General features: G+C 38.4%; 1 protein-coding gene and 1 pseudogene across 1 annotated transcript; both read right to left on the bottom strand.

Annotated features, from left to right (window-relative positions):
* Positions 1-33,935: 33,935 nt before the first annotated feature.
* LOC109439262 (eukaryotic translation initiation factor 4B) lies at positions 33,936-42,060 on the bottom strand (annotated as a pseudogene).
* Positions 42,061-42,533: 473 nt separating this feature from the next.
* Positions 42,534-55,102, bottom strand: LOC141569263 (eukaryotic translation initiation factor 4B-like). Its single transcript, XM_074321786.1, is given in 3 exon segments — positions 42,534-43,386; positions 43,388-43,664; positions 54,859-55,102. Coding segments are annotated over 3 exon segments (1,101 nt in total). The 3' UTR covers positions 42,534-42,806.
* Positions 55,103-72,089: the final 16,987 nt, after the last annotated feature.

The following is a 72,089-nucleotide window of genomic DNA, read 5'->3' as shown; positions in this document are numbered from 1 at the left end:
GGTTATAAGAATGTTTAAGAAACTCTGCAAGCATAAAGAATGACATGGAAATCATAAAAAAGAACCAGCCAGAAATAAAAAACAAAAACAAAAACAATAACTGAAATGAAGATACACTAGAAAGAATCTAAAGCAGATTTGTTGAAGCAGAGGATTGAGTTAGCAATTTAGGAGACAAGGTAAGGAAAAACAGTCAATCAGAACAGCAAAAAGAAAAAAGATTTAAAAACAAGGAAGATACTTTAAGGGACCTTTGGGACAACGTCAAGTGTAACAACATTCACTTTATAGGAGTACCAGAAGGAGAAAAGAGGGAGCAAGGGATCAGGAACATATTTGAAGCAATAATGACTGAAAACGTCCCTAACCTGGTGAAGTAAACACACACACACAAGCCCAGGAAGTGCAGAGAGTTCCAAACAAGATGAACCTAAACAAGCTCACACATAGACACATAATTCGAATGGCAAAGGTTAATGACAAAAAGAGAATCCTAAAAGCAACAGAAAAAGATAACTGGTTACTTACAGGAGAGCCCCCATAAAACTATCAGCTCATTTCTCAACAGAAACTTTTTAGGCCAGAAAAGAGAGGCAAGAAATTTGCAAAATGATGGAAAACAAAGAACTGCAACCAAGACTACTCTACACAGCAAGGCTACCATTTAAAATCAAAGGAGAACTAAATATCTTCGCAGACAAGAAAAACCTAAAGGAATTCATTACCACCAAGAAAGTATTACAACAAATGTTAAAAGTACTTTTCCTTCTTCTTTTTTTTTTTTTTTGCAGAACAAAAGAGAAATCAAACAAACAAAGATCAAATATGAATAATAAAATGGCAATAACTATGTAACTACTAATAATCACTTTAAATGTAAATGGATTAAATGCTCCATTCAAAAGATATAGGCTAGCTGCAAGGATAAGAAAACAAGGACCATACATATGCTGTCTACAGGAGACTTACATAATATTGAAAGACATCAATAGACTTAAAGTAAAGGGAAGTAAAAGAATATTTCACACAAATGGAAATGAAAAGAAAAATCTGGGGTAGCAATACTTATATTGGATAAAATAGTCCTTAAAATGAAGACTATAAAAACAAACACATAGACCAATGGAATTGAATTGAGAACCCAGCAATAAAACCACATAAATATGGACAGATAATTTTTGACAAAGAAGCAAAAAGCATGCAATGGAGAAAAGACAGCCTCTTCAATCAATGGTGCTGGAAGAATTGGAAAGCCACATGCAAAAGAATGAAAGTGGACTGCTATTTGTCACCATGTACCAAAATTAATTCAAAATGTATCAAAGACTTAAGCATGAGACCTGAAACAATAAACTGCATAGAAAGAAAAATAGGTACTAAACTTATGGACCTTGGGTTCAAAGAACGTTCTATGACTTTGACTTAAAAACAGGGGAAGTAAAAGCTAAAATAAATGAATAGGACTATATCAAACTTAAAAGCTTCTGCACAGCAAAAGAAACCATCGACAAAATAAAGAGGCCACCAACTGAATGGGAGAAGATTGTTGCAAACAGTGCCACCGATAAGGCACTAATATCCAAAATATACAAGGAACTCTTACAACTCAACAACAAAAAAACAAACAACCCAATTGAAAAATGGGCAGAGGACCTGAAGAGACATTTCTCAAAGAGGACATACAAATGGCAAATAGACATATGAAAAAATGCTCAACATCACTAATCATCAGAGAAATGCAAATAAAAACCACAATGAGATATCACCTCACCCCAGTCAGAATGGCTATCATCAACAAGACAAATAGTAACAAGTGTTGGAGAGGCTGTGGAGAAAAAGGAACCCTCATACACTGTTGGTGGGAATGCAGATTGGTGCAGCCGCTATGGAAGGCAGTGTGGAGGTTCCTCAAAAAATTACGAATAGAATTACCATATGACCCAGCAATCCCTCTCCTGGGTTTCTATCCAAAAAAATCTGAAAACATTTATCCATAAAGACATCGTGCTCCAATGTCCACTGCAGCTTTATTTACAGTTGCCAAGACATGGAAACAACCAAAATGTCTTTCGATGGATGAATGGATAAAGAAGTTGTGGTATATATACACAATGGAATACTACTCGGTGGTAAGAAAAAATGAAACAAGACCATTTTTGACAACATGGATCAATCTTGAGATTATAATGCTAAGCGAAATAAGTAAGATAGAAAAACTAGAGAACTAAATGATTTTACTGACACGTGGTATAAACAACCAAAAACAACAAAAGAAAAAGACAAACAAATGAGAAACAAAAACTCATAGACACAGACAATAGTTTAGTGGTTATCAGAGGGTAAGGGGGGTGGGGGGTGGGAGATGAGGGTAAAGGGTATCAAATATATATATGGTGACGGAAGGAGAACTGACTCTGGGTAGTAAACACACAATGTGATTTATAAATGATGTAATACAGAATTGTACTCCTGAAATCTATGTAACTTTACTAACAAATGTCACCCCAATAAACTTTAATTTAAAAAATATGAAGACTATAATAAGACAAAGAAAGGCACTACAAGATAATAAAGGGATCGATCCAACAAGATGTCATAAACCAGTAAACATCTATGCACCCAGCACAGGAGCACTTAAATATATAAAACAGATACTGACCAACATAAAGACAGAGATCAACAGTAGCGTTCTCATAGTAGGGGAATTCAACACCGCACTGGAACCAATGGACAGATTCCTCAGACAGAAAATCAATACGGAAACAGTGGCTTCAAATAACAAATTAGAGCTGTGGGATTTAATTGATATTTTTAGAGCATTTCACCCAGCACCATTCTTTTCAAGTGCACATGGAACATTTTCCAGTATACAACACATGATAGGACACAAGATAACTTTCTTTTTTTTTAACTTTTAGACATCTATTTTATTTTATTTATTTATTTTTTTAATTAAATTTATTGGGGTGACAATTGTTAGTAAATATACATAGATTTCAGGTGTACAATTCTGTATTACATCGTCTATAAATCGCATTGTACGTTCACCACAGAGTCAGTTCTCCTTCCATCACCATATATTTCATCCCCCTTACACTCATCTTCCACCTCCCACACCCCTTACCCTTTGGTAACTACTAAACTATTGTCTGTGTCTATGAGTATTTGCTTCTCATTTGTTTGTCTTGTTCTTTTGCTGTTTTTGGTTAATATACCACATATCAGTGAAATCATATGGTTCTCTGCTTTTTCTGTCTTACTTATTTCTCTTAGCATTATACTCTCGAGATCCACCCATGTTGTCACAAATGTTCCTATATCATCTTTTCCTACCGCCGAATAGTATTCCATTGTGTATATATACCACACTTCTTTATCCATTCATTTATCGAAAGACATTTTGGTTGTTTCCATGTCTTGGCCACCGTAAACAAAGCTGCAATGAACATTGGAGCATATGTGTCCTTATGGATAAATGTTTTCAGATTTTTTGGGTAGATACCCAGGAGAGGGATTGCGGGGTCATATGGTAATTCTATTCGTAATTTTTTGAGGAACCTCCACACTGCCTTCCATAACAGCTGCAACAGTCTGCATTCCCACCAACAGTGTATGAGGGTTCCTTTTTCTCCACAGCCTCTCCAACACTTGTTACTGTTTGTCTTGTTGATGATAGCCATTCTAACTGGGGTAAGGTGATATCTCATTGTGGTTTTTATTTGCATTTCTCTGATGATTAGTGATGTTGAGCATTTTTTCATATGTCTATTTGCCATTTGTATGTCCTCTTTGGAGAAATGTCTCTTCAGGTCCTCTGCCCATTTTTCAATTGGGTTGTTTGTTTTTTTGTTGTTGAGCTTAATGATTCCTTGTATATTTTGGATATTAGCCCCTTATCGGAGGCACTGTTTGAAAAATCTTCTCCCATTCAGTTGGTGGCCTCTTTATTTTGTCGATGGTTTCTTTTGCTGTGCAGAAGATTTTAAGTTTCATACAGTCCCATTAGTTTATTTTAGCTTTTACTTCCATTGCCTTTGGAGTCAAATTCATAAAATGCTCTTTGAACCCAAGATCCATAAGTTTAGTACTTAACTTTTCTTCTATGCAGTTTATTGTGTCAGGTCTTATGCTTAAGTCTTTGATACATTTTGAATTAATTTTGGCACATGGTGACAGATAGCAGTCCACTTTCACTCTTTTGCAGGTGACTATCCAATTCTCCCAGCACCATTTAGTGAAGAGGCAGTCTTTCCTTCATTGTATGTTTTTAGCTTCTTTGTCAAAAATTATCTGTCCATATTTATGTGGTTTTATTTCTGGGTTCTCAATTCTATTCCATTGGTCTATGTGTCTGTTTTTCTGCCAATACCATGCTGTTTTGATTATTGTAGCCCTGTAGTACAAGCTAAAGTCAGGGAGTGTGATACCTCCAGCATTGTTCTTTTTTCTTAAGATTGCTTTGGCTATTCGGGGTCTTTTGTGGTTCCAAGCAAATCTGATGATTTTTTTTGTTCCATTTCTTTAAAAAATCCAATTGGCATTTTGATGGGGATTGCATTAAATCTATATATTGCTTTGGGTAATATGGGCATTTTAACTATGTTGATTCTTGCAATCCATGAGTATGGAATATCTTCCATTTCTTTGTGTCTAGTTCAATTTCTTTCAAAAAATGTCTTATAGTTTTCATCATATAGGTCCTTCATATCCTTGGTTAAGTTTGTTCCTAGGTATTTTATTCTTTTTGCTGAAATTGCAAAATGAATTGTCTTTTGTATTTCTTTTTCTGAGATTTCATTGTTAGAATAGAGGAATGCAATGGACTTTTGTATGTTGATTTTGTAGGCAACAACTTTACTGTATTCGTTGTTTCTAATAGCTTTTTGGTGGAGTCTTTAGGGTTTTCTATATATATAGCATCATGTCATCTGCAAAGAGTGATAATTTACCTTCTTCATTCCAAATTTTGATGCCTTTTATTTCTTTCTCTTGCTTGATTGCTCTGGCAAGCACTTCCAACTCTATGTTGAAAAGGAGAGGTGATAGGGGACAGCCCTGTCGTGTTCCTGAACGTAGAGCAGAGGGCTTCAGTTTTTCACCATTAATTATGAGATTAGCTGAGGGCTTGTCATATATGTCTTTTATTATGTTAAGGTATTTTCCTTCTATACATATTTTATTGAGTGTTTTAATCTTAAATGGATGCTGTAACTTGTCAAATGCTTTTCCTGCATCAATTGATATAACCGTATGATTTTTGTCCTTTATTTTGTTTATGTGATGTGTCACATTGATGGATTTGCGGATGTTGAACCACCCTTGTCCCCGAGGATGAACCCCACTTGGTCATGAAGAATAATCTTTTAAATGCATTGTTATATTCGATTTGCTAGAATTTTGTTTAGGATTTTTGCATCTGTATTCATCAGAGATATTGGTCTGTAGTTTTCTTTATTTGTGTTGTCCTTATCAGGTTTTGGTATCAGAGTAATGCTGGTCTCATTAAATGAGTTAGGGAGTACTGCCTCTTCTTCAATTTTTTGGAAGAGTTTGAGCAGGATTAGTATTAGATCCTCTTTGAAGGTTTGGTAGAATTCACTAGTGAAGCTATCTGGCCCAGGAATTTTGCTTTTGGGAAGGTTTTGGATGACTGATTCAATTTCGTTACTGGTGATCGGTCTGTTTAGATTTTCCAGTTCTTCATGGTTCAGCCTTGGAAGGCTATATGTTTCTAAGAACTTGTCCATTTCTTCTAGGTTGTTGAATTTGGTGACATATAGTCCTTCGCAGTATTTTTGGATGATCCGTTGTATTTCTGTGGTGTCCGTGATAACTTCCCCTTTTTCATTTCTGATTTTGTTAATTACTGTCTTCTCTCTTTTTATCTTAGTGAGTCTAGCCAAGGGTTTGTCAATTTTGTTAATCTTTTCAAAGAACCAGCTCTTTGTCACATTAATTTTTTCTATTGTCTTTCTGTTCTCTATTTCATTTAGTTGTGCTCTGATTTTTGTTATTTCCTTTCTTCTGCTGACTTTGGGTTTCACTTGTTCTTCTTTTTCTAGTTCTTCAAGTTGTAACATGAGGTTATGTATTTCGGATTTTTCTGGTTTCTTGAAATTGGCCTGTAATTCTATAAATTTCCCTCTTAAAACTGCTTTTGCAGCATCCCCAAAATTTTGGTAGGATGTATTTTCATTGTCATTTGTTTCTATGCATCTTTTGATCTCTCCTCTACTTTCTTCTTTGACCCAGTCGTTCTTTAAAAGTATGTTGTTTAATCTCCATCTATCTGTGTTTTTTCCTGCTTTCTTTATGCAGTTAGTATCCAGGCTCAAAACCTTGTGATCAGAGAATATGCTTGGTATGACTTCAATCTTCTTAAATTTGCTGAAGCTGATTTTATGTCCCAATATATGGTCTATCCTTGAGAAAGTTCCATGTACACTATAAAATAATATATTAAACAACATACTTTTAAAGAATGACCGGGTCAAGAAAAAATTAGAGGAGAGATCAAAAGATACATAGAAACAAATGACAATGAAAATATATCCTACCAAAATTTTTTGGATGCAGCAAAAGCAATTTTTAGAGGGAAATTTATAGCATTGCAGGCCTATCTCAAAAACAAGAAAAATCTGAAATAAATAACGTCATGTTACACCTTAAAGAACTAGAAAAAGAACAAATGAAACCCAAGGTCAGGAAAAAAAAGTAAATTTAAAAAAATCAGAGCAGAACTAAGTAAAATAGAGAACAAAAATACAATCGAAAAATTAATGTGACAAAGAGCTGGTTCTTTGAAAAGATTAACAAAATTGACAAACCCCTTGCTAGACTCACTAAGATAAAAAGAGAGAAGACACTAATTAACAAAATCAGAAATGAAAAAGGGGAAGTTATCACGGACACCACAGAAATACAACGGATCATCCAAGAATTTTATGAAGAACAACATACCACTAAATTCAACAACCTAGAAGAAATGATCAAGTTCTTAGAAACATATAGCCTTCCTAGGCTGAACCATGAATAATTGGAAAATCTAAACGGACTGATCACCAGTAACGAAATTGAATCAGTCATCCAAAACCTTCCCCAAAGCAATAATCCGGGACCACATGGCTTCACTAGTGAATTCTACCAAATCTTCTAAGAGGATCTCATATCAACCCCGCTCAAACTCTTCCAAAAAACTTAAGAAGAGACAGTACTCCCTAACTCATTTTATGAGGCCAACATTACCCTGATACCAAAACCTGGTAAGGACAACACAAAAAAAGAAAACTACAGACCAATATCTCTGATGAATACAGATGCAAAAATCCTAAACAAAATTCTAGCAAACCGAATAAAACAATGCATTAAAAAGATTATTCATCATGAACAAGTTCGGTTCATCCCCGGGGCACAAGGATGGTTCAACATCTGCAAATCCATCAATGTGATACGTCACATAAACAAAATAAAGGACAAGAATCATATGATTATATCAATTCATGCAGAAAAAGCATTCGACAAGATACAACATCCATTTATGATTAAAACACTTAATAAAATAGGTATAGAAGGAAAATACCTTAACATAATACAGGACATATATGACAAACCCTCTGCTAATCTCATAATTAATGGTGAAAAACTGAAGCCCCTTGCTCTATGTTCAGGAACACGACAGGGATGTCCCCTATCACCTCTGCTTTTCATCATAGTGTTGGAAGTCCTTGCCAGAGCAATCAGGCAAGAGAAGGAAATAAAAGGCAATCAAATTGGGAATGAAGAAGTTAAATTGTCACTCTTTGCAGATGACATGATGCTATATATAGAAAACCCTAAAGACTCCACCAAAAAGCTATTTGAAACAATAAACGGATACAGCAAAGTTGCTGACTACAAAATCAACATACAAAAGTTCATTGCATTCCTGTATACTATCAATGAAATCTCAGAAAAAGAAATACAAAAAACAATTCCTTTTGCAATTGCAGCAAAAAGAATAAAATACCTAGGAATAAACTTAACCAAGGATATGAAAGACCTATATGCCTAAAACTACAAGACATTTTTAAAAGAAATTGAAGAAGACACAAGGAAATGGAAAGACATTCTATGCTCATTGATTGGAAGAATCAACATAGTTCAAATGGCCATATTACCCAAAGCAATATACGGATTTAGCGCAATCCCCATCAAAATCCCAATGACATTTTTAAAGAAATGGATCAAAAAATCTTCAGATTTGTTTGGAATGACAAAAGACCACGAATAGTCAAAGCAATCTTAAGACAAAAGAACACTGCTGGAGGTATCACACTCCCTGACTTTAGCTTGTGCTACAGGGCTACAATAATCAAAGAGCATGGTATTGGCAGAAAAACAGACACATAGACCAATGGAATAGAATTGAGAACCCAGAAATAAAACCACATAAATATGGACAGATAATTTTTCACAAAGAAACAAAAAACATACAATGAAGGAAAGACAGCCTCTTCAATAAATGGTGCTGGGAGAATTGGATAGTCACGTGCAAAAGAATGAAACTGGACTGCTCTCTGTCACCATGTACAAAATTAATTCAAAATGTATCAAAGACGTAAGCATAAGACGTGAAACAATAAACTGCATAGAAGAAAACATATGTACTAAACTCATGGACCTTGGGTTCAAAGAGTATTTTATGAATTTGGCTCCAAAGGCAAGTGAAGTAAAAGCTAAAATAAATGAATGGGACTATATGAAATTTAAAAGCTTTTGTACAGCAAAAGAAACCATCAACAAAATAAAGAGGCAACCAACTGAATGGGAGAAGATTTTTGCAAACAGTGCCTCCGATAAGGGGCTAATATCCAAAATATACAAGGAACTCATGAAACTCAACAACAACAAAAACAAACAACCCAATTGTAAAATGGGTAGAAGACCTGCAGAGACATTTCTCCAAAGAGGACATACAAATGGCAAATAGACATATGAAAAAATGCTCAACATACTAATCATCAGAGAAATGCAGATAAAAACCACAATGAGATATCACCTCACCCAAGTCAGAATAGCTATCATCAACAATACAAATATTCACAAGTGTTGGAGAGGCTGTGGGCAAAAAGGAAGCCTCATACACTCTGATTCGAAAGCAGACTGTTGCAGCTGTTATGGAAGGCAGTGTGGAGGTTCTTCAAAAAATTACGAATATAATTACCATATGACCCAGCAATCCTTCTCCTGGGTATCTACTCAAAAAATCTGAAAACATTTTTACATAAAGACACGTGTGCTCTAATGTTCATTGCAGCTTTGTTTACGGTGGCCAAGACATGGTAACAACCAAAATGTACTTCAATAGATGAATGGATAAAGAAGTTGTGGTATGTATACATAATGGAATACTATTCGGCGTTAAGAAAAGGTGATATAGGAACATTTGTGACAACATGGATGGATCTTGAAAGTATAATTCTAAAGTATGATTAAAAATAAGTCAGACAGGAAAAGCAGAGAACCATATGATTTCACTGATATGTGGTATATAAACCAAAAACAACAAAAGAACAAGACAAACAAATGAGAAACAAAAACTCATAGACACAGACAATAGTTTAGTGGTTACCAGAGGGTAAAGGGGGTGGAGAGTGGTAGATGAGTGTAAGGTGGATCAAATATATGGTGATGGAAGGAGAACTGACTCTGGGTGATGAACACACAATGGGATTTATAGATGATGTAATACAGAATTGTACACCTGAAATCTATGTAATTTTACTAACAATTGTCACCCCAATAAATTTTGAAAAATAAATAAGTAAATAAAAATAAATAAATAAAAAGCATCAAAATTCGAAAGGAAGAAGAAAAACTGTCATTATTTTCTGATGACATGATACTATCTAGAAAGAACCCCAAAAGTTTCCCCAGAAAACTATTAGAATTGATAAATGAATGTAGTAAAGTAGCAGGATACAAAATTAATATTCAGAAATCAGTTGCCTTTTTATATACCAGTAATGAACTATCAGAAAGAGAAATTAAGAAAACAATCCTATGAACTGCATATATATATATATATATATATATATATATATATATATATATATATATACAAACTATGGGGCATGTTTAAATAAAACACATTATTACAATAGTGAACACATTGCCATTAATCACCCTCAAAATATTCCCCCTTGCTTCGAACACACTTAGCCCATCATCCCTGCTACTTTCTGAAGCAGTTCTGGAAGTCCTTTTTCATGAGTGGCTGTAGTTGCACTGTCATGGCTGATTCAGTGTCCTGGATCTACTCAAAATGTTTTCTTTTCATTGTCATTTTGACTTTGTGGAAGAGCCAGAAGTCACACAATGCTAGATCCATATATTCAAAATCTGATAATTAAGTTTGCAATCTCACCCTAGAAAAAGTGCTACATACCTCATTGCTGAATATCACTATGGTCACCTTTGAAGTACTCCCCTTGGGAAGCTATGCACCAATTCGAGTGCCTAGTCAGTCCACCCTTGAAAGCAATTTTGGAACTCTTTTTCTGGAAAGGCCATCAGAGCTGTCGTCGTATTACCCCTGATGTCTGAATGTCATCAAAATGTCTTCCTTTCAATATTTCCCTTATTTTGTGGTCCCTTATTTTGTTAGCCAACAATTTTGATGCAGAATTCGACTAACTTTTGCAATGTTTCTGTCAGTTCTCCTCATTAGTGACAGACCTAACCTCTCTTCATCAGTGACACGTTCTCTCCCCTCAGAAAAACGTTTAGTCCATTTGCACATTGCCATTTTCTTCATGGAATTATCCCCATGAACTTGGACAAACATGTCCCTGATTTCACTTCCACTCTTTTCAAGTTTAACAAGAAATTTAATGTTTGTTCATTGCTCTAATTCAAGCTCAGACATTCTCCTGACAGCACACAAAAACACACAACAACAATAATGAACGCCACTCAGCAAGACACCACCACAGGTCAACACGAACACAGCTGTAAGACACTGATAGACCAAGGTTATGAAACCTTACCGAGCTGTTTATAAAGTGCTGCAATGTAAACACATGGTGGTAAGTTTGCCAATTTAATTGTCAGACCTTCCATATTATGTATTATATGTATAACATATACATACCAGGGGTGCCAAAAAATGTATACAAGTGGACACTTTGGTCAACGTTGCTCAAGCAGTAGTTCACCATAATTAGAAGTGTCTGGACACTGATGGTAACCACTTTGAGCACCTCTTGTAATTGCAGAAGTCAAACATGACTTGTATTCATCTTTTGTTATTGTATATATTGAATATTACAATTTAAATACAGTTTTCATTTCTTAAAATGTGTATACATTTTTTGGCATTCTCTGTGTGTATATATATGATACCTAGGAGTAAATTTTTTTTTAATTAAATTTATTGGGGTGACAATTGCTAGTAAAATTACATAGATTTCAGGTGTACAATTCTGTATTACATCATCTATAAATCCCCTAGGAGTAAATTTAACCAAGGAAGTAAAAGACCTGTACTCCGAAAACTATAAGACACTGAAGAGAGAAATTGAAGAAGATACAAATAAAGGTAACAATTTACCGTGCTCGTGTATGGGAATAATTAGCATCATTAATATGTCCATGCTACCAAAAACACTCTATAGGTTCAGTGCAATCCTTATCAAAATACCAATGGCATTTTTCACAGAACTAGAACAAATAATACTAAAATTTATACAGATACATAAAAAACCCTTAATAGCCATGGCAATTCTGAGAAAGAAGAACAAAGCTGGAGGATTCATGCTACCTGATATTACACTATACTACAAGGCCATTGTAATCAAAACAGTATGGCACTGGCATCAAAACAGACACATAGTTCAATGGAACAGAATTGAGAGCCCAGAAATACATCCATGCCTATATGGTCATTTAATATTTGACAAAGGAATTAAGAATTTGCATTGTGGTAAAGACTGTCTATTCAATAAACGGTTCTGGGAAAACTGGACAGATACATGCAAAAACATTGAAACTGGACTACCTACTTATGCCATATACAAGAATAAACTGAAAATGGATTAAAGACTTAAGTGTAAGTCTCAAAACAAAAAACTCCTAGAAGAAAACATAGGAAGTAAACTCTCAGACATTACCGTTAGTAATATTTTTATTGATGTATCTCCTTTGGCAAGGAAAACAAAGAAAAAAATAAACAAATGGGACTACATCAAGCTAAAAAGTTTTGTTCACAGCAAAAGAAACCATCAACAAAATGAAAAGACATACTCCTGAATGGGAGAAGATATTTCTCAATGATGTATCTGATAAGGGGTTAATATCCAAAATCTATAAAAACTCATATAACTCAACACACACACACACACACACACACACACACACACACACACACACACACACACAACAGACAGAAATCCAATTAAAAAATGGGCAGAACCTGAATAAACATTTCTATGAGAAACAATGCTCAATGTCACTAATTATCAGAGAAATGCAAATAAAAACCACAATGAAATACCACCTGATTCCTGTCAGAATGGCTATCATCAATAAATCAATAGACAAGTATTGGTGAGGATGTGGAGAAAAACCAAAAACCCTTGTGCACTGTTGATAGGATTGCAAATTAGTGCAGCCACTGTGAAAAAATTATGGAGGTACCTCAAAAATTAAAAAGAGAACTACCCTATGACCCAGCAATTCCACTCCTGAGTATTTTTCCAAAGAAATGAAAAGACTAATTTAAAGATATATGCCCCCCTATGTTTACAGCAGCACTATTCACAATAGCCAAGATATGTAAACAACCAAAATGCCCATCAATCGATGACTAGATAAAGAAACTGGTACATTTATGCAATGGAGTAATGCTCTGCCATAAGTTGAATGAAATCTTACAATTTGCAACAACATGGATGGACCTAGAGAATATTATGCTAAGTGAAATAAGTCAGACTGAGAAAAACAAATATATGATCTCATATATATGTGAAATGTAAGAACAGAATAAATGAACAAACAAAACAGAAATAGAGTCATAGATGAAAAGAACAAACTGATGTTTGCTAGATGGGAGAAGCATTGGGGGAATGGATGAGATAGGTGAAGGGATTAGGAAATATAACTTGGTAGTTACAAAATAGTCACGGGGATGCAAAATACAGTGTTAGAATATACTCAATAATGTGAAAACTATGTACGGTGTCAGATGGGTGCTAGACTTACAGGGGAGGATCACTTCTTAAATTATGTAAATGATTAACCACTGTGCTGTACACCTGAAACTAATATAAAATAATATTAAATGTCAACTATAAGAGACAGAGAGAAAGAGAGAGAGCCAAAAAATGTATACACATATTAAGAAAGGGAAAAACTGTATTAAAATTGTAATAACATATACTGATAACAAAAGATACAAGTCATGTATACACATTTTTTGGTGCCCCCCTCCCTTTCATGGGATGTAAAGTAGAGCATAGGGAATATAGTTAATGGTACTGTAATAGCTATTTACTGTGTCAGATGAGTAGCAGAGTTGCTGTGTGAAGTGTGTAAATGTCTAATCACTATGTTGTTTTGTATACTTGAAACTAATTACAATAATAATAAACTATCACAAATAAAATATTACTTCTAATGATCAATAAATAAAGGTGCAGCAGATCTGTTAAAAAAAAATGGGCCGGCCCGGTGGCTCAGGTGGTTAGAGCTCCGTGCTCCTGACTCGGAAGGCTGCCAGTTCGATTCCCACATGGGCCAGTGGGCTCTCAACCACAAGGTTGCCAGTTCAATTCCTTGACTCCCGCAAGGGATGGTGGGCAGCGCCCCCTGCAACTAAAATTGAACAGGGCACCTTGAGCTGAGTTGCCGCTGAGCTCCCGGATGGCTCAGTTGGTTGGAGCGCGTCCTCTCAACCACAAGGTTGTCGGTTTCGACTCCCGCAAGGGATGGTGGGCTGTGCCCCCTGCAACTAGAAAACGGCACCTGGACCTGGAGCTGAGCTGCACCCTCCACAACTAAGATTGAAAGGACAACAGCTTGAAGCTGAACAGCACCCTCCACAACTAAGATTGAAAGGACAACAACTTGACTTGGAAAAAAATCCTGGAAGTACAAACTGTTCCCCAATAAAATCTTTTAAAAAATAAGATAAAATAAAATAAATAAAAATGCAGGGGCCATAATGTGCTTTACTTCTAGAAAGCATTACCATCTCCTGGATCTCTGTCTCTTTAGTCTCTGGTGCTTAGATATCTGTGGGCCCCATTCCTTGTTCTATGAACAATTTCACATTACTGTGGACATGACCTCTATGAAAGTGGCCGCAGAACTCTAGGTTCTCAATATACATCTTCCTGTAGTTGATCCTTGGGTGCATCTATTTTAGGACCAAGGTACTCCAGCTGCCAGGATGTGTTGCCTGCTAAGCTACCACAGCTGAGCCTTCCTTGTAAATTGTTCTCTCTCAAAGGAAATGTTCTATCCTAGGTCATGCCCCTCCCCAGAGGTAACTCATATCTAATAATTGCCTAGACCTTCTGACATAATTCAGGACAACTGTGAAGGGCTATCAGAGCTCCAGAATTCCCCTGCGGGATCAGCTATGCCCTCTCTTGTGAATGCACCACTGTTCAACTTCTCTCTTTGCCCAGTCCTGCTTCCCTTAGCCTCTTAAGAGTATCATTCCTGAGAACAATCCATGCAAATCTTTACTTCAGAGTCAATCTCCCTGAGAACCTGATGTATAGCATTCCCATAGCCCTATATTTATTGTGACTTCTATGTTGTTCTGTAGTCAACTGCCCTATAATGAAAGAAAAAACTTGCAACATTAAAGAGATCAAAGATCAAGTTTTTGGTAGATTATTTGCAGTAGAATCCATTGAGTAAGGCCCTTAACCCAGTCCAGCCATTTTCTTACTTCTTGATTTCGAGTAAAAAATGTATCATTCCTATGTATTGGCTTCCTCTTGCTCAATGGATAATAACCTATATGATGGGGCGATGGGGCAGAAAAATGAACAGATGGCTAAGCAATACCTAGAAGACTATTAACTGCTGTGGGAACACTTAAACTCTGTGGTGAAAACTCCGAAGTCTAGAGCCCCTTAAGAGTGAGATTCTACAGAACTCACTTCCTTGGAGGTAGTTTTGAAAATACCATTTGCTTCATTTCCTGTAGGTTATGCAACCACAGAATTTCTCTGGGGACTCAGCCACACCCCTAATCTTAACCTAAATCACTGAGTCTGACATGGATTCACAGGAATTTGGCAAGGAGCTCATCAAGTTTTTCTATCAAATTGGATCCAAATGTCGTGTAGGTTGGCTGCGAGTTCAGTTGGAAGAAAAGTAGGCTCAGGCTGCTCTACTGTTAAATTGTGATATTTGAAACTTAAATGAGTTTGGCTTGATTTTAAGACTGAGAGGAAAGTTTTGAGCCACAGTATATAATATAAGCCATTGTCCCACTCAAAAAAGTTTTCACTTTGTTTGGTTCTCATTTCAGATCTGCATCTTACACTGCTAATGTACACAGGTCACTATGCTTGCTTCAAATGTCAAGGCCAGTTCCAAAAAACTTCAAGCTCCTATGCGGTCAAAATATAGTGGAGAAGCAGGTTCCTTAATTCCCTCTAGAACAGAGCAAACCTTGACAAAATGTGGAGAGGGAAATGTATGATGAGGACTAGGGGAATCAGTTCCTGTGGAGTCCAATCAACTGTTGCTGGCTTTGTTGCTACCATGATTGAATTATCTCTTTTCTCTGGGTATTCAGAAAGTGCTAGCCTCCTGCTTCATGGAATAGTAGCAATGGCTAGCATATGCAGCATTGGTTTGGATAAAATTGTAATTTAAAGAAAAGTTTTGCTGCTTACATCAAATTGTCTATTACAACTTCTCCTTAAATATTTCTTTTTCTTTTACTATTTTTTCCCTCAAACAACATCCACTACAATCTTTACTGTCTTCAGGCCTAGTCTACTGCTTCTCTAGAATCCCCCATTACCCTGGCGTACAGCCATTGAGCTGGCCTTTCCCAAGCAGTGTCACATGTTCTTGGCCTTTCTACCTACCCCACCTCACAACACTCGTCTTCACCTGATCCCGTGCCTACCCCTCCACCTCCCACCTCCATTAAGATTCAGCTCTCATAGATCCTGTCCCCTAAAGTCCTAGCTACTTAGATAAACCAGTATGCTATAAAATAAATATTTATGGAAACACCCACTAAAACTGTTTTCAAAATGTGCTTGAGTCTTGACTTTGTCACTCACATGCCCAGTAACACCAAGTAAGGCATTTAGACTATTCAAGCCTCAGTTTCTTCACCTCTAAAATTGAAATAAGAAAAACTTAACTCATGAAATTAAAGTTAACTTTCATGAAAAAACATCTCTTGACTTCCTAAATAAGACTGAGTGCCCCATTCCTGTGCTGCTATGTCACCTGTAATTTACTATCATGAAATCTATAACTTTGCATCCAAATTGCATCTTACCTTTCTCATTTTCACCAGCCTTAGGCTTCTGAAGGCAAGGACTATAGCTGATCACACTTGAAGCCCCATAACTAACAGTATCTGGCATGTAGTTGGTACTCAAAATATGTGTATTGAATGAATGGACCACCTATAAGAGCATTTATAAACAGTAGAAATCACTTCTCTCAGAGATGATATTATTATATCGGAAAATGTCCTTTTTAGACCATACCTTTCCTGGAGAAGACGCTATCATGGAAATGTCAGGTGCAGGAAGATTGTTGCAACATGCACAACACAAGCAGTGGGGAAAGCGAGGGAGGCGGCAAGGGCTAAATTCTATTATAGAAATAAAGAGACCAGAGACACTGAATGCAGAGAAACCACAGAGGACCAAGGAACTCACAGTCTCAAGAGACTGGAGCCCCGAATCGGGTCGTTGTGGGTATTTATTGCTTTTTTACGATAGGCATCACATGATTCTGGGCAGGGTCTGTAAAACTCTTACACCACTAATACAATTAGCATATTTCCAATACCCAATCATATTGTCCCAAAGCAACCTGTGCATGCTGTCCCCGCATGACCAAGGTGCGGTGTGTACAACCCCTGGGGGAGCAGATCTCTCAAGGCAATTATCCCATGAGCTAAGCGGGAGTGAGGTAGTTTCGCTCAATTAACATTCCTTAGCACAATAGGGTGCCGGACATTTGAAGCATGTGTCAGCAGCTTCCAGAAAACATTGGAGGAGGGGCATCCCTCCTAGTTTCAGAGGCTAACTCATGGGGGTCCCCGGGGTCCCGTCTGGCTTAAGTCGTCCCTCCCTTGAGGAAACTTACTCGTCTTTGACTGCAGACCCAGCATACTGGGACCAAGAGAGGAAACCTATAAAACTCAACCCCTAAGAGGGACAACCCGCAACCCTCTTTCCCTAAGGAAAGGATGGTAGGGACAAATTGTTAGGATGCTGTGTGACAACAGAAGATATTTTGAAAAGGGTGGAATTCATGGTGTCCTTAAAATAACTCCATGTAGGTAACCTCTTGATCTCCCTAGACATCCAGCTGGCCCTGGACTCGTGCACCTGAAAGGGGATATCTGAGACTCTTAACTGTCCCTACTTCATTTTGTAGCACCAGTCTGGCTCAATGTTAACCTTAAAGCTGAGATCAAATGTTCCCCACATGTGGAGAGAAGAGGAGAGGTGTCTCATTCTCTCCGTTGACTTACTCTCTTCACCTCATCTCCTCTCCTCCCACATTTTTTTCATGGAAGCTTTAACTAGATTCCCAGAGAAAAGTCTTGCACTGGCCAGACCAGCAGCCTACACATCTGTGGGCTCTGACACTGCTCTAAGCAGCTCAAAATGGGGACAAAAGTTCCCAGTGGGGTGCTTGAACTTTGATGTGATGGGGAGAAAAGAAGAGGAATGGGATGCAGGGCATGTGTGATGCTCCATGTTCACAGAGCAAAGTGATATTGTACAGAAAGACTGCCACTGCTAAATGAGCCTGGTAAGGGGACAGGAAATGAATGGATTATTTCTGTCAAGCATTTTGGGAGATAAATTTCCATGCATCTCATCTTATGTCTAGCAAGCAGAAGCAATGACTGCCTTTGTTCTGGACAATCTTTTCAAGTATATTTCTACAGCAAATGGCCTTGGAGGAAAGAGATAGTCTGGAGCACAGGCCAGGTATTTTACAAAATTTGAGTTCGCTAAGCTCAGGGCTCCTCTCCCATAATGCACCCCACAGTGTGACTAGCTATCACCTGGCTCTTTTCCCATTGCCCTATGGAAATAGGGCCCAGGAAAACAATGCAAATATGCTGATATTCATGTTGCTTGCTATGATGTAAGTAATAAAGTCCTTTGTTTTTGATCCAGGAGTGTCGTATATTGTCAACATTCATGAAACTGTATCGGGTTAACTTGGTAACTTACCAATTACCAATAGCATAAAGTTTCAGACCATTCACAGTCCTTGACAGTGCTCTACCTAAAGGCAACCAATGAAAGAGTTCTTCTCTTTATGGGGCATATGTTAGCCCTATCTCCTATGGGGAAAGACGAGAGAGAAAAAGAGCCCCTATTTATTGAATGTCCTCTGTTTGCCAAGCTGGACTGGAATGAGTTGAGCCTTTCATACATTAACACATTTAATCTTCATAGCAACCCTAGGAACAGACATTATCCTACCCATTTTACAGATGAGGAATCCTAGGCTCAGTGAGGTGAAGTGACTAAGTTCACACACAGTTGAAGCGTCAGTGGGCAATTTAATCTTAGGCCTGTCTGCTGAGAGAGTCTCTGACTCTTCTATTACACCATTCTGGAAAGTCAGTCTTTTCTACATGTTGAATAGGTGACCAACCCAGGATAACATAAGAGATGCTAGCAAGTCTAAAATGATTTCTCTTACCACTTTGTTATTTGCCTCATGATTTTGCCTAGATCTAGCCCTGGATGCAGTCCTATATTCCCAGCTTAACAGAGCACTTTTCATATTTTCAATCTTATGTGATCCTGGCTAGTGCCTTGTTTTTTTTTTTGTTTTTTGTTTCTTTCCCCTCTACTTGGAAGAAGGACGTGAAGCAATTTCTCTGATATCACCACAGAATAACAGCCTCCAGACTTCACAGTTCTAAAGAATCTTGTTTGGTTTTCAGATGTGACTGGAGTGATTTGCACCCTGATGCTTAGACTAACCATATGCTCAAAGACTGCTCAGAAAGACCGACCCATGCATTCTCCTACTATATACCAGTCTATTCTGCCCACAGCTGTTATTGTTAAGGACTTAGTACCTATATACCACATTGTTTGAGCTGTGCTTCAAGGAATTAGAAAAGCATTTGCCTGGACTAACTACATAGGCAAAATGCAGCATAAGTTGACTTTGTCTTACAGGAAATGGGTCAAGACACAGGCCTCTTTTTTTATTCTATTGTTAAATTAAAGTTTATTTGGGCAACAATTGTTAGCAAAGTTACATAAGTTTGAGGTGTACAGTTCTGTAATACATCATTTACATATCACATTGTATGTTCACCACCCAGAGTCAGTTCTCTTTCTATCACCATATATTAGATCCCCTTTACCCTCATCTACCAACCCCAGCCCCCTTACCCTCTGGTAACCACTAAACTACTGTCTGTGTCTATGGGTTTTTGTTTCTTTATTTGTGTGTCTTGTGCTTTTGTTGTTTTCGGTTGTATATACCACACATAGGTGAAATCATATGGTTCTCTACTTTTTCTGTCTGACTTATTTTGCTTACCATTATAATCTAAAGATCCATCCATGTTATCGCGAATGGTACTATTTCATCTTTTCTCATGGCAGAATAGTATTCCATTGTATATATATACCACAACTTGTTTATCCAATCAGCTATTGAAGGACACTTTCGTTGTTTTCATGTATTGGCTATCGTAAATAAAGCAGTAATGAACATTGGAGCACACGTGTCTTTATGTATAAATGTTTTTATATTTTTTGGGTAGATACCTAGGAGTGGGATTGCTGGGTCATACGGTAATTCTATTTGTAATTTTTTGAGGAACCTCCACACTGCCTTCCATATCGGCTACACAAATCTGCATTCCCACCAACAGTGTATGAGGGTTCCTTTTTCTCCACAGCTGCTCCAACACCTGTTACTATTTGTCTTGTTGATGATAGCCATTCTAACTGGGGTGAGGTGATATCACATTGTGGTTTTTATTTGCATTTCTCTGATGATTAGTGATGTTGAACATTTTTTCATGTCTATTTGCCATTTGTATGTCCTCTTTGGAGAAATGTCTCTTCAGGTCCTCTGCCCATTTTTCAAATGGGTTGTTTATTTTTTTGTTGTTGAGTTGCATGAGTTCCTTGTATATTTTGGATATAAGCCCCTTATCGGAGGCACTGTTTGCAAAAATCTCCCATTCAGTTGGTTGCCTCTTTATTTTGTCGATGGTTTCTTTTCTGTGCAGAAGCTTTAAAGTTTGATATAGTCCCATTCATTTATTTTAGCTTTAACTTCCCTTGAATTTGGAGTCAAATTCATAAAATGCTTTTTGAACCCAAGGTCCATAAGTTTAGTACCTATGCTTTCTTCTATGCAGTTTATTCTGTCAGGTTTTAGGCTTAAGTCTCTGATCCATTTTGAGTTAACTTTGGTACATGGTGACAAATAGCAGTCCAGTTTCATTCTTTTGCACGTGGCTATCCAATTCCCCCAGCATCATTTATTGAAGAGGCTGTCTTTCCTCCATTGTATGCTTTTAGCTCCTTTGTCAAAAATTATCTGTCCATATTTATGTAGTTTTATTTCTGAGTTCTCAATTCTATTCCATTGGTCTACATGTCTCTTTTTCTGCCAACACCATGCTGTTTTGCTTATTGTTGTCCTGTAGTACAAGCTAAAGTCAGGGAGTGTGATACCTCCAACATTGTTCTTTTTCCTAAGATTGCTTTGACTATTCGGGGTCTTTGAGGTTCCAAACAAATCTGATGATTTTTTGTTCTATTTCTTTAAAAAAAAATGCCATTGGGATTTTCATGGGGATTGCATTAAATTGTATATTGCTTTGGGTAATATGGCCATTTGAACTATGTTGATTCTTCCAATCCATGAGTACGGAATGTCTTTCCATTTCTTTGTGTTTTCTTCAATTTCTTTTAAAAATGTATTATAGTTTTCAGCATACAGGTCTTTCACATCCTTGGTTAAGTTTATTCCTAGGTATTTTATTCTTTTTGCTGCAATTGCAAAAGGAATTGGTTTTTTTATTTTATTTATTTTTCTGAGATTTCATTGTTAGTACATAGGAATGCAATGGACTTTTGCATGTTGATTTTGTAGCCGGCAACTTTACTGTATTCATTGATTGTTTCTAATAGCTTTTTGGTGGAGTCTTCAGGGTTTTCTCTATATAGCATCATGTCATCTGCAAAGAGTGACAATTTAACTTCTTCATTTCCAATTTGGACACCTTTTATTTCTTTCTCATGCCAGATTGCTCTGGCGAGGACTTCCAACACTATGTTGAAAAGCAGAGGTGATAGGGGACAGCCCTGTCGTGTTCCTGAACGTAGAGCAAGGGGCTTCAATTTTTCACCATTAATTATGAGATTAGCTGAGGGTTTGTCATATATGGCCTTTATTATGTCAAGGTATTTTCCTTCTATACCTATTTTATTAAGTGTTTTATTCATAAATGGATGTTGTATCTTGTCAAATGCTTTTCCTGCATCAATTGATAAAATCATATGATTTTTTACCTTTATTTTGTTTATGTGGTGTATCACATTGATGGACTTGTGTATGTTGAACCATCCTTGTGCCCCTGGGATGAACCCCACTTGGTCGTGATGAATAATCTTTTTCTTGTATTGTTGCATTCAGTTTGCTAGAATTTCGTTTAGGATTTAATCATCTGTATTCATCAGAGATATTGATCTGTAGTCCTCTTTTAGTGTGTTGTCCTTACCAGGTTTTGGTATCAGGGTAATGTTGGTCTCATAAAATGACTTAGGGAGTACTCTCCCTTCATCAGTTTTTTGGAAGAGTTTAAGCAGGATTGGTATTAGATCCTCTTTGAAGGTTTGGTAGAATTCACTAGTGAAGCCATCTGGTCCCGGACTTTTGCTTTTGGGAAGGTTTTGGATGACTGATTCAATTTCGTTACTGGTGATCGGTCTGTTTAGATTTTCCAGTTCTTCATGGTTCAGCCTTGGAAGGCTATATGTTTCTAAGAACTTGTCCATTTCTTCTAGGTTATTGAATTTGATGGCATACAGTCCTTCATAATATTCTTGGATGATAGTTTGTATTTCTGTGGCATCCATGATAACTTCCCCTTTTTCATTTCTGATTTTGTTTATTAGTGTCTTCTCTCTTCTTATCTTAGTGAGCCTAGTCAGTGGTTTGTCAATTTTGTTAATATTTTCAAAGAACCAGTTCTTTGTCACATTAATTTTTTCTGTTGTCTTTTTGTTCTCTATTTCATTTAGTTCTGCTCTGATTTTTATTAATTCCTTTCCTCTGCTGACCTACAGTTTATTTGTTCTTCTTTTTCTCTAAGTTCTTTTTCTTTCTAGTTCTTTAAGGTGTAACGTGAGGTTATTTATTTGGGATTTTTCTTGTTTCTTGAGATGGGACTGTAATCATATAAGTTTCCCTCTTAAAACTGTATCCCGAAAAATTTGGTAGGATTCATTTTCATTCTTATTTGTTTCTATTATCTTTTGATCTTTCCTCTATTTTCGTCTATGACCCTGTCATTTTTTAAAAGTATGTTGTTTAATCTCCACGTATTTGTGGTTTTTCCTTCTTTATTATTGCAGTTGATATCCAATTTCAAAGCCTTGTGATCAGAGAATATGCTTGGTATGATTTCAATCTTCTTACATTTGCTGAGGTTAGGTTTATGTCCCAAAATGTGGTCTATCCTTGAGAATGTTCCATGTACACTAGAAAAAAATGTATAGTCTGATGTTTTAGGATGAAGTGCTCTCTAAATATCAATTATGTCCATTTCATCTAATGTGTCATTTAAGGCTGCTATTTCATTATTTATTTTATTTTTCAATGATCTATCCATAGCTGTCAATGATGTATTTAAGTCCCCTAGTATAATTGTGTTTTGGTCAATTTGTCCCTTTAGTTCTGTTAGTAGTTGCTTGGTATATTTCGGTGCTCCCTGATTGGGGGCATAAATATTGATGACTATTATGTCTTCTTGTGGTATAGTCCCCTTCACCATTATGAAATGTCCATCTTTGTCTCTTGTTATCTTTTTCACCCTGAAGTCTGTTTCATCTGATATCAGTATAGCTACATCTGATTTTCTCTGGATACCATTTGCTTGGCGTGTCAATTTCCATCCTTTCACTTTGAGTCAATGCTTGTCCTTGTAGCTGAGCTGTGTCCGTTGGAGACAGCATATGGTTGGGTTTAGTTTTTTCATCCACTCTGCTACTCTGTGACTTTTTATTGGTGAGTTCAGTCCATTTACATTTAGGGTGATTATTGATATGTGAGGATTTCCAATCATTCTATCTTTAGTTTTCTCATAATGCTGTGTTTCCATTGTTTTTTTGCCTTTTTGATATTTACTATTATTTCTGAGTGGTGGTATTCTATGATGTTTCCCTGTGTTTCTTTTTTTTTTATTACAGTATACATTTCAGTTCTTGATTTTTTTTTTGAGTTGTTACCTTCAAGTTTATGTAAAAAAAAAAGTTTGATATTTAGAGTATTCTATTTTCTTCAGCATGCCTAATTTTCTTTTTTTCTTTTTTTTTTCTTTTTTAATTTATTGGGTTGACAATGTTTCCATTCCCATGTTCCAGCTCCGGCATTTACTCTCCCCCTTTTTATGTTTTGGTTGCCACAAATTGTCCCTGTTTATTGAGGTCGAATATCCTCCTTTAGTATTTCTTGTAGTGCAGATTTTGTGTTAGAAAATTCCCTCAACTTCTCCATATCTGGAAAGATCTTAATCTTCTGTCATATCTAAAGGATATCTTTGCTGGGTATATTATTCTTTGCTCATAATTTCTGTCTTTCAATAGTTCGTATATTTGGTTCCACTCCCTCCTGGCTTGGAGAGCTTCTGCTGAGAAATCTGATGATAATCTAATGGGCTTTCCTTTGTAGTTTGCCATCTTCTTTTCCCTGGCTGCCTTGAGGATTCTTTCTTTGTCGTTGATTTTAGACAGCTTCAATACAATGTGCCTTGGAGAAGGCCTGTTTGGGTTTTGGTAATTAGGTGTTGCATTTGCTTCTTGGATTCGAGCATCCAGTTCTTTCCACAAGTTTGGGAAGTTCTCATCGACTATTTGTTTGAATATACTCTCTGTTCCCTTCTCTCTTTCTTGTCATTCTGGTATGCCCATTATTCTTATATTGCTCTTTCTGATGGAGACAGAAAGTTCTCGTAGGGTTCTTTCATTTCTTTTTTTTAAAATTTAATTCTATTTTTTTAAATTTTATTTTATTAAATTTATTGGGGTGACAATTGTTAGTAAAATTACATAGATTTCAGGTGTACAATTCTGTATTACATCATCTATAAATCCCATTGTGTGTTCACCACCCAGAGTGAGTTCTTCCATCACGATATATTCGATCCCCCTTACCCTCATCTCCCACCCCCCAACCCCCACCCCCTTTACCCTCTGGCATTTCTTTTAAGTCTCAAGTCTCTTTTTTCTTCCATCTGTGTCATTTCCAGTTTTCTATTTTCGATGTTTCTGATTCTTTCCTCCATCTGCTCAACTCTACTACCTAAGCTGGCTATTTCATTCTTCATTTCTTCTGTTGAATTCTTTTTTTTTTTTTTTTTTTCCCAAGTCAAGCCGTTGTCCTTTCAATCTCAGTTGTGGAGGGTGCTGTTCAGCTTCAAGTTGTTGTTCTTTCAGTCTTAGTTGTGGAGGGCACAGCTCAGCTCCAGGTCCAGTTGCCATTGCTAGCCACAGGGGGCACAGCCCACCATCCCCTGCGGGAGTCAAACCGGCAACCTTGTGGTTGAGAGGATGCACTCCAACCAACTGAGCCATCCGGGAGCTCAGTGGCAGCTCAGCCCAAGGTGCCGCGTTCAATTTTAGTTGCAGGGGGCGCTGCCCACCATCCCTTGCGGGAATCGAGGAATTGAACTGTCAACCTTGTGGTTGAGAGCCCGTGCTCCAACCAACTGAGCCATCCGGGAGGCAGCTCAGCTCAAGGTGCCATGTTCAACCTTAGCTGCAGGAGGCAGAGCCCACCATCCCCTGCGGGACTCGAGGAGTTGAACTGGCAACCCTGCAGTTGAGAGCCCACTGGCCCATGTGGGAACCGAACCGGCAGCCCTCGGAGCTAGGAGCATGGAGCTCCAACTGCCCGAGCCACCGGGCCAGCCCTTCTGTTGAATTCTTAATCTCCAGAAATTCTGTTTGGTTCTTTTTTTTAAATTTCAATTTCTTTCGTAAAATGTTAATGTTGTTCTTTGATTGTGTTTCTGAGTTCATTAAACTGCCTTTCTGTGCTTTCTTGCATCTCGTTGAGTTTTTTCAGAACTGCCGTCTTGAATTCTCCATCATTCAAGCCACATATTTCCATATCTTTAAGTTCTTTTTCTGGAGACTTTTCCCTTTCTGAGCTGTCTTGTTGCATTGGTTATTCATGGCAATTAATGATTTATTATTTCTCTTCCTAGACATTTACAGCGTGGGTTCTGCAACAGGTTTATAGGAAGAGGTCTTTCTTTTGTTTTCCAGTACTTGTTGGTAGAATGTTTTATTTTCTCTCCGACTGCAGCCTTTTCCTCTCTCTCACACTGTCGTGTTATGTTTTCTCTGCACTATTCCAGCTTCTCACACAATGGGGGGATTCCCTGGAAGGTGGGCTTCTCCTCTGTTAACAGTTCACCTGGGCCATAGAGCATCACATCCCTGTGTGGATGCGGAGAGCTTTTGAAATTCCAAAACTCTTCCTGTCCCAGATCCAGAGCCCGTCTGTTTCAGCAGTTCTGTTTACTCCTGCAGGAATCTTCCCAGATAGGTGGGAACAGGTGTGGGGCGAGTTGTGAGAATTGGCCCAGAGCAATTGCAGCGACCACCACCACAGCCTGTCCTGCTTCCACAGCTCCCTCCCCTTTGCAGGAACCAGTTGGGCTACATATCTGTGCCTGTGGACCACAGTTCTCAGAATTGCAAATGTTCTGTTCTTTTGATATGACACTGCTACTATTCAGCTTCTAGCACTGGGCAGGTGTGAGCGGGGCGAGCTCTGGGCAGGTAGGGAGGGGGTTTCTAATCTCAGTACATAAGGCTTCCGTTCTCTGCACCAGTCAGGGCTTAAACCACCATTTGCAGCCTTCTTCCCTCATTCCTTGCTCCGAGGTCTGTGCTGTGAGTGTTGGTTTCAGCCGTGTTATATGCTGTCCCCTCAGCCCTGTGGGCCATAAGCAGAGCCCTAGCAGTCTGAGTTCTTCCCTCTCCCACAGCTGCTGTAGTTCCGGGATGCAGTGAGCTCGGAGCACTGAGCTAGGTCTGCGTCCTGCGCCCGTGCATCTCCGTCTCCGTCTCCACACTTCTCCCTTCCCTCCTCCCCAGCTCACGCAATTTGCCCACCTTTAGGTGAATTCAGTGGTGAGAGTCTTCATCTTGCCTGTCTGCTGTGTAGGGAGTCCTTTGTGGAGTTATAGTTGTTGAATTTGTTGTAAATTCCAGGGAAGATTTCCAGAGGCTCACCTCATGCCGCCATTTTAATGATGTCTCCTGGTTTTTCAATTTGTTGTAAATTCCAGGTGAGATTTCCAGAGGCTCACCTCAAGCTGCCATTTTGATGAAGTCTTTATATTTAAATTTTTAGAACTCCTCCCTTGTCTACTTACTTTCCTCTGCTCACTCTAATTCCTGTGGAGCACAAATTAAGCTTCAGAAAGTACTACTTTGATACTTTTCCTTCTCTATTCAAAAACCCTCCTGGATGCTCATTTCCAATTGAAATAAAGTCAAAACTTGGTGATTCTCATGAAAGATGAAGCCAGGTTTGAGATAATCTGGGCTTAGTCCTATGATGGTAACAATAGGAAAAGAAAGAAAGGAAAGGAGAAACTAGACTTGATATTTGGAATAGATGGGGTAAGAGAAGGTAGCATTATTAAGAACTATGGGCTTAAACCTAGAAGACTGAAAGATAGGCAAATAACAAAAATAGAGAAGAGCACATTTGGAGGGAGAGATAACAAAGTAAGAAGATTTAGAGCTTTAGTAATATCATCTACCACTTAATATGCAACTAGTAGAACACACTAGGTGTTCAATAGACATTAATTGAACAAATTAATAAATGAATGAATAGCCCTCTTAATTTAATTATGCCCATCATTTATTTTGTCTTTATAACACCTCTCTTTGGTGGTTCTTATTATTGTCTCCATGTCATTGACGTCTAAACCTAGGATCAGAGAGACTATATAATGCTCCCAAGATCCCAAAGTGAATAAATGACAATGTTGGAATGTGAAGTTAGATAAGTCTAAGTTACGGTCTATCTGTCATGTTTCTCTCTGCAAACATCTAAGAGTCCAGCACATATATAATTAAAGCTGGCAAGATAAGTCATGACTAGAGAAACAGCTATGGGACTCATTTACCAAAGGTGATTGTTCGTAATTAAAGCCACAGCTGTGAATGAGACACTAGAGGAGTTTTGTAGAGGACAAAAAAGTAGTGGTTCTGAACCAGAGCAATGGGAATGCCAACATTTTGGACATAGAGAAAGAGGCACACTTGAGAACAGCAGAGAAAACAGGAGTAGAATGAACAGAAGAAGAATCATGGAACCAAGAAAGTAGATTCATCAGTAAATATGTGGTTAATAGCATCAAGAGCTGAAAAAAAAAAAAAAATCTTTGAAGGGAGCAATGAGGCAGCATGGTTTAAGTGAAAGGTAAGAGCCTTTCACTTCAGCAAATACCCTGGGTTGGAACCACCCTTTTGCTTTAACCTTGAGCAAGTTTCCTAACTACCTCAAATTTGTTTATTTATCCAGTGGTCATAATACCCATTTGGCAGGATTAAATGAGACAATGGAATGAAAGGACCCAATACGAGTCCTGGCATGCAGTAGAAAACAGCTAACATTTAGAAGGCACAAGGCACTGATCTAAGCACTTAACATATATTGATTCATTTCATCCATACAACCTTGTTAGATAGGTTCTGTTTCAGTAAGCTTCAGTTTGTAGATGAGGGAGACATGAACTCAGAACATTTAAGTAAATTCCTCAAGCTTGTGAGTGGCAGAAGCTGGGATTTAAACCCAACCATTCTGTTCCCACAATCTATGTTCTTAACTACTATGCTATGCTAAATCTTGTTGTACAAATTATTCATAAATATTCATTCTTTTCCTCTCAAGAACAAGTGAGCTATATTAATTTTTTAAGTAGGTCAATTAAAAGTATTTAAACTAGGGGTAAGGAAACAACACAGCATTGTCCATATATGGCCAACTTCCTGTTTTTTTGTATGTCCCACAAGCTAAGAATGGTTTTCACATGTCATTCAGGGAGTCACGCGGAGTCTCTTGTCCCGCTCCCTACATAAGAATGTAGGACATGGTGAGGCCAAAAAGGAACACCCACGGAGCCATAGATAGGGGAGTCAGACCACTATATTCTCACTAGCAGCATCTGCCTCTCTGCAATCCGCGCTTGCTACCTCAGCCACCATCTTCTTGCTAGACCCCATTTGCTGCTAGCATAGCCACAGCAGTTATATTAGTGACCAATGGTTCACTGGTTACAGCTGATGGCCAACTAGCCACAGCTGATGGCCATCCAATCACAGTTGATGGCCATTTACTACCTGAGCCAGCACCTTTCCATGTGAGGCCGAGAGCCTGGAAACTGTACTCCTGGCTCTGTGCCCACTCTCTACCCATACAGGATCTCTCTTCACAATCTACGCGACAAGGGTCTTCCACAAGGGGCCCTGTGCGAGAAGTCTGGAGGTGAGTGCCATATCCTGGACACAGCCAGGATCTCTGGGCACAACCAGGGTTTCTCAGGGAACCACCAGTCCTTCTGGGCACAGCCAGACTTCCTGGGCTTCTTAGGTACCACCAGTCTCCCTGAACACAGTCAGGGCCTCTCAGGCACTGCCACTGTCTCTGGGCACAGCCAGACCCCCTGGACACAGCCAGGGCCTCTCACATATTCTCGGCTGCCGGTCGAGACACAAAAGCAAACATCCATTGGTTTCACTGCATGGTGGTACGTTCCCAAGCAAACAGTCAAGCGGTCCATTAAATTAGGGATGGAAGGCAATTTCCCATAGTCCACAGTCGTTCGCCAGGGCTGTGCGTTAGCCTCACAATATGTGCCCTCTCCGCAGAGTGAGGTCTCCAAGTCCTCCCCAACCTGGGGGTGAGGGTCTCAGCAAGTACTTCCCAGCCCACAGGGCCGCAACGAACTTCACTTTCTCTGGCCTATGCTGGTTGGGGAACTGTCCACATCTTCCCACCCCTCCACGGGGGTCCAGCTGTCCAGCAGCTGCTCCTCCTGTTCTTCCTGAGACTGAGTGTTCATACGCACAAACTGCTGCACTGCCCTTCGGGGAGCTTTGGCCAGCACCGCACCCTGCTCACTGCGCCATGTGTCACGTAGGATGTCATGTGGGGTCTCAGCTCCTGCTCCCCACATAAGAACACAGGATATGGTGAGGCCAAAAAGGACCACCCATGGAGTCATAGATAGGGGAGTCATACCACTACATTCTCACTGGCGGCATCCGCCTCTCTGCAATCCGCTCTTGCTACCTCAGCCACCATCTTCTTGCTAGCCCCCATTTGCTGCTAATGTAGCCACAGCAGTTATATTAGTGGCCAATGGCTCACTGGTTACAGCTGACGGCCAACTAGCCATAGATGATGGCCATCCAATCACAGTTGATGGCCATTTGCTATCTGAGCCAGCACCTTTCCATGTGAGGCCGAGAGCCTGGAAACTGCACTCCTGGCTCTGTCCCCACATCATATTTTCAAATAGTTGCAAAAATTAATAATATCTGACACATTATAATTATATAAAATTCAAATTTTAATTTCTACACAGCAAGTTTTATTGAAATACAGACATCTCCACTTACATATTGTCAATGCCACTTTTCTACTACAAGAGCAAAATTGAATTGTGAGAGAGAGCAATAGTCTGCAAAACCTAAAATATTTACTATCTGGCATGTTACAGGAAGACTTTGCTGACCTTCTGATTTAACTGAAAACTTCCTTTGGCAAATGGAAGAGTAGTAAATTTAAGAGCTTGAGTTTCTCAGGAATGTCGTAGCCCTTCCCCCCTCTCACGTTCTCGATGGGCCGCACACGCAGCTGTGCTTCATTAGGCGATGGTGATGAGGAGGAAATAAATCTCTGACAGAGCAGTTTTTGAATTTCTTGGGTGGAGAAAGAAGATGGAAAGGAAGGAGGCTTGCTGGGTAGGGTGAAAGTGAAGCTTTCTTTTCAGTCCTGAATTATAGCCAGATGAGTTTATCCCTTTTTGTTCATAGAATTATAACTTTTAAGGAGCATAGGAAGTCCAGGAACTCAGCAATCAGAGGAGAAGCAATGACCGAGTCACATCACAGGTGTCTTCTCCCTGGGGCTAGTCTGTGATCAGCAAATCAGACTGCTCAGTCTCCTTTCAAGTGTCTACTTGCTTTTCACTGGGAAATGGCACAACCCTTAGGGCTTTTGCACAGGGCTGGCAGCCAGTTCCCCTGGGTTCTATGTTGAGCTTTGCTGTGGACCTCCAGCATGGTGGCCGCAAATGGATTCTTTTCTTTCTGCCTTACTTAACATAATTAAACTGAATTAAAATAATTTACTAGATTCTTCAGTGTGTTCATGCACCCAGCCTATAAAACAATAGGGTGATAATAGCAGGGATATGTCTGCTTTTTAAAAAAAATTTCTAAAATTATGGTAAAATATATATGTTTACAATTATTACCATTTTTAAGTGTACAGTTCTGTGACAGTCAATACATTCACATTGTTGTCAAACCATCATTCCCATCCATTTCTAGAACTTTTTTGTGTTCTGCAACTAAAACTTTACATCCACTAAATAATAACTGCCGATTTTCCCCTCCTCCAGGGCTTGGCAACCATGTTTTTCTGCTCTATGAATTTGACTTCTCAGGTATCTAATATAAGTGAAATGATACAGTAGTTGTCCTTTTGTGCCTGGTTTATTTCACTTAAATAATTTCTTCTACATTCATCCATGTTGTAACATGTGTCACAATTTCTTTCTTTTTAAGGCTGAATAATATCTGATTTTATGTCATTTTGTTTATCCATGCATCTGTTGATAGACACGACTTGTTTCCACCTTTTGGCTATTGTGAATAATGCTGCTATGAACATGAACATATGAATATCTGTTCAAGTTTCTACTTTCACTTCATTTGGATACATATCCCAAAGTAGAATTGTTGGGTCATATGGTAACTTTATTTTTAATTTTTGGAGGAATAACCATATTATTTCATAGTGGCTGCATCATTTTGCATCCTTCTAGCAGTGTATAATGATTCCAATTCACTCACATCCTTGCCATTATTTGTTATTTTCTCTTTTGTTTTCTGAGGATTTTGTTTGTTTGTTTAATAATAACCCTAATGGGTGTGAAGTGGTATCTCATTATGTTTTTTTTTTTTTTTTTTTGGTTTATGTTATTTTATTTTTTTAATTAAAGTTTATTGGGGTGACAGTTGTTAGTAAAGTTACATAGATTTCAGGTGTACAATTCTCATTATGGTTTGATTTTTATTTCCCTAATGACTAGTATGACTAGTGATATTCAGCATCTTTTCATATGCTTATTGGCCAATTGTATATCTTCTTTGGAGAAATGATGATGCAATTCCAGTGTCCATTTAAAAAAAATGTTTTTTGTTGTTGCTATTGTTGAATTGTAAGAGTTCTTTATATATTCTAGATATTAACACCCTATCAGATATATTATTTGCAAGTATTTTTTTCTATTTCATAGGTTGTTTTTACACTTTGTTGATAGTGTGCTTTGATGCATAATTTTGAAAATTTTATGTAGTCCAATTTATTTTTGTTGTTGCTTGTGCTTTGGGTATCATATCTAAGAAATCATTGCCAAAGTTAATCTCGTAAAACTTTTCTCCCATGTTTTCTTTTAAGTGTTGTCGTGCGGGAGACCCTGCTCGCTGCACCATTTGTCGGGCGAGGCGGCCTGCGGGGTCTGTGCTCCCGCTCCCCACACAAGAACGCAGGATATGGTGAGGCCAAAAAGGAAGACCCACGGAGCCATAGGTAGGGGAGTCATACCACTATGGTCTCACTGGAGGCTGGGTTCACTGGATGTGCGACCTGCTGTCTGTTTTTCTGCCAACCAACCCACGACTCTCCTCCACTCTCCTCGGCTCTCCTCGGCTCTCCTCCGTAGCCGCAGCAGTTATATTAGCTGCCAATTGGCTAACTGGCCACAGCCGATGGCCAACCAGCCACAGCCGACGGCCATCCACTACCCGAGCCAGCACCCCTCCATATGAGGCCGAGAGCCTGGAAATTGCTCTTTGGGGCTCTATCTCCACAATGTTTTATAGTTTTAGCTCGTACATTAGGTCTTTGCTCCATTTGGGGTTAATTTTTATGTATGGTGTAAGGTAAGAGTCCAACTTCATTCTTTTGCATGTGGATATCAGTATTCCCCAACACCATTTGTTGAAAGATTGCCCTTTCCCCATTTAGTGGTCTTGACAGTCTTATTGAAAAATAAGTGGTGGGGGGTGGGGGGTGGGAGATGAGGGTAAGGGGGATCGAATATATGGTGATGGAAGGAGAACTGACTCTGGGTGATGATCACACAATGGGATTTATAGATGATGTAATACAGAATTGTACACCTGAATTCTATGTAATTTTACTAACAATTGTCACCCCAATAAATTTAATTTAAAAAAAAAGGAAAAAAATAAAAATAAAAATAAGTGACCATATATGTGAGGGTTTATTTCTAACTCAGCTTAAGTTTTTATTTGTTTGTTTTGTTTTGTTTTTAACTTTAAAGATCAGATTTATTTGGAGAAAACAAAAAACCCACAACCCAAAGGATGGGAGTCACATTTCAAGACATCTCCCAGGTATTAAGTCTACAGATTACAAATCATTTTCATAAGAGATATTTTTGTACAAATTTTACATGTATAAAGGAGTGGGACATAAATCCTTGTTTCTGTTTTAATGGGAGACAGGGTAGGGGAGTGGGGGGAAAATACTTTTTTGATACAACTATTAGGAAGTAGACATGAAGAGGGCAATCCTTACCTTTTCACCATATACAAATGGAAAAAAAAAAAATAAAAATAAAACTTTACAACCTTAGGTGTCTCTTTCTAAAAGCCACGTCCTACCTACTACCTATCCAAGCCAGTTATTTAAAGTTATTTCACTTGGTATGTCTTTTGTGTCCACTGGATCAATGATTCATTATGCCCACTGCTGCAGCACTCATAAACCAACACCCCTGCATGGCTGAACAGGGTCTAACCTAGGACAATGGGAGAAGGGCTTACAAACAACAGACCAAGGTGTCATTTCTCTGTAGGTACCAATATTGCCCATAAGGATGCCATCTACTGAGCTGACAGTACAAAGGTGCACATAAAAGCAGGCAAATTAAGCTATTGTGTTGCAAGAAAAACCAGGACCTTGTTAAATAGTTCTCTCCATTATCATTTATTTTCTCAAGGGAAGCTGAAAAACCAAAACAAAACCACACATTGGTTTAGGCCACATTATGAATCCAAACATTGGTGTGGGATTTCAATGGAGAAAAAGAAACTTGAAAAAAAAAAAAGTCCCAACCAAAAATCCCAATCAAGGTCATAAGAAAGGCTCCCAATTTAACTCTTTATTTATCCATCCTCACTCACCTAAGATCGTTAATTCTGGGGTTCTCTGAGGTGTAAAAGGCGTCAAAGAAGCAAGGGCAAGAGACTAGGAGTCAAAAGATATGAAGGAGCCAAAATTTGCTTGAGAAAAACAGTGGTTCCTCATTTGGCAGCTCCCAGAAGCTGACACAAAATGCTAGATCGGGTATGTAGCTTAAACAGAAGCTGCTTTTTGGGAGGTAACAGGAAAGAGTAGCATGAGGAACTTAACATGACAACTAGAGTCTAAATTTTTAAAGCCTCAAGATTTCAACAGAATATAGATATATTTGAAATTTCAGAAAAGACAGTGTTTAAGAAAGGGTGAAACCAGGACACATAAGAGGCTTGGGAATTCCCACAACCCCTAAAGTGCTTCCTGTTCCAGGAAGTAACCATGTATTCATTGGAGGTCATACCATTTTCCCCTATTACTGCTGCAAAATAATTCATCACCTCCCCAAAGCTCCTTTTCAAACCACTATTTTCCCACTTATTTTGGTCACCAAGCAGTCCTATTCTTTAGTGGCCTGTAGACTCATTCCTAGCTACTCCCCTGGTGGGTAAAAATGAAGGAATTCCCCCTAGGCTGGCCCCTGTAACTCAGAATTAAATAAGAGGGGCTGGCAGCCTCCTGGAGACAAAAACAACCGAGGATGGAGAATTTATCCAGATAACATTTGAGGATGCATGTGTGCCACATTAGGACAATAGGAATTAGAGGTAGAAATCTACTCCATCGTTCTTGCCCTACTGTCCAACCAAATTCCAGACATTGCATCACTGTCACTGCCACTTTGCTAAATGGAGGCCCCTAGGTACTAATGACAGTCAATCGCATGTGTCATAAAAATGCACAACTTTTCTGTTAAAATATGTCCCTTTCTCTCTGGCTACATTGGTGATTTTCCAGTTAGTTCAATACTTTAAAGGCTGCAGCAGCATGCAAAAGAATTTCATTTCATTTCAGTTTTGTTTGTTTGTTTGTTTTTTATTTAAGAAAGGTCTTCAGGAGATGGTGAGTTTTATTTTGTCTCGTCTGGATAGCAGTTTGATTTGCTCTCAAATGTTCCAGGGTGGAGAGAGACTCTGAGAAAGCATAGGATGTAGAGGTCTATTCTGTGTAATCTTCTCCCTCGTTTTCATCTTCACCAACAACGGAGAGAGCAGCATACTTGTTTGCAGAAGTGAACTTGGAAGCTGGATTTTCTTCAGGATCCGGAGTCTTTATCCTTTTTACCATCTTTCTTATCTGACTCCTTCCAGTGGTCTTTGTTCCCTCCATCTCCTGGCCCATGGCTGGAGTTCTCACTTTTGGCCTTTTGGAACACTCACCCCATCCACTTTAGTTTCATCTGCTTTCCTTCCTGGTCCTTCCTCTGATGGTTGAGCTGAAACTGCTTTCCCGCCACCACTCGTCGGGGATTGCTACTCTGTGTCTGAGCTCTGAGATCCAGCAGGAGGGTTAGAACTTCACTTCACCCAAGCATTCTCCTTTAATGGAGGAGCTAGCATTACCTTCAGAGGCTGTTCAGGTTTGGGAGGCTTAGAAGTTGGAGAGTGAGAGTCTTCTTCCTTATTGAGTGTTTCATTTTCTAGAGACTTCTCACTCTGTCTTCTTTATGCATCCTGATCTGACTTCCTTCTGCCAGAGGTGACTTTGGTCCCAGTCTGTGACTCACTTCCTGTCTATGACACTTTGCGTCCCGGAATTTCTTCACTTTGCCGGCTTGGGTGTCATTCAGGAGGCCGTCGTTCTAGTTTTGGCTCATCCAGCTGATGCTACAATTTCTCCTGTTCCTTCTGTAGCCGTTCCTCTACTTCTAGTTCTCTAGAAGCTGTGTCAACAGGCTTTGTCCCTCCAAAGATTGAGGCTGCTTGACTGGACTAGGAGATGCTAGCAGAGGAATCATCTTCCTTAAGAGTGCTCTGAGGCTTTCAATTCAGTTTGGGTCTTTGAGGGGGACCACTATCATCACGCCTGTAATCATCCAGAGAGTAATCATCTCTGGTGCTCCATGACCGATCATCATGTCTGTCATATCTGTCTTCACAGCAGTCCCCACCTCCTCTCTAGTCATCATCTTTCCGGCACCCACTACCAAATGCTCTTCTGCCACTGCCTATCCTGGAATCATAGCCTGTATCATAGTCTCTGCTGTCCCTGTCATCATAGCGATCACGGTCCCCATATCGATCCATATCCCGGCGTGGACCATAATGGTAACTATCCCAATACCCATCACAGTATCGGTCTGAATCATAAGGATCTCGATACTTGTCACCAAAGCTATCATCCCTCTTCTAGGTGAGAAGTCATCAAAGCTGTCTGTGACAGGACGGGCCCTCCAGTCTGTATCTGTTTTATCAGAATCCCAATTTCTATCTTGGCCAAAAGAATGATCATCCCTGTCTTTACCCTGTGCTTGATCAGCAATGTCCACTTGAATTCTATTACCTAGAGACTCTTCACTGAGGCTGAGGGCACTGAACAAGAAATCCACATCCTCAAACTCAACATAACCAAAACCTTTCAACCTCTCTGGATTGCTGGATTCACCTGGTGAATGCACTGCACTGATATTTGATCCTCTAAAGAATTCCTTAATGGAGTCTTCTGTCACATCATAGGGCAGGTTCCCTAGAAAAGCAGGGTGATGATTTGGAAAGATGGCTCCTTTCAATACTGGGTTCACAAGCAGCCTGTGGAACAGTGGGCAGGATGAAACGGTCATTTAGAGGTGCCCTATACACATCATCATCATTATTGTGAAAAGTAGTTGAAACATCTCCTTCCAGGTCATCTGTTTCATCAGCCCAGCTGACTGATTTGAGGACATAGGAGCTTCCTCCACCAGTCGCTCCATCCTCAGCCAGAAAGTCTATTAGGGAGATAGTCTTCCCTTCTTATTCTTCTCTTTTGCTGAGGCTGCCGGTTTGGAGAGGGAAAATGAGTCAGCTTAAGTTTTGATATTAGCAGATATGCATCTCAAATCAAGACCCAAGTTGTATGAACTTTCCATAGATGATTTGATTAAAGGGCCAATGTGGACATCACCAAAATGGCAGTATAAGGTGAGCCTCTGGAAATCTCCCCTGGAATTTACAACTATAATTAACATGTTATACAACTATCACTCCACAAAGGACTCCCTGCACAGCAGACAGGAAAGATGAAGAGGCTCACTACTGAATTACCCTAAAGGTAGGCAAATTATGCAAGCAGTGGGAGAGGAAAGGGAGAAGTGTGGAGACGGGGCCACGCAGGCACAGGACACAGACCTAGCTCAGTGCTCAGAGCTCACTGCATCCCGGAACTACCTCAGCTGTGGAAGACGGAAGAACTCGGACTGCTAGGGCTCCGTTGATGGTCCACAGGACTGAGGGGATAGCATATAACACGGCTGAACCCAGAGTTCACAGCAGAGGACACGGAGCAAAGACTGAGGGAAGAAAGCTGAAAATGGTGCTTTAAGCCCTCACTGCCAGAGAGAACGGAAATTAGGCACTGACACTAGCCGGCCCCCCCCCCCTTGCCGGAACTCACCCCAACCCCACCTGCCCAGTGCTAGTATCAGAACAGTAGCGTGTCAGATCAAAAGAACAGAATATTTGCAGTTCTGAGAACTGTGGTTCCCCAGACACAGATTCGCAGCCGAACTAGTTCCGGCAAAGGGGAGAGACCTGTGGAAAGAAGACTGGCTGTGGTGGTGGACACTGCCATTGCACTGGGCCACTTCTCACAACCCACCATGCCCCTGCCCCCACCTATCTAGGCAGATCCCTGCAGGAGTAAACAGAACTGCTGAAAACACGGTCTCTGAATCTAGGTCAGGAAGAGTTTTGGTACTTCAAAAGCTCTGCGCATCCACACATGGACGTGAAGCACTATGACACAGGCGAACTGTTAAGAGAGGAGAAGCCAGCCTTCCAGGAAATCCCACCATTATGTGAGAAGCTGGAATAGTGCAGAGAAAACATAACACTACAGTGTGAGAGAGAAAAAAAGGCTGCAGTCGGAGAGAAGATAAAACATTCCATAAACACGTACTGGAAAACAAAAGAAAGACTTCTTCCTATCAGCCTGTTGCAGAACCCACTCCCGTAGATGTCTAGGAAGAGAAATAATAAATCATTAATTGCCATGAAAAACAAATGCAACAAGACAGCTCAGAAAGAAAGTGAAAAGACTCCAGAAAATGAACTTAAAGATATGGAAATATGTGAATTAAGTGACAGAGAATTCAAGATTGCAGTTCTAAAAAAACTCAACGAGATGTAAGAAAACACAGAATGACAGTTAAATGAACTCAGAAACACAACCAAAGAACAACATGAGCATTTTACCAAAGAGATTGAAATTTTAAAAAAGAACCAATAAAATTTCTGGAGATTAAGAACTGAATAGAACAAATTACTACTGCCAGCTTCAGTAGTAGAGTTGACCAGATGAAGGAACTAATCAGTGACATCGAAGATAGAGACCTGGAAATGACACTGATGGAAGAAGAAAAAGACTTGAGGCTTAAAAGAAATGAAAGAACTCTAAAAGAACTTTCTGACACAATCAGAAAGAGCAATATAAGAAAAATGGGCATACCAGGAGAAGAAAGAGAAAGGAGAAGAAAGAGAATATATTCAAACAAATTGTTGATGAAAACTTCCCAAACTTGTGGATGGAACCGGATCCTCAAATCCAAGAAGCAAATAGAACACCTAATTACCTCAATCCCTAGAGGCCTTCTCCAAGGCATATTTATTGAAGCTGTCAAACATCAATGACAAAGAAAGAATCCTCACAGCACCCAGGGAAAAGAAGACGGAAGACAGTAACTTACAAAGGAAAGCCATTAAATTATCATCAGATTTCTCTGCAGAAACTCTACAAGCCAGAAAGGAGTGGAACCAAATATTCAAACTATTGAAAGTGAGAAATTCTCCAATTGAAAAATGGGCAGAGGACTTCAAGAGACATTTATCCAAAGAGGACATACAAATGGCAAATAGACATATGAAAAAAGGCTCAACATCACTAATCATCAGAGAAATGCAAATCAAAACCACAATGAGATATCACCTCACCCCAGTCAGAATGGCTATCATCAACAAGACAAATAGTAACAAATGTTGGAGAGGCTGTGGAGAAAAAGGAACCCTCATACACTGTTGGTGGGAATGCAGACTGGTGCAGCCGTTATGGAAGGCAGTGTGGAGGTTCCTCAAAGAATTACGAATAGAATTGCCATATGACCCAGCAATCCCTCTCCTGGGTATCTACCCAAAAAATCTGGAAACATTTATAGATAAAGACACGTGTGCTCCAATGTTCATTGCAGCTTTGTTTACGGTGGCCAAGACATGGAAACAACCAAAATGTCCTTCGATAGATGAATGGATAAAGAAGTTGTGGTATATATACACAATGGAATACTATTCGGCAGTAAGAAAAGATGATATAGGAACATTTGTGACAACATGGATGGATCTTGAGAGAGTAATGCTGAGCGAAACAAGTCAGACAGAAAAAGCAGAGAACCATGTGATTTCACTGATATGTGGTATATAAACCAAAAACAACAAAAGAACAAGACAAACAAATGAGGAACAGAAACTCATAGACACAGACAATAGTTTAATGGTTGCCAGAGGGAAGGGGGGACGGGGGGTGGGGGGTGGGAGATGAGGGTAAGGGGGATCGAATATATGGTGATGGAAGGAGAACTGACTCTGGGTGATGATCACACAATGGGATTTATAGATGATGTAATACAGAATTGTACACCTGAATTCTATGTAATTTTACTAACAATTGTCACCCCAATAAATTTAATTTAAAAAAAAAGGAAAAAAATAAAAATAAAAATAAGTGACCATATATGTGAGGGTTTATTTCTAACTCAGCTTAAGTTTTTATTTGTTTGTTTTGTTTTGTTTTTAACTTTAAAGATCAGATTTATTTGGAGAAAACAAAAAACCCACAACCCAAAGGATGGGAGTCACATTTCAAGACATCTCCCAGGTATTAAGTCTACAGATTACAAATCATTTTCATAAGAGATATTTTTGTACAAATTTTACATGTATAAAGGAGTGGGACATAAATCCCTGTTTCTGTTTTAATGGGAGACAGGGTAGGGGAGTGGGGGGAAAATACTTTTTTGATACAACTATTAGGAAGTAGACATGAAGAGGGCAATCCTTACCTTTTCACCATATACAAATGGAAAAAAATAAAATAAAAATAAAACTTTACAACCTTAGGTGTCTCTTTCTAAAAGCCACGTCCTACCTACTACCTATCCAAGCCAGTTATTTAAAGTTATTTCACTTGGTATGTCTTTTGTGTCCACTGGATCAATGATTCATTATGCCCACTGCTGCAGCACTCATAAACCAACACCCCTGCATGGCTGAACAGGGTCTAACCTAGGACAATGGGAGAAGGGCTTACAAACAACAGACCAAGGTGTCATTTCTCTGTAGGTACCAATATTGCCCATAAGGATGCCATCTACTGAGCTGACAGTACAAAGGTGCACATAAAAGCAGGCAAATTAAGCTATTGTGTTGCAAGAAAAACCAGGACCTTGTTAAATAGTTCTCTCCATTATCATTTATTTTCTCAAGGGAAGCTGAAAAACCAAAACAAAACCACACATTGGTTTAGGCCACATTATGAATCCAAACATTGGTGTGGGATTTCAATGGAGAAAAAGAAACTTGAAAAAAAAAAAAAAAAAGTCCCAACCAAAAATCCCAATCAAGGTCATAAGAAAGGCTCCCAATTTAACTCTTTATTTATCCATCCTCACTCACCTAAGATCGTTAATTCTGGGGTTCTCTGAGGTGTAAAAGGCGTCAAAGAAGCAAGGGCAAGAGACTAGGAGTCAAAAGATATGAAGGAGCCAAAATTTGCTTGAGAAAAACAGTGGTTCCTCATTTGGCAGCTCCCAGAAGCTGACACAAAATGCTAGATCGGGTATGTAGCTTAAACAGAAGCTGCTTTTTGGGAGGTAACAGGAAAGAGTAGCATGAGGAACTTAACATGACAACTAGAGTCTAAATTTTTAAAGCCTCAAGATTTCAACAGAATATAGATATATTTGAAATTTCAGAAAAGACAGTGTTTAAGAAAGGGTGAAACCAGGACACATAAGAGGCTTGGGAATTCCCACAACCCCTAAAGTGCTTCCTGTTCCAGGAAGTAACCATGTATTCATTGGAGGTCATACCATTTTCCCCTATTACTGCTGCAAAATAATTCATCACCTCCCCAAAGCTCCTTTTCAAACCACTATTTTCCCACTTATTTTGGTCACCAAGCAGTCCTATTCTTTAGTGGCCTGTAGACTCATTCCTAGCTACTCCCCTGGTGGGTAAAAATGAAGGAATTCCCCCTAGGCTGGCCCCTGTAACTCAGAATTAAATAAGAGGGGCTGGCAGCCTCCTGGAGACAAAAACAACCGAGGATGGAGAATTTATCCAGATAACATTTGAGGATGCATGTGTGCCACATTAGGACAATAGGAATTAGAGGTAGAAATCTACTCCATCGTTCTTGCCCTACTGTCCAACCAAATTCCAGACATTGCATCACTGTCACTGCCACTTTGCTAAATGGAGGCCCCTAGGTACTAATGACAGTCAATCGCATGTGTCATAAAAATGCACAACTTTTCTGTTAAAATATGTCCCTTTCTCTCTGGCTACATTGGTGATTTTCCAGTTAGTTCAATACTTTAAAGGCTGCAGCAGCATGCAAAAGAATTTCATTTCATTTCAGTTTTGTTTGTTTGTTTGTTTTTTATTTAAGAAAGGTCTTCAGGAGATGGTGAGTTTTATTTTGTCTCGTCTGGATAGCAGTTTGATTTGCTCTCAAATGTTCCAGGGTGGAGAGAGACTCTGAGAAAGCATAGGATGTAGAGGTCTATTCTGTGTAATCTTCTCCCTCGTTTTCATCTTCACCAACAACGGAGAGAGCAGCATACTTGTTTGCAGAAGTGAACTTGGAAGCTGGATTTTCTTCAGGATCCGGAGTCTTTATCCTTTTTACCATCTTTCTTATCTGACTCCTTCCAGTGGTCTTTGTTCCCTCCATCTCCTGGCCCATGGCTGGAGTTCTCACTTTTGGCCTTTTGGAACACTCACCCCATCCACTTTAGTTTCATCTGCTTTCCTTCCTGGTCCTTCCTCTGATGGTTGAGCTGAAACTGCGCCACCACTCGTCGGGGATTGCTACTCTGTGTCTGAGCTCTGAGATCCAGCAGGAGGGTTAGAACTTCACTTCACCCAAGCATTCTCCTTTAATGGAGGAGCTAGCATTACCTTCAGAGGCTGTTCAGGTTTGGGAGGCTTAGAAGTTGGAGAGTGAGAGTCTTCTTCCTTATTGAGTGTTTCATTTTCTAGAGACTTCTCACTCTGTCTTCTTTATGCATCCTGATCTGACTTCCTTCTGCCAGAGGTGACTTTGGTCCCAGTCTGTGACTCACTTCCTGTCTATGACACTTTGCGTCTTGGGTGTCATTCAGGAGGCCGTCGTTCTAGTTTTGGCTCATCCAGCTGATGCTACAATTTCTCCTGTTCCTTCTGTAGCCGTTCCTCTACTTCTAGTTCTCTAGAAGCTGTGTCAACAGGCTTTGTCCCTCCAAAGATTGAGGCTGCTTGACTGGACTAGGAGATGCTAGCAGAGGAATCATCTTCCTTAAGAGTGCTCTGAGGCTTTCAATTCAGTTTGGGTCTTTGAGGGGGACCACTATCATCACGCCTGTAATCATCCAGAGAGTAATCATCTCTGGTGCTCCATGACCGATCATCATGTCTGTCATATCTGTCTTCACAGCAGTCCCCACCTCCTCTCTAGTCATCATCTTTCCGGCACCCACTACCAAATGCTCTTCTGCCACTGCCTATCCTGGAATCATAGCCTGTATCATAGTCTCTGCTGTCCCTGTCATCATAGCGATCACGGTCCCCATATCGATCCATATCCCGGCGTGGACCATAATGGTAACTATCCCAATACCCATCACAGTATCGGTCTGAATCATAAGGATCTCGATACTTGTCACCAAAGCTATCATCCCCTCTTCTAGGTGAGAAGTCATCAAAGCTGTCTGTGACAGGACGGGCCCTCCAGTCTGTATCTGTTTTATCAGAATCCCAATTTCTATCTTGGCCAAAAGAATGATCATCCCTGTCTTTACCCTGTGCTTGATCAGCAATGTCCACTTGAATTCTATTACCTAGAGACTCTTCACTGAGGCTGAGGGCACTGAACAAGAAATCCACATCCTCAAACTCAACATAACCAAAACCTTTCAACCTCTCTGGATTGCTGGATTCACCTGGTGAATGCACTGCACTGATATTTGATCCTCTAAAGAATTCCTTAATGGAGTCTTCTGTCACATCATAGGGCAGGTTCCCTAGAAAAGCAGGGTGATGATTTGGAAAGATGGCTCCTTTCAATACTGGGTTCACAAGCAGCCTGTGGAACAGTGGGCAGGATGAAACGGTCATTTAGAGGTGCCCTATACACATCATCATCATTATTGTGAAAAGTAGTTGAAACATCTCCTTCCAGGTCATCTGTTTCATCAGCCCAGCTGACTGATTTGAGGACATAGGAGCTTCCTCCACCAGTCGCTCCATCCTCAGCCAGAAAGTCTATTAGGGAGATAGTCTTCCCCTTCTTATTCTTCTCTTTTGCTGAGGCTGCCGGTTTGGAGAGAGGGAAAATGAGTCAGCTTAAGTTTTGATATTAGCAGATATGCATCTCAAATCAAGACCCAAGTTGTATGAACTTTCCATAGATGATTTGATTAAAGGGCCAATGTGGACATCACCAAAATGGCAGTATAAGGTGAGCCTCTGGAAATCTCCCCTGGAATTTACAACTATAATTAACATGTTATACAACTATCACTCCACAAAGGACTCCCTGCACAGCAGACAGGAAAGATGAAGAGGCTCACTACTGAATTACCCTAAAGGTAGGCAAATTATGCAAGCAGTGGGAGAGGAAAGGGAGAAGTGTGGAGACGGGGCCACGCAGGCACAGGACACAGACCTAGCTCAGTGCTCAGAGCTCACTGCATCCCGGAACTACCTCAGCTGTGGAAGACGGAAGAACTCGGACTGCTAGGGCTCCGTTGATGGTCCACAGGACTGAGGGGATAGCATATAACACGGCTGAACCCAGAGTTCACAGCAGAGGACACGGAGCAAAGACTGAGGGAAGAAAGCTGAAAATGGTGCTTTAAGCCCTCACTGCCAGAGAGAACGGAAATTAGGCACTGACACTAGCCGGCCCCCCCCCCCTGCCGGAACTCACCCCAACCCCACCTGCCCAGTGCTAGTATCAGAACAGTAGCGTGTCAGATCAAAAGAACAGAATATTTGCAGTTCTGAGAACTGTGGTTCCCCAGACACAGATTCGCAGCCGAACTAGTTCCGGCAAAGGGGAGAGACCTGTGGAAAGAAGACTGGCTGTGGTGGTTACATGGAGACTAAACAACATACTTTTAAAGAAGGACTGGGTCAAAGAAGAAATTAGAGGAGAGATCAAAAGATACATAGAAACAAATGACAATGAAAATACATCCTACCAAAATTTTTGGGATGCAGCGAAAGCAGTTTTAAGAGGGAAATTTATCTCATTACAGGCCTATCTCAAGAAACAAGAAAATTCCCAAATAAATAACCTCATGTTACACCTTAAAGAACTAGAAAAAGAAGAACAGGTAAAACCCAAGGTCAGCAGAAGAAAGGAAATAACAAAAATTAGAGCAGAAATAAATGAAATAGAGAACAGAAAGACAATAGTTAATGTGACAAAGAGCTGGTTCTTTGAGAAGATTAACAAAATTGACAAACCCTTGGCTAGACTTACTAAGATAAAAAGAGAGAAGACACTGATTAACAAAATCAGAAACGTAAAAGGGGAAGTTATCACGGACACCACAGAAATACAAAGGATCATCCAAGAATACTATGAAGGACTATATGCCACCAAATTCAACAACCTAGAAGAAATGGATAAGTTCTTAGAAACATATAGCCTTCCAAGGCTGAACCATGAAGAACTGGAAAATCTAAACAGACCGATCACCAGTAACAAAATTGAATCAGTCATCCAAAACCTTCCCAAAAGCAAAAGTCCGGGACCAGATGGCTTCACTAGTGAATTCTACCAAACCTTCAAAGAGGATCTAATACCAATTCTGCACAAACTCTTCCAAAAAATTGAAGAAGAAACAGTACTCCCCAACACATTTTATGAGGCCAACATTACCCTGATACCAAAACCTGGTAAAGACAGCACAAAAAAAGAAAACTACAGACCAATATCTCTGATGAATACCGATGCAAAAATCCTAAATAAAATTCTAGCAAATCGAATACAACAATGCATTAAAAAGATTATTCATCACGACCAAGTGGGGTTCATCCCCGGGTACAAGGATGGTTCAACATACGCAAATCCATCAATGTGATACATCATATAAACAAAATAAAGGACAAAAATCATATGATTATATCAATTGATGCAGAAAAAGCATTTGACAAGATACAACATCCATTTATGATTAAAACACTTAATAAAATAGGTATAGAAGGAAAATACCTTAACATAATAAAGGCCATATATGACAAGCCCTCTGCTAATCTCATAATTAATGGAGAAAAACTGAAGCCCTTTGCTCTACGTTCAGGAACACGACAGGGATGTCCCCTATCACCTCTGCTTTTCAACATAGTGTTGGAGTCCTTGCCAGAGCAATCAGGCAAGAGAAAGAAATCAAAGGCATCCAAATTGGGAATGAAGAAGTTAAATTATCACTCTTTGCAGATGACATGATGCTATATATAGAAAACCCTAAAGACTCCACCAAAAAGCTATTAGAAACAATCAACGAATACAGTAAAGTTGCTGGCTACAAAATCAACGCACAAAAGTCCATTGCCTTCCTATATACCAACAATGAAATCTCCAATTCCTTTTACAATTGCATCAAAAAGAATAAAATACCTAGGAATAAACTTAACCAAGGATGTGAAAGACCTATATGCTGAAAACTATAAGACTTTTCTGAAAGAAATTGAAGAAGACACAAAGAAATGGAAAGACATTCCGTGCTCATGGATTGGAAGAATCAACATAGTTAAAATGGCCATATTACCCAAAGCAATATACAGATTCAATGCAATCCCCATCAAAATCCCAATGGCATATTTTAAAGAAATAGAACAAAAAATCATCAGATTTGTTTGGAACCACAAAAGACCCTGAATAGCCAAAGCAATCTTAAGAAAAAGAAATATAATGGAGGTATCACACTTCCTGACTTGGCTTGTACTACAGGGCCACAATAATCAAAACAGCATGGTATTGGCAGAAAAACAGACATATAGACCAATGGAATAGAACTGAGAACCCAGAAATAAAACCACATAAATATGGACAGATAATTTTTGACAAAGAAGCTAAAAACATACAATGGAGCAAAGACAGCCTCTTCAATAAATGGTGCTGGGAGAATTGGATAGCCACGTGCAAAAGAATGAAACTGGACTGCTATTTGTCACCATGTACCAAAATTAATTCAAAATGGATCAAAGACTTAAGCATAAGACCTGACACAATAAACTGCATAGAAGAAAACATAGGTAGTAAACTTATGGACCTTGGGTTCAAAGAGCATTGTATGAATTTGACTCCAAAGGCAATGGAAGTAAAAGCTAAAATAAACCAATGGGACTATATGAAACTTAAAAGCTTCTGCACAGCAAAAGAAACTATTGACAAAATAAAGAGGCCACCAACTGAATGGGAGAAGATTTTTGCAAACAGTGCCTCCGATAAGGGGCTAGTATCCAGAATATACAAGGGACTCATGCAACTCAACAACAAAAAAACAAACAACCCAATTGAAAAATGGGCAGAGGACCTGAAGAGACATTTCTCCAAAGAGGACATACAAATGGCAAATAGACATATGAAAAAATGCTCAACATCACTAATCATCAGAGAAATGCAAATCAAAACCACAATGAGATATCACCTCACCCCAGTCAGAATGGCCATCATCAACAAGACAAATAGTAACAAATGTTGGAGAGGCTGTGGAGAAAAAGGTCTCCTGGGTATCTACCCAAAAATCTGAAAACATTTAGAGATAAAGACACGTGTGCTCCAATGTTCATTGCAGCTTTGTTTACAGTGGCCAAGACATGGAAACAACCAAAATGTCCTTCGATAGATGAATGGATGAAGAAGTTGTGGTATATATACACAATGGAATACTACAGTAAGAAAAGATGATATAGGAACATTTGTGACAACATGGATGGATCTTGAGAGTGTAATGCTGAGCAGAGAACCATGTGATTTCACTGATATGTGGTATATAAACCTGAAAAAAACAAACAAAAGAACAAGACAAACAAATGAGAAACAGAAACTCATAGACACAGACAATGGTTTGGTGGTTGCCAGAGGGTAAGGGGGGTGGGGGGTGGGGGTGGGAGATGAGGGTAAGGGGGATCGAATATATGGTGATGGAAGGAGAACTGACTCTGGGTGATGAACACACAACGGGATTTATAGATGATGTAATACAGAATTGTACACCTGAAATCTATGTAATTTTACTAACAACTGTCACCTCAATAAATTTAATAAAAAAAAAAAAAAAAAAAAAAAAAAGTAAACGGAAATAAATAACTACAATGAGATACTATTTTTCATCTATCAGCTTGTCAAAAATCCAAAAGTGGATACAATGTGTTGGTGAGGTTATAGGAAAAGAGTCAGTTTCATACAGTGCTTCTGGGGATGTAAATTGTTACATGGGAGGGCAATTTGGTAATATCTATTAAAATTATACCCTTTGACCCAGCTATTCCACTTCTGGGAATGTATCCTAGCGTTATAGTAGGACAAAATATAATATATTATTTGTGTAAAATTATATACATCAATATCCACTACAGCATTGTTAGTAAAGGATTGGAAACAACCCAAATCTTCCATCAATAAGAGACTGATTTTTCATTTAGCTTGCTTTTACAGCTTCAAAATGGAAAAAAAAAAAAAATAGCCCTTGTACCTAAGCCTAGAGCAGAGCTGGCTTTAGCCATCTACTTCATTCCTCCTTACTCTGAACCGTCCCTTAGTCCGACTAGTTCTTTCAAAGTAGTGGAACCTTCCCAAGTGGAAGATGGCCTCAAGCCAGCTTGATGACATAAGCATCATGATAGGGATGGACAGATGAGAGACCAATGCAAAAGGACTCTACCCTCTATTAATTACTATATTAATTTCTTTGCTGGGGTAAGTTGAGGGGAAGAAAGAGGGTAGTGTGTGAACATTCCCTAGATGTAGGATGTGCCACTAACAATTACATTTTTAAAATCTCGTTTACCTTTTAATTAGGGCAATATATGACTAGTACTGTTTAAGATTTATACTTGTCTATTTCAGAAAAGTGGCCCATTTTTTAAAAAAGTTATACAACTAGAAGGAAATGCATGATGGTATTTTTTGTCCACCCAGATACTGATGTTTATGGATACCTCGTGAAACCATTATCAGAGCAAAAATACTTCTCCACTGACAACTTCCTAACCTCAGATAAAATATCTAGAAAATATAGTGTCTTGAGTTGGGCTGCACAAACTAAGACTATAAAATGATGAAAGATGCTAAAATTAGATGTTCTTTGTTTCTGCATTTCCCTCCATTTCTTTTTAAGAACCGCGTGATAAAATTTGTTGTTGCTGTTTATTTGTTGTTGGCTTTGATGTTGTCTTTTGATAAGTAAAATTTCTTCAATACTCATTCACAGAAAAGGAGTGGAATCTCACTGGGCTGTAGACAGCATGAATCCTGCTGGATGGTCCTAGTTTAAATAGAAACCACTTTGTGTAAAAAGGCTCATTTTAAGTGGGTCAATCTGTATTAGTTGCACCACTTAAAACACTGAAGACACACTTTTGTGTATCTAGTGTTTGGGGACTTTTGGGGAACACACTATATTTATACCCTATTAAACTAGGTCAGCTCCTTTGTTGGGACAATCCCAGAGGGAGCTATACATTTCACATAAAGATAGCAAGAAGAGTTCTGGTATTTTACTGGTATGTCTATCCCAACTCACTCTGAGAAGTCTAATCAAGTAATGCCTTATGTCCCAGTGAATAAACAATGACTCATTCATTTAAAAATGTTTTTTTAATTAAAGTTTATTGGGGTGACAACACACAATGGGATTTATAAAAATATTTCTTTTTATATTCTATAGTGTGCATTCTTCACTGTGCTAGGTGTTATGAAAAATATGAATTCCAGCTGTCAAGGAGACTGCTCTTAAAAAGGTCGTAAGGCACATAAATAAATAACTACAGAAAGGGCAGAAAGATGAGTTAGGCAAAGCTGTTGAGTATGAGGTGCAGACAAGTTACTAAAGACAAAGTGTCAACAGGTAGCTAGACACTGACACTAGATGAAGCTCTAGAAAGAGAAAGGAGGGGTACTACCACACACATAACTTTTTTCTAATTAAAACAAGTGAACAAAAAAGATGTGATTTCTGATTTTTTAAGCAGAATTTAATTTAAAAATGATTTTTATAATATTCATGTGAGTAAAAATATGTGTTAATCCGAAGAACATCAAAACTAAAATGACTAAGTGAAATTTGCATGTCATAGGTTACAGATTTGCGGAGTTACAGTCCACTCTTTCTTGTGGCGTCTAGTTCCACATATGTAGGGAGTAATATCAAATTCTGGTTTTGTATTTTAATTAGGGTACTAAAAACTTAGTATGTTTTAAAAGCAGATAAAGTGTCTAGAATTCAGGTTAGGTGAAGAATTCAAATGAATTATTCCCCTTTGAAAAGACAAAGCTTAGAATCAATGATAGCTGTCTTTAAATAATTGTGGTAGATCATTATTATTTATTGTTACTCCAGAGACCAGAAATAGGGAAGTCATAAGTGAAAATTCCAAGGATGCAATTTTTCAGCGTATGATGTGGAATATATATTTATGAGTGGTTAATGATTTCAGTTGTCTAAGAACAGACTAAGGTGTTTTGTGTATTTGCAAGAGACCTAAGTAGCAGTAGACTGGCATTTGTTAGGTGCTCAGATGAAATGCTTCTCAAACTTGAAGGTACATTTGAATCACTGGGAATCTTGTGAAATGCTGTTACTCACCAGATACACTTTGAGTACCAAGGTTATAGAGAATTTTCCTTCACTGTGTAGAAAATTTTGGATTAGAGAATTTTAAAATTCCTTCCAACATGGATGGATCTTGAGATTACTATGCTAAGCAAAATAAGTCGGACAGAAAAAGTTGAGAACCACATGATTTCACTGACATGTGGTATATAAACCAAAAACAACAAAGGAACAAGACAAACAAATGAAGAAACAAAAACTCATAGACACAGACAATAGTTTAGTGGTTACCAGCAGGTAAGAGGAGAGGTGGGTGGTAGATGAAAGTAAAGGGGATCAAATATATGGTGAAGGAAGGAACTGACTCTGGGTGGTGAACACACAATGTGCTACCTAGGTGATGTATTACAGAATTGTACACCTGAAACCTATGTAACTTTACTAACAATTGTCACCCTAATAAACTTTAATTAAAAAAAAAACAGAAAAAATTCCTTTCATATTAAAAATATCTATTATTTTATCATTTCTTTGAGTCCCAATGCAGGTATTTGATAGATGCTATTGAGCTAAATGAAAGTCAGGATCCCTGAGGTAATATGGTAAATTCTGGAAACAGAAGAATGCATAGCACATTCAGCGAATATTAACTTGATCACAAGAAATGTTTGGTAAGAGAAGTGTTGTACAAACAAGCTTAGAGGAAGGACAGGTTTTCATTGTGAATATCAAGCTAAGAACATTCTGCATCCTGGGGATAATGGTATATGGGTTCAGATTTTCGTTCACTTATGGGTAACCCACCCCCAAGATAGTAGGCTAAACCTGCAAACGTTTATTTTTCTACGTAAATAAAAAACTTACAGAATTAGACAGTCCAGGGTTAGTACAACAGCTCCATGAAGTCATTAGAGATTTGGTCTCTTTCCAGCTTCCTGTTTAACCATCTTCAAAGTTGGCTTCCACCCTCGAGATTATCTTAAGATATAAGACAGTTGTTGGAGTTCCAGCAATATGGCCACATTTCAGCATTGGAAAGGAGGATAAAGAAATTACCCCTTTTAACAATTCAAAATATCCGTACAACTGCTGCTTACATCTCATTGGGCAGAATTTGATCACATGATTGAATGTTACTTCAAGGGAACCTGGGAAAGGTGGGTTTGTGAGCTAAGCACATTGTCTAGGGTTTTGTTTCTAAGGAATCTTGGATTAATGGACACTGGGAATCATCTAGCAGTTTCTACCACAAATGGTGAGTCAAATAGTTTTGAGTTGAAAGGGGACACCTGCAAAACACTGTGTTTGAGAGATAAATATGGAAGTAATACAAAGAATGAAATTAAATGTTGGAAGAGTCCGTAATCAACAGGACTAATTTCTGGATATAAAGGTATCATAGGCATGTTGGACTAGACCAGAGTAGTAACAGACGAAGTGGAAAGAGAAGTTATTATAGGATGGGCATTACAAAGGTATGATTGATGGGACTTGATGAATTGACCTGGGTAGAAAGAGAGAGAGGGAGGAACCTAGACTACCCATGAGATTTAGAACATATGTGACTGAGAAAAAATGATGAAATCCACAGCAGACGTACAAATAGCAAAAATAAAGCCACCTTGTTGAGGAAGAAAATAAGTTTTGTTTCAGATACAGTGGTACCTCGATTTTCGAACATAATCCATTCTGAAGACCATTCGAGTTCTAAAACATTCAAAAACAGCCGACAGGTAGGCCTCAGGCTCTTGCATTCAGTAGAAGCCACGTGACATGTTCAACTTCCGAGGTGTGTTAGAAAACTGAAGCATTTACTTCCGGGTTTATGGCGTTTGTAAACTGAAATGTTTGTCAATGGAGACGTTCAAAAACCAAGGTACTACTGTATACTGGTTTTGCTGTCATGATGGAACAATCAAGGGGTGATGTGGAAAGGTCTAAACCTTTCATAGTTAAGATTGTACATAGGACTCCAGCTCAGGAGATTATTGAGTATTGTAGGGAACGGGTTTTAAGGTTTTTGATATACTCCACAATTCCATTTGGGTGTCTATTAGATCTCACACTTCATTTGTTTAAAAAAGAATTCTCAACCATCTTCACTCTGCTCTAAGTGTTGAGGACACAGAGAATGCTGGTCTGTTTTAATATTCTTCTCAATAACATACCAATGCATAACCAAATATGGTAAAAAAAAGAGTTAGGAATTAACTCTAAAACTAAATATAAATTATTTGGTATTATCTAATTTTTGAGAATAGTTCCCCCTCTGAATTTTGAATTATTTCCTATAATCCAGTCTTTGGATACCTTCAGATTTAGTTGAACCATCTACTTCAAGAGAATTGTAACCCATAAAATAAAAGAATCCCAATTTAGCCAGGTTCTACAGCACTCTCCTAGATAGACTCAATTTTCCAAATACAAATTCTATATACATCTATTAATTGAAGTATAGACAAAGTTTTTTGCCTTTTCTCTAGTTAAGAAGCTGATTTTCCCTTGACAATATATTCCTATTGCCAGAGGTCAAGGCTTGTATTAACCCATTCTGAACCTGCCTTCAAGTGTTTAATAGAAGATCCCTAGAGCACAGCTTTGACCTTAACTTGAGCTGCATTTTCTTTAATTGTATTGGATTTCCCCCTTCCTTCCTTTGTTTGTTTATACTCCAACCAGAGAAAGAAACCAATTGAGTTCCTGGGATATATTAATTACAGCGTGTTTTGGCTGACCGTGGTTTAGTTTTCCGTTACGTTCATGTCACCTTTTTATCACATGGACTAATTCTCTGGGAGTATCCTGTTTGCATTCATCCAGGAGAGGACAACCTACCTCATGTGGGTGGAGAAACACCTATGATGTCAAGTCACAAGGCAGACGCTTCCCTTTCCACATTCATAAAACTTCCAGGAATGCAGGACATCCCACAGACAACTGGGTAAAGCCTAGGCCATTGCTTACATAGGTCCTAGCCTTTTGCAGTGAGATTGAAATTTGTTGCCAAATAAGAAAGCTGGAACTGTTTTGAAAAATCTAAAAATACAAGATAACTTTCTTATTAATAACATCTTACTGATGCACAAAACTTTGTGGATAACAATACACTCTCACTTTGTACTCCTTACCATCTTGTAAGATAGGGATGGTGAGTACTATATTCATTTTATAGATGAGAACAGTCACTAAGAGAGCTTAGTGACTTGCTGAAGGCCTCACAGCTGATGCTGTCGCAGAGCTGAGACATGCTTTACTTCCTTTCCACTATCTTCTCATTTCTCTCTAGTGAAACAAGGTGATACAGTACAGATTGCTCTAAGCTGTTGTTGTCAAATGCACTAGATCCACAAAATTGAATTGCATATCTGAATGTATTCTATTTATTTCACTCACCCATACAAACAGCATTCCCTCCTTGCCTTCAAAATACCTTCAATCTAGGCTAAGACTTCATCAATCTACTTTCCACTCCTCAAGTAGACTATGTCATTTATACAACTCTTCGTGCTGGATTTTTCCTTTCCATGTCATCCATCTCCTCTGAAGCCTATTTTGCTTCTCTCTGTGTGTTGTAAAGTTTGTTGTTCCTTTCTTATAACTCTCATACCATAATGTTTAGTCATGTGCTTATATTAAAGAGATAATGAATCTAAAGAGCTAGCACAGAGTCCAGAACATTATGTATATTCAATAAATGTTAGCTCTTACAATGATGAGTATGTGATGAGGATGAGGGTGATTATGGCTCTTCTATTAGTCTCTTAACTCAAACATAAAGGGCATTTTTCTTTGTATTTGGCACAATACGTGCACATGGTAAGTACATATGGTAATGTGCACATATTGTGCCAAATATCTAAAACATTTAGATATTTTAATTTAATTTATAGGTTATCTATACATGTATTATATAGATAGCAATAAAGGCAACATTTATATTAGTTTATAATACGGAGTGGGGAGGTGGATATACATAACTATAACTATGATAATTTTAAAGAAATGTAGCTGAATTGCAAGGATATAGTATTTCTAAGTTTGAAACGACTTTAGAGAGCATCTAGTCCAGCAGTTCTGAAAGTGTGATTGCCCAACCAGCAGCAGTGCCTGAGAACTTCCTAGAAATGCAAATTTCTGTCTCCACTTGAGATTTCCCAAGACAGAAATCTTTGTTTTTACAAGCCCTCCAGGTGATTCCAATGCACAATAAAGTTTGAAGACAACTGATCTAGTCAAATTATCTAACTTGACAGATGAGAGAAAAAAGGTACAGAGAGTTTAAATGACTGGGCCAACCTCATACAATTTTCTATAAATTTGATAATGAACATTTTGAGATGTCATAAAGCAATGATAATCAATACCAAGCACAGTGTCTGGCACCTAGACACAACTCATTAATGGCAAAAGTGAAGCTAGAACTGTGATCTCATGAATACTTGACCTTAATATTTCTCCCCATTGCTAGTTCATTCTTTTAAAAATGTTCTTCTTTATCCAGTTCATAGTAAAATAATTATGCCAAACATTTTGCTGCAGGTAGCAGCGCTTGCTTGAGTAGCAGAAAGCGTTAGCTCCGGAAGAACAGAATATATCTTCTGGCTCACCCTCTTACTCACCGTATAGCTATCTGTGGCAGCCCTTCGAGAGAAAGCCTGCTGTGATGAAAGCAGTCAGCTGACAACCTCTAGCTGCAGAGCCTTAGGGATGTGCCTCACTGTAAAAGCCAAGAACATGGGCTTCCAGCCAACGACTGAGCACAGTATGGACACTAGAGCCTGGCCATTTCTTCCCAGTGTGAGATTCCTCTACTGTTAATCTTTCCTCTGGAGCTCCCTTTGGACCAGTTGAGACTCTGAGATCTTCTTGGCAGTCTAAAGTTGGCTCTTCCTTTCCCCATCCTTTTATAGGTGTCAGACCTCCACTAGAGTCTAAAGGCTTTTCATGTCTTCTGCTCCCCATTCCCTTTACGTTTCACAGGGCTTTACCCACAACAAATTTCTTCTACTTCTAACTTCACTATGGCATCTGGTTCCATGATGACATGAACTGACACATTACTCTCCTTCAGCCTCAGTTTCCAGATGAGTAAAATGAAGTCATAAGAGCCCATTCCTAATACTGAGTTGGGAAATGATAAATGGTTGCTATATTATTACTAGTAGCAAGATTATCAACATCTCAAAATTATTGTGCTTAATTGAAAACATTAACATAAATGTGTGAGGCAGAGACATCTGTTGCTTATGGAATATCCAAACCATATTTCCAGTCCAGGTGGGGCAATATGACAAATTCTGGCCAACGTGCTGTGAACAGAAAGAAGTGATGCATTTTAAATTTAGGCCAAAACACAGAAGAGTGTCTTCCGAGGCTGACACAGCAAACTCTAAAGCCATGTGTTAAGAGAATGGAGTAATTGCCAATCCATTGTTTTTAAGTTACAAATCTATGTTCAATCTTATTTCCTTTGAAAGCAGTTTCATTTAAAACGTGTAGCATCTTGTCTGGATACAGATTTCACATTCATAACATAGGAATAACAATTCAAATTTAGAGGATTGTTAAAATTCAGTGAAATAGTGCTGGCACATTGCAGGTCCTGAGCAAACATTCCTACTTGCCAACCTCCCCCCAAAAGTGTCTATATGAATTGTATCAAATATATATTGCAACATAAATTTTGTCATTATGAGCCTTAATCTCTCGTATTTTGATGGCTGTGCAAATAGCAATAAGTAGGATTTCACCAGATTGTGGTTTTATGATTAGTATCACGTGGCGGCTTGGTTTCAAGCCCTGCCTTACATTGCAGTTCTTGAGAGAAGACTCTGCCTTCTACAAGGCTGTATAGAAGTTTGTGGATCCTCCAAAGCTTTCCAGAGAATGTTTGATGAAGGCAGTCTGTCATCAGTTCCTCATGGCTAAACTATGCTCCCAAATGGAATGTACATTACTTTCAAGCCAAGAGAAAACTAGGATCATATCTTACTACCTACATAGTATTGGACTGTGTTCCTGATGCCGTACTTTAAAGGCATCACGTGTGTAGTTTTAGGGTTAATAGGCCTGAAATGATTACAGAATAAAAGCTTGAACAGCTGTAGTTAGGAAGAATGTTTAAAAGTATTTTGTCATAAATGTTACTCTGCTGGGAGCACATTACTACTACTACTATTATTATTGTTGTTGTTGTTTATTATTATTATTATTATTATTTTGGCCTGGAAATGACCAATTCTGAACTAAAATGAATGGAATATGCTTTCCTTCTGGAAACACAATACAGATAGAATAGAGAGAGACCTGAGGGAGAGACACAGGCAATAAAATGCAAGAGCACTTAGGGAGAACAAATCATTACCAGAATAAAAAGTAATTGGTAGCAGATATTTCACAATGCATATCAGAAGTATTTCTTTAAAACCACTCTAAGTCTTGCTATTTCAAGTAAATGTTAAGCAGTTGCATCATAGAGACTGATGGTTTTATGGATATATATATATATATATATATATGTAATCAGTGACAGTGTACATCCAACGTAAAATCACCTAGGGCAAAAACAATAACATGAAGAATCCAAGTAATGGTGGTTCCAATAGGTGTCTTAATGGGAGAATGGCTTTTACCTTCCCAGAACCTCCATCACCTTCCAAAGCTAACCTAAACAAAAACAATCATCTTTGATATGGACAGTGGGTAATTTCTTAACCTTAGTTGAAGTGTGACTAAAAGTATTTTTAGAGAACTTTACTGCATTAACTGATCTGTCATATACAGTATCGATGAAAATATTATTTACTATGCAGATAGAGTTTCAAGACAAATCCTCTAGTTTCTCTTCTCTAACAGGACACCTACCCAACCCCACACACCCAATCTTCACTAAAGACACTCTGAAACCATCGTGGAATCTCCTAGGTAATTCTCCAAGCCTTCCATAGCATTCCCATGGCTTTGCACCAATATTTAGTAGAGGGAAATCAGAAAGTCTCATCAAAATATTTATTATTTATTTAACAAATATTTACTGAGTATTGTCTAGGTGCCAGACACTGTGCTTGGTATTGATTATCACTGATTCTAAGGGAACAAAATGAAGATTAGGAACAAGGTATACAAGTTCATTTGAGTCACAGAAGATTTTGGAAAAGTATCAAGTTTAAAGAGGAAAATCCATAGAGTTGCAGACAAGTTTTCTGCTAGAGAAGACCAAAATCACACAGAAAAGAGAAGACTGATGCCCCTCATGAATAATAGGTAATACATTGGGATTGAGCAGCCAGTCTCTGATACTGCATAAAAAGCAACTGAATACTAAGAAAGAGACATACAGTGGTCCAAATAATATAAAATCTGAGCTCATTAATATTTCTGTCAATTTAACCAAGAATGTTATGACATATGTGTCACTAGGAATGACAGAAGCTATTACTGAAATGAGATTAGAATCTTTCTGAAATATCAACAGAAACATTATAGTTGGTAACATTCTCATCTATAATAGATGACATTGATGCTACACAATCACCACACTAGGGGGGACAGAATACAGAATTAAAGATTAGATTATTTTGTTCTTTATTGATTTTTCCCTTAGGAGTTTTTCATTAGCTGTCAAATCAATTAGTTTTCCTCAATCCTGAGTACAACATCAAATTTCTCTGCTTTTTGGAGAAAAATGGAGTATGTCTGGCTTTCCTCATATTTATTATGACCACCAGAGTGTAGATTGAGTAACCAAATAAATGAGTAAATAAGCTGTAAATAATGCCTAGGGTCGGGGTGGAGGTGCTTCTTCTGTCTCATCTTCACAGTGCTGGTCATGGCTACCTGGCTTCTCTGCTGGATAAGTGCAGTGTGAATTCTGTATTCCAGGTTTTACAAACCCCTCAAGAAGCAAAACGTAGTAGGAGAATATTTTAATATTGAAGCCTATTTACCTCATCTCCCCCATCCTGTAATGATTTAAGCAGCATCAAGAACTTGCTATTAAACATTGCCCTTAAAATAAAGTTGATACCAACCAAAGTGTTAAATTCCTCTCTTTGAAGCTCTTAAGTATATTTGGGTAGATCTAAAGCAAGAAAAATAATCTTGAAAGCCATGCCTTTTATTGCAAAAACAAAGTATTTCAAATAGAAAAGGTTATTTGATTTCTTTAGCGTTAAGTGTGGAAGAGCCAAGGCAGTAGAGCAAGAATAGATGGGTCATGCAAGCAGAGAGATGGAAACTGAGGAAGAATCAAAAGGAAATGCTAGAAATTAAAAACACTGTAACGGAAATGAAGAATGTCTTCAAATTTTAAATATTCCAATGTGAAGAGGAAAAAAAGAATGAAAAAAGTGGAAGAGATTATCCAAGAATTGTGCAACAATTATAAAAGGTGTAACATAAGTTAATGAAAATACTAGAAGGAAAAGAATAAAAGGAACAGAAGAAATAACTTCCCAAAATTAACAATAGGCACCAAAGCATAGATCTAGAAAGCTCAGAGAACACCAACCGTGGAAAATACTAAAATTTATATGTATATGTATATCATATTCAAACTGCAAAAAAATCACACAAAGAGAAAAATCTTGGAAGACAGGAATAAGGATATGAATTACATCAGACTTCTCTTTACAAACCATGCAAGCAAGAAGAGAATGAAATGAAATATTTAAAGTGGTAAAAGAAAAAATCCACCAAACTACAATTGTGTATCCAGTGAAATTATCCCTCAAAAGCAAAGGAGAAATAAAGGCTTTCTCAGACAAACAAAAAAATGAGAGAATTTGTTGCAAGTAGATCTGCCTTGTAAGATGTTAACAGAAGTTCTTTGGAGAGAAGGAAAATGATAGAGGTCAGAAACTTGTATCTACATGAAGAAAAGAAGACAGTTAGGAAAAGAATAAATGAAGGTAAAATGAAATCTTTTTCATTTATTTTTCTAATTTTTAATTGATCAAACAGATAACAGATTTTTCAAAATAACAATAGTAACAATGTGCTCAAAGATTATAGTTTATGGATAAGTGAAATAAATGACAACAATGCTATAAGGGATGGGAGGGAAGAATTGGAAATACTCTGTTATAAAGTATTTGCACTACCATGAAAGGGTATAATATTATTTCAAAATGAACTTGAATTAGTTATAAATGCATGTTGCAAACATGAGGACAACCACTAAAAAACAAAGAAACAAACCCCTCAGTATGTACACATACCATAAGCTAGAGTGTAAGGAAGATTACGTGATGACACTGGAATTCATTAAATGAAAACAGAGTTTGATCAAAGAAGAGAGGAGGGATGGATTAACGGAGATCTTTTTCATTCCCTGACAAGTGGCCCACATCCCAGCTGTGGTTGGAGTTAATAGGAATAATAGAACCGGTGATAGAAATACCAGACAAGCTGAGAAGATTCCAAAATAGAATGTGTCCTTTTCTAACTTGTCCTACACAGTCTGGGAGACTGCAAGCCTCACAGAGAAATGCCAGGTCCAATACGGCATTTGAGTAAAAGAATTTCAGCAGCTGTTGAAGGGAATAGACAGCTAGATTAAGACAACTTTGTGTTCCTCAAATCATGACCTGGCCGAAAAAACAGCTTGGTATTCAGAGTCATCCAAGAGGCTGTCCAGGGATGCACCTCTGGTCCTCCAGGAAGAGCTGTGTGCAAAGTGGTTTCCTGATAAAAGAGTGTGGTCATGGCTGGCACAATGGTTAATCTTGACTTGTTTGATGATAGATAGATAGATAGATAGATAGATAGATAGATAGATAGATAGATAGATAGATAGATAGATAGATAGATGATAGATATCAAAGCAAAACTATTGTGTAATCAATAATCTATGGTAAAGGGAATCATAGGTACAAAAATAATGATGTAATAAGGGTCAAAAGTTATGGTGGTAACAGTTTTCTTTGTATTCTTTATGTCATTCCTTAGACAAATAATGTCAGTATTAACAATAATAAGAGCTAACATTCGCTAAATGCCTATTATGTGTCTGGTATTTTGTTTGATGCTTTATATAAAATAATTAATTTAATTCTCACAACTAGTGATTCATCAAGGAACCCATTGATTAACATAATGAACACATAAATACAATGTGTTTTTATATGGGAAATCTTTGGTAAATACATATGAGAGCAGAGCTAGTTCTCCTCCTCCCACCCTAGCCCATTGATAATGGAACAAGTATTGCAAATAGGATTCATCTTGCATGCCAACTTCTATCAATTGGTAGCAGCTTGGAGCCCTGAGTGGAGAGACTGGTAATTTTGTCCAGGCCAAGCAGGAAAGAATGCTGCGAGTTATCAAGAATGTAGGAGAGAAAGGGTATGGGTTTGTATGTAGAAGAAGAAACTGTCAAACTTCAAGATAACTTTGTAGTTACACCGAACTGGACTGGAAGTCTTTCTTTGTCACTTGTGACCTTGTGATCATAAACAGACTGAGTCTCAGCTTCATTATATATACAGCAAAGTATCTACTACCTATATTTTGTGCCATTACAGATATGTCATTATATAAAGCACCTAGCACAGCATCTGACAAATAGTTGGTCAATACGTGTTAGCTTGCTTGACTGGCAATACAACTTCTTCAATAGATTACACAGTAGCCACGTGGTCCTTCGTATAGTGAAAATTGTAAATAAGGATCCAGAAATCATGTATCTGAGGGCTCTAGACTCCTCTCATTCCTGAAGATACTCCTCAATACTTACATTAATTTTTGCCACTTTATTTGCAACTTCACACCTTAGATTTATGTATTCCTTATCGTCCTCTGTTTCTCCTTCCCATAACTTTCCTTTGAGTTTTGGATTTGCTATACCAGTGAATGGCACTAACATTTATATAGGGATTCAACACACAAACCTGGGAATCAGAGATGCCTCCCAAGGCTACTCTTTTGATAAAAGGAATCTGAGTACAAATTATGAAGGAGAGACTGTCATAAGGCTGCCATACTAGAGATTTTCTGTGTTTTCTGAAGAACCTGTATCCAGTTCCCCTGCAGTCGAATCAGTCACAAGCTCTCAAATCACCATGGAAATCTTGAGTAACTATTTTGAAGGCCTTCAAATACCCACTTTATAGTTTAGATCCATTGTATGACTGAGAAAATGGAATGAGCCAATTTTTCCCCTTTTCTTTATATGCGTGTTCCCTTAGACCTTTTAGCCTCTCACTGTCCTTTGCTGCGTGCATAAACAGAGACTGCCTCCCAGAGCAGATCTGAAAAGGATTTTTTTTTTCCTGGCTGAGGCAATCTGAGGTCAAGGAACCACACAGCTATCATTTCACAGTTACAGTCTGAGGGGAAGAGAAGACTGCGGCTTGGGTACGAGGCTCCCACTGTCAACTTCCTCACCAACGTTTCAGTTGAACAATAACACAATTGGAATAAGAATAAAGTGACTTCCAAATTCTCCTTCTCTCTCTCTCTCTCTCTCTCTCTCTCTCTCTCTCTCTCTCTCTCTCTCTCTCTCTCTCTCTCTCTCTCCCCCCCTCCCAACTGTGCACCACTTCCTATTTCTCTAGTAATGAAAATATGTTCATCTGTCAAACGGAAAGCTGTCCCACTGTCTTAGGTGTACAGAACTTCAATCACAGCAGCTGCTGCGAGCAGACCGAGATCCAAGTTTCTCATTTGTTTTGGCTGACGCTGAAGTATCAGTTTAGGCATTCCCTAGAACAAAATGGTGCATGGGAACAGAGCCAAGCTATGGAAGAGAAGCAGCAAAGTTGCAACAGATTATTTGTCTGCTAAAACAGAAGGAGAGAAATATCGAAACCTGGATTCATTTAAGTCCACCCTCCTTAACATATTCTCTATTTGCAACACAGATGACTTCCTCTAATATCACTCAACAGGTGCTAAACTGTAGCTTTTCTGAAGATTAGTCATTGTAGCCTTGGCAATGGAGAATTAGGAAGTAATAAGGGGGCTCTCAAAATTCTTATGCTATTTCTATCTGGGTACTCAGCATTGGATACAACATACAGGGGTGCCAAAAAAATGTATACACATGACTTGCATTCATCTTTTATTATTGGTACATATTGAGTATTACAATTTTAATACAGTTTTTCCTTTCTTAAAATGTGTACACATTTTTTGGCACCCTCTGTATATATAGTTGGTGCTTGTTAATAGTAATAATAATGAGGAAAATATCATCACCCTCTGTGTTCTTAAAGCATGTTGCACATGCCTGTACCTCGGGTATGCAGCACATTGATAGGAAATTATGTTTGCTTTTGACTCTTACTTGGGCTGTGAGCTACTTAAGATAAGTTTATCTTTTCCTTAATTCTCATTTTCAGAACTAGCACATAGTAAGCACTCAATAAATATGGGTTGAATGGTTTATTTGTTGAAATAAATTGCATAAATGCAAACCATGTTCATCTTTCAATTTCATTAGGGAGGTTTGAGTAAGTATGGTCATTTTTGGCACTTTACCAGCACTGCCTATCTTAAAACCTCCAGCTACATTTCCACTTTCATCCATTTGAGACAAAGACCAAAACTACACATATGTAAATTACTTAATTACGTCATTAAGCCAATCCCACTTTAGGGCTCATTAGACCCAGATAGCTGAGAAAAAATGTAGAGTTTAGGAACATAATATGACTTCACTTTTTTCTTTTTTCAAATGTATCAGATAATGGGTAATCCTGAACTCCCATTTGAATATTATAGGTCTTATTAGAAGAGGGGAACAAACAATGAACCCAAACTCCAAGTAGGACCAAAATGGAATTAAATGGAAATCTCAGTATACTTGACTGCCTCAACAATTTTGAAGGTGTAACTCAGGTCTGGACAGCTTTGATAGGATTGCTCTCATATTGGTCAGCCTATTCTGGATAGGTTTGTGTCCCAGGAAATACCTAAATTACATACTCCTCTAGGACAAGATTAACCAGCACTATGTGGTAGCAGACTATAGATGTAGTGGTCTGCTGCCTGAATTTCCAAGTCTTAAGGTAGTGATGTGGATTGAATGAATGGATCATCCCTGAAGTCTGGAGTGTGTTCACTATCCATTGAGACACTGGTTGGAAAATTGAGGGAGGGAGAATCTAACTATAAGTCAGTAGTTAGATCTACCTTGTATGCCACTTTTGTAAAAACAGTGTTCGCTGGGATGGAGACTTCGCAGGAATAGCCTCCTCTGTAGAGTCAGAGTTAAGAAGACCAGTGTCCCTGCTCTGCTTTTGGAGAGAGCCAGCTCTGTCCAGACCCTCTATGGAGGAGAAGAGAATGCAATCAACTCTGCCTTGCCTCATATATGTTGTGCTTGTTTCCTCAGGCTCCATGCCGCTTCCACATTATCTCAACAGTAAAATAGTCAATTTATTTTGTTTGGCACATTATATTCCATACGCAAAGTTATGAAATAACATTTGGTTGAAATTACTAAATTTAGCAAAATACTGGAGTGTGGTTGTTTAGTTCTATGATGTTATATAGTTTGAGCAAAATGACTTTTTTTTTTTATTGTTTCGTTTTTCATCTCTTTTTTTTTTTTTAATTAAAGCAAAATGACTTTTATTTCCTGTTGCTTATTTCTGTTTTTATTTAAATAATACTATTCCATCTAGATATAAATGAAAATATTTAAGTATCTAGGCAATTTAACTCTATCTTATCAAATGTTAGATTTCGGAACATTAGGATAATAAAATAAAGGTTCATGATTTCCAGATGGATATTTGGCATTGTGTAGTTATAGTTTATGTAGGGTAACATTTGAAAAATTAACATTTGTGGAGCAGAAATAGAAGAATGATATGATTCTTCAGCATAAATGTGACATTTATGTCAAATAAAAATTGGATTAAAATAAACCAATTTAATCCCCCTTACCCTCATCTTCCACCCCCCACCCCCCTTACCCTCTGGCAACCACTAAACTATTGTCTGTGTCTATGAGTTTTTGTTTCCCATTTGTTTGTCTTGTTCTTTTGTTGTTTTCGGTTCATATACCACATATCAGTGAAATCATATGGTTGAGGAAAGGAGAACTGACTCTGGGTGGTGAACACGCAATGGGATTTACAGATGATGTAATACAGAATTGTACACCTGAAATCTATGTAATTTTACTAACAATTGTCACCCCAATAAATTTAAAAAATAAATAAATAAATATATAAACCAATTTAATTTCCAAAAGCCCATTTCACTGAGCAGAAAATTCTGCATAATGCATGCAAACCTGTAACATTGCCCCATAAGCCAAACTCTTTGAATTACTGCTGAAGATTTCAATCAAACCCAAGCAAATGCATTGTATATTTGTCTGTACATCTGTGTTAAAAATTTGAAGGCTTCTAGACAAGAGGTCTTAAACAACATAGCGAGTATAAACTTTGTATCAAGACAATGATGGGGACCCTAAATCAGAATATTACATACTTAAACTAATTTGTTCCAGTGAAATACACTCAAGTATCAAATGCTTATTCAAAAAAAGACTACATACATATGCCTTTCCTATGGATAACTGTCCCTATTTATTTCTCCTCTTTAAGGTATGCCCCAGTATCCCAAAGAATTTCCTTAGACTAGAGCTTAGCTATCTGTGGTATGGGGACAGGATTTGGAAGAACTTGAAACAGTTCCTTCAGAGATTAGTTCTTGAACTCCTGAAAAGTGTATTTAAAGTGGCTTACGAATGGGTGATAATTCTTGCCTGACATTTGACATTGGAAACCTGTGCTGGGAATCAGTTTAGACTCTGAAACCACAACTTAAGAGTATTAACACTTGGTGCCTCTTCTTAATCACCAGGCAAGAAGTAGGTGAATTTGGTTCTGCAGTGGTTGGCCACTTGGAATAAAATCTAAGATGTTGGAAAACATCTATTAGCCTTGAATACCATGTTATGAGTAGATCTTGCTAAGTAGACCATACAGAACGCTGCAACAGTACTCAACTATAAAAGCATTGTGATGACCATTGGCCCCTATCTTGATGTGGGATTTCCATTACTCTTGAGGTGTGATCTATTATAATGACCACTAACTTTCTTTATCAGGAAACTTTGCTTGAGATTTGACTCTACTTATACTCCAATCTCAAGCAAGTGACCTTGAGGATGTCAACAACCCCGAATCTTTATGTACTAAGACAGCAGTTCTCAAACATGTCTGTCTCAGTAGACCTTTACACTTTTTAAATTATTGATAGATCCAAAGATTTTTTGTTTATGTGGATTTTACCTATTAATATTAACCACATTGGAAATTAAAACTAATCATTAAAATTTTACTTATTCGTTTTTTTAAAAAGCAATAAATCCATCATAGGCTAACATAAAAACATACTTTTAGAAAAAACAGCAATATTTTTCAAAAAAATTAGAAAGCAAAACACTACTTTACATTTTTGTTTTGCAAATCTCTTTATTATTTCATAGAAGACAGCTAGAGTCTCAAATGCGCACCTGCATTCAATCTGTAGTGATACCACGCTTCATGTTGTCTTTGGTAGACTCCACTATATATTCAAGAGAGTGGGAGTGAAAAGGGCACAGTACATTTTTTTTTTAATTAAATTTATTGGGGTGACAATTGTTAGTAAAATTACATAGATTTCAGGTGTACAATTCTGTATTACATCATCTATAAATCCCATTGTGTGTTCACCACCCAGAGTCAGTTCTCTTTCCATCACCATATATTCGATCCCCTTTACCCTCATCTCCCACCCCCCACCCCCCGCCCCCGTTACCCTCTGGCAACCACTAAACTATTGTCTGTGTCTATGAGTTTCTGTTTCTCATTTGTTTGTCTTGTTCTTTTGTTGTTCTTGGTTTATATACCACATATCAGTGAAATCACATGGTTCTCTGCTTTTTCTGTCTGACTTGTTTCGCTCAGCATTACTCTCTCAAGATCCATCCATGTTGTCACAAATGTTCCTATATCATCTTTTCTTACTGCCGAATAGTATTCCATTGTGTATATATACCACAACTTCTTTATCCATTCATCTATCGAAGGACATTTTGGTTGTTTCCATGTCTTGGCCACCGTAAACAAAGCTGCAATGAACATTGGAGCACACGTGTCTTTATCTCTAAATGTTTTCAGATTTTTTGGGTAGATACCCAGAAGAGGGATTGCTGGGTCATATGGCAATTCTATTCGTAATTCTTTGAGAAACCTCCACACTGCCTTCCATAACGGCTGCACCAGTCTGCATTCCCACCAACAGTGTATGAGGGTTCCTTTTTCTCCACAGCCTCTCCAACATTTGTTATTGTTTGTCTTGTTGATGATAGCCATTCTGACTGGGGTGAGGTGATATCTCATTGTGGTTTTGATTTGCATTTCTCTGATGATTAGTGATGTTGAGCATTTTTTCATATGTCTATTTGCCATTTGTATGTCCTCTTTGGAGAAATGTCTCTTCAAGTCCTCTGCCCATTTTTCAATTGGGTTGTTTGTTTTTTTGTTGTTGAGTTGCATGAGTTCCTTGTATATTCTGGATACTAGCCCCTTATCGGAGGCACTGTTTGCAAAAATCTTCTCCCATTCAGTTGGTGGCCTCTTTATTTTGTCAATGGTTTCTTTTGCTGTGCAGAAGCTTTTAAGTTTCATATAGTCCCATTCGTTTATTTTAGCTTTTACTTCCATTGCCTTTGGAGTCAAGTTCATAAAATGCTCTTTGAACCCAAGGTCCATAAGTTTAGTACCTATGTTTTCTTCTATGCAGTTTATTGTGTCAGGTCTTATGCTTAAGTCTTTGATCCATTTTGAATTAACTTTGGTACATGGTGACAAATAGCAGTCCAGTTTCATTCTTTTGCACGTGGCTATCCAATTCTCCCAGCACCATTTATTGAAGAGGCTGTCTTTGCTCCATTGTATGTTTTTAGCTTCTTTGTCAAAAATTATCTGTCCATATTTATGTGGTTTTATTTCTGGGTTCTCAATTCTATTCCATTGGTCTATGTGTCTGTTTTTCTGCCAATACCATGCTGTTTTGATTATTGTAGCCCTGTAGTACAAGCCAAAGTCAGGAAGTGTGATACCTCCATTATTGTTCTTTTTCTTAACATTGCTCTGGCTATTCGGGGTCTTTTGTGGTTCCAAACAAATCTGATGATTTTTGTTCTATTTCTTTAAAATATGCCATTGGGATTTTGATGGGGATTGCATTGAATCTGTATATTGCTTTGGGTAATATGGCCATTTTAACTATGTTGATTCTTCCAATCCATGAGCACGGAATGTCTTTCCATTTCTTTGTGTCTTCTTCAATTTCTTTCAAAAATGTCTTATAGTTTTCAGCATATAGGTCTTTCACATCCTTGGTTAAGTTTATTCCTAGGTATTTTATTCTTTTTGCTGCAATTGCAAAAGGAATTGTTTTTTGTATTTCTTTTTCTGAGATTTCATTGTTAGTATATAGGAAGGCAATGGACTTTTGTGCGTTGATTTTGTAGCTGGCAACTTTACTGTATTCGTTGATTGTTTCTAATAGCTTTTTGGTGGAGTCTTTAGGGTTTTCTATATATAGCATCATGTCATCTGCAAAGAGTGATAATTTAACTTCTTCATTCCCAATTTGGATGCCTTTTATTTCTTTCTCTTGCCTGATTGCTCTGGCAAGGACTTCCAACACTATGTTGAAAAGCAGAGGTGATAGGGGACATCCCTGTCGTGTTCCTGAACGTAGAGCAAAGGGCTTCAGTTTTCTCCATTAATTATGAGATTAGCAGAGGGCTTGTCATATATGGCCTTTATTATGTTAAGGTATTTTCCTTCTATACCCATTTTATTAAGTGTTTTAATCATAAATGGATGTTGTATCTTGTCAAATGCTTTTTCTGCATCAATTGATATAATCATATGATTTTTGTCCTTTATTTTGTTTATGTGATGTATCACATTGATGGATTTGCGTATGTTGAACCATCCTTGTGCCCCGGGGATGAACCCCACTTGGTCGTGATGAATAATCTTTTTAATGCATTGTTGTATTCGATTTGCTAGAATTTTATTTAGGATTTTTGCATCGGTATTCATTAGAGATATTGGTCTGTAGTTTTCTTTTTTTGTGCTGTCCTTACCAGGTTTTGGTATCAGGGTAATGTTGGCCTCATAAAATGAGTTAGGGAGTACTGTCTCTTCTTCAATTTTTGGAAGAGTTTGTGCAGAATTGGTATTAGATCCTCTTTGAAGGTTTGGTAGAATTCACTAGTGAAGCCATCTGGTCCCGGACTTTTGCTTTTGGGAAGGTTTTGGATGACTGATTCAATTTAGTTACTGGTGATCGGTCTGTTTAGATTTTCCAGTTCTTCATGGTTCAGCCTTGGAAGGCTATATGTTTCTAAGAACTTGTCCATTTCTTCTAGGTTGTTGAATTTGGTGGCATATAGTCCTTCATAGTATTCTTGGATGATCCTTTGTATTTCTGTGGTGTCCGTGATAACTTCCCCTTTTACGTTTCTGATTTTGTTAATCAGTGTCTTCTCTCTTTTTATCTTAGTAAGTCTAGCCAAGGGTTTGTCAATTTTGTTAATCTTTTCAAAGAACCAGCTCTTTGTCATATTAATTTTATCTATTGTCTTTTTGTTCTCTATTTCATTTAGTTCTGCTCTAATTTTTGTTATTTCCTTTCTTCTGCTGACCTTGGGTTTTACTTGTTCTTCTTTTTCTAGTTCTTTAAGGTGTAACATGAGGTTATTTATTTGGGAGTTTTCTTGTTTCTTGTGATAGGCCTGTAATGAGATAAATTTCCCTCTTAAAACTGCTTTCGCTGCATCCCAAAAATTTTGGTAGGATGTATTTTCATTGTCATTTGTTTCTATGTATCTTTTGATCTCTCCTCTAATTTCTTCTTTGACCCAGTCCTTCTTTAAAAGTATGTTGTTTAGTCTCCATGTATTTGTGTTTTTCCGCTTTCTTTTTACAGTTGATATCCAATTTCAAAGCCTTGTGATCAGAGAATATGCATGGTATGATTTCAATCTTCTTAAATTTGTTGAGACTGATTTTATGTCCCAATATATGGTCTATCCTTGAGAATGTTCCATGTACACTAGAAAAGAATGTATAGTCTGATGTTTTAGGATGAAGTGCTCTATAAATGTCAATTATGTCCATTTCATCTAATGTGTCATTTAGGGCTACTATTTCGTTATTTATTTTCTGTTTGGATGATCTATCCATAGCTGTCAATGATGTATTTAAGTCCCCTAGTATAATTGTGTTTTGGTCAATTTCTCCCTTTAGTTCTGTTAGTAGTTGCTTGGTGTATTTCGGTGCTCCCTGATTGGGGGCATAAATATTGATGACTGTTATGTCTTCTTGTTGTACAGTCCCTTCACCATTATGAAATGTCCATCTTTGTCTCTTGTTATCTTTTTCACCTTGAAGTCTGTTTCATCTGATATCATTATGGCTACACCTGATTTTCTCTGGGTACCATTTGCTTGGAGTGTCAATTTCCACCCTTTCACTTTGAGTCTATGCTTGTCCTTGTAGCTGAGATGTGTCTCTTGGAGACAGCATATGGTTGGGTTTAGTTTTTGATCCAATCTGCTACTCTGTGCCTTTTTATTGGTGAGTTCAGTCCATTTACATTTAGGGTGATTATTGATATGTGAGGATTTCCTGTCATTCTATCTTTAGTTTTCTGGTAAGGCTGTGTCTCCATTGTTTCTTTGCCTTTTTGTTGTTGTCTATTATTTCTGTGTGGTGGTATTCTATGATGTTTCCCTCTGTTTCTTCTTTTATTTCAGTATATATTTCAATTCTGGATTTTTTTGAGTGGTTACCCTTAAGTTTATGTAAAAGAAAGTTTGATATTTAGAGTATTCCATTTTCTTCAGCACGCTTACTTTCTCCATTCCCATATTTCGGTTCAGGCCTTTACTCTCCCCCTTTTTGAGTTTTGTTTGCCACAAATTGTCCCTGTTGATGGTGGTCGAATAGCCTCCTTTAGTATTTCTTGTAGTGCAGGTCGTGTATTAGAAAATTCCCTCAGCTTCTGTATGTCTGGAAAGGTCTTTATTCCTCCTTCATATCTAAAGGATATCTTTGCTGGATATATTATTCTTGGCTCATGGTTTCTCTCTTTCAATAGTTTGAATATTTGGTTCCACTCCCTCCTGGCTTGTAGAGTTTCTGCTGAAAAATCTGATGATAATCTAATGGGCTTTCCTTTGTAAGTTACCGTTTTTTTTTCCTGGCTGCCTTGAGGATTCTTTCTTTGTCGTTGATTTTAGACAGCTTCAATACAATGTGCCTTGGAGAAGGTCTGTTGGGATTGAGGTAACTAGGTGTTCTATTTGCTTCTTGGATTCGAGGGTCCAGTTCTGTCCACAAATTTGGGAAGTTCTCATCGACAATTTGTTTGAATATATTCTCTGTTCCTTCTCTCTTTCTTCTCCTTCTGGTATGCCCATTATTCTTATATTGCTCTTTCTGATGGAGTCAGAAAGTTCTTGTAGAGTTCTTTCATTTCTTTTAAGTCTCAAGTCTCTTTCTTCTTCAATTTGTGTCATTTCCAGGTTTCTATCTTCGATGTCACTGATTCTTTGCTCCATCTGGTCAACTCTACTACCTAAGCTGGTTATTTCATTCTTAATTTCTTCTATTGAGTTCTTAATCTCCAGAAATTCTATTTGGTTCTTTTTAAGATTTCAATCTCTTTCGTAAAATGTTCATGCTGTTCTTTGATTGAGTTTCTGAGTTCCTTTAACTGCCTATCTGTGTTTTCTTGTATCTCGTTGAGTTTTTCAGAACTGCAATCTTGAATTCTCTGTCATTTAAGTCACATATTTCTGTATCTTTAAGTGCCTTCTCTGGAGATTTTTCACTTTCTTTCTGAGCTATCTTGTTGCCTTGGTTATTCATGGCGATTACTGGTTTACTATTTCTCTTCCTAGACATCTACAGGAGTGACTTCTGCAACAGGTTGATAGAAAGCGGTCTTTCTTTTGTTTGCCAGTACTTGTTGGTAGAATGTTTTATTATTTCTCCAACTGCAACTTATTTTTCTTCTCCCACACAGTAGTGCTATGTTTTCTCTGCACTATTCCAACTTCTCACGCAATGGGGGGATTCCCTGGGAGACGGGCTTCTCCTCTGTTAATAGTTCATCTAGGTCACAGGGCGCAGTGTCCCGGTGGGTATGCGGAGAGCTTTTGATGTTCGAAAGCTCTTCCAGCTGCTGATTCAGAGCCCGTATATTTCAGCAGTTCTGTTTACTCCTGCAGGGATCCGCCCAGATAGGTGGAGTCAGGGGCGGGGTGAGTTGTGAGAGGTGGCCTAGAGCAATGGCGGCGACCACCACCACAACCGGTCCTGCTTCCACTGCTCTCTCCCCTTTGCTGGAACTAGTTGGGCTGTGAATTTGTATTTGCGGTCCACAGATCTCAAAACAGCAAATTTTCTGTTGTTTTGATCTGACACTGCTACTGTTTCGCTTCTAGCACCGGGCAGGTGGGGGCGGGGTGAGCTCTGGGAGGGGAGGGAGGGGGCGGCTAGTCTCAGTGCCTAAGGCTCCGTTCTCTGCTCGGCAGTGCGGGCTTAAACCACCGTTTTCAGCCTTTTTCCCTCAGTCTTTTCTCCGAGTTCTCTGCCGTGAGCGTTGGGTTCAGCCGTGTTATATGCTGTCCCCTCAGCCCTGTGAAGCCCTGGCGGAGCCCTAGCAGTCCGATCTCCCGCAGCTGCGGTAGTTCCGGGAAGCAGCGAGCTCGGCACACTGAGCCAGGTCTGCGTCCTGCGCCCGCGCGGTTCCGTCTCCGCGCGCTTCTCCCTTTCCTCCTCCCTCCACTCGCGCGAATCTCCCACCTGTAGGTGATTTCAGTCGGTAGTGGGCCTCTTCGTGTTGCCTGTCCGCTGTGCAGGGAGTCCTTTGTGGAGCTTTTGTTGTTCGATTCTTTGTAAATTCCAGGGGAGCT

Source organism: Rhinolophus sinicus, linkage group LG16, assembly GCF_036562045.2.
Source record: "Rhinolophus sinicus isolate RSC01 linkage group LG16, ASM3656204v1, whole genome shotgun sequence".
Classification (NCBI taxonomy): Eukaryota; Metazoa; Chordata; class Mammalia; order Chiroptera; family Rhinolophidae; genus Rhinolophus; species Rhinolophus sinicus.
Note: the sequence above shows the minus strand (reverse complement) of the source record. Positions and strands in the feature narration are given on the sequence as shown.